The following is a 72,089-nucleotide window of genomic DNA, read 5'->3' as shown; positions in this document are numbered from 1 at the left end:
AGATGCGTATCCTCTGGTTGCACACAACATGATTATAAGCATTCCCATCAGAATCCTTCAAGGAAATTTTCCAATGCATTTAACCTATTTTCCCTATTTTTGACATTTTTCACTTATTAATTTAAGTGACTTTTGTCGGAAAGTAGGTAGGGCAAATCGAGTAAGTTTGTATATAAGCAAACCTAGGCTAGCACTAATTGGCATAAGAGGCAGCAGGAGCACCTTGCTCAATAGACAACTTCTCAGCAAGATCCCCTTGGTGGCGTTTTTCCTCCAAGCAAGAACCTCACCTTCACCTAGCTTTTCATCAGCAAGCACCTATTGCCATACAGCTTCAGCCCTTGGGGTTTTCAAAAACCCCAATGTCATAGCCTCCCCATTGCTAGCGTTTTTCATCCAGATTGCATCGCAAGACAACCTCAGCCCTAGCGTTTCCAGAAACCCGACCCCATTTACATGGCGTTTTCAGCAGATAAAGCACCAACAGATTTCAGCCTTTGACCACCTAAAGACCAACAGATTTCAGCCTGCAAAGACCAAACCACATTAGCGGCCTGCATCAATTTTCAGCCCTTAGATCGGCCTCGTCATCCCCGTCGTCGACATTGGTCTATCCTAGACATGCATCAGTCACATGCATTCAATTTGTACCAGTTTGTTCAAGCAATCGTAGACCACTCTCGCAAACGAGAGTGGGGCCTTCGAAGGAGGGTTTTACGTCTCTGGTGTTGTATTCTCTTCTCTCTCTATCTCTCAGTCTCATACACTTTCACGCACAATGTCCATTCACTTTGTTTGTGTCCATTGAACTCTCTCATTAAGAACGGAAGGCTCTCCCTTTCATAAGAACAAAAGGAACCTTGAGCACAGTTTGGAGCACTCATCTTGAGCAAAGTTCAAACATTCATTCTGTTGCACGTTACATTGGTATTAGAGCTTTGGCAGTGTTCTGTATCACTCAAGGAAAGAACCACATAATTTTTTTTTCTGTTGCGATCGCGCAAACCCAAGTTCACTTGGGCGTGCTGATTCCTAATCGTGTTTTTGAAGAGTGACAGGAATCCCAGGAAAGAAGGGCTTGTTGCGCCTCCCCTTGTACCTCTTTTCACTCATTGAGAGCGGACCATGTACTTAGCGACCGGCCAATCGACGTGAGGTGGGAAAAAGGAAACCTTGGTGTGAGCGCAAGGCCGCCAAGGGGTGGGCCGCGGAAAAGAGCAGAACTCGGGTGAAGAGAAGACCCTTCTAAAACACAGGTTGCAAGCGAAAGAAAACCCTCAAGAACCTCAAGACCCTCAAGAACCCAAGAACCCAAGACCTGGAAGAGTCCAAGTTCCTCGTGAACTTAAGAATCAAAGATCATAGTGCATGGTCATTACCCGAAGCGGAATGGATACTTCGCATACAAGTGATGAGCATGAGAGAGATGATGAAGAATTTTTCCCACCAGGAGGTTTTTCTGACCCTCCCCCTTCTCCATCTACGCCACGGATTGTACCAAATCCTATGGAGGTGATGGTTAAGTCGATGATAGAGATGACGGCACAACAACAAGAAACGAATCGCGTTGCGATGGCACAACTAGAAAGAAAAGCAGAACGACACGGAGCCTTGGAGCGTGAACGCCAACTCAGACAAGACACCTTTGAGCGTGAGCGTGATCAAGCGCGCTTGGCAGCTGAAGAATGACAGGCCGAGCGTGCGATACAAAGTGAACAACGTATGGAAGAGTTGGTATAACATGTTCTCGCTTCGAAGTCCGAGCCAACCAAAGATATTGGTAGGTAGTTCCTCAAGTGGCGCAAGCCGGGATGCGGACTCCAACAACCCAGTCACAGAAAAGTTGACTTTCAATAAGTATGATGGTAAGATGGATGCTACGGTTATTCATTCTTGGTTGCATCAATTTAATGCTTATTTTGCGACAACTAAGAAGACAAGAAATAGCAAGGTTTTGACGGCAGCTAGGTACCTTGCCGGTGATGCCATCAATTGGTACCACGCATGGCAAGAGGCACAATTAGCCGCGCACCCAGAGGAAGCCGACGAATTCACGCCCCTTTCCTTCAATCGGTCTAATTTCCAAGACAAGCTCAAGGCGTGGTTTATGCCACCTCAGTACCTCGCACGATTGAAGGGCGATTGGCGCCCTCTCAAGGAAAATGGTATCCCGGTTATGTCTTTAGCAGCTCGGCAATCAGTTATGCAAGTCGGATGATTAGCGCAAAGAGGCATACCTTTATGGATTGGACGAATATATCAAGTATGATGTCGAGGTGCTCGATCCAATCGATCTCAAGAAGGCGGTAGCGATTGCTCTCGTACAGGAGATGAAGCACAACAAGGGAAAGCCTAAGGAGAACAAGACTTCGACAAGTACCTCCCAGACTTATCAAAACCCTCAGAATGATAAGAATGGTAAGAACGGAAACTCTTCTAACCAATCTTCCAACAGTCTCTCTCAGAAAAGAATTCTTCCAATGAACCTAAGGATAAGGCTAACACAATTGCTAAACCTAAGCTCACTCCAGATGAAAAGGTAGCACAAGGAATTTTAGAAGGATACATCACGTCGGAAGAGCAAAGCACTTATTCTAAGGAAGGTCGTTGTTTTCATTGTCACATTAAGGGTCACATAAAAAGAACGTGTCCTAAGCTTGACTCTAATGAATCTAAAGAATCCACAGAATCCACTTCCTCTGTGAATGCAATTAATGATAACACGAGTATGCCCCAAGTTACTCCTGACCCTCCCATTGATAAGTCTCATTAAATGTTATGGTCATATGACGGGGCAGCGTTTTGTCATATTGTTTGACCCAGGCAGTATGCATGATGTGATCAGTCCCTCTCTTGTTGAGAGAGCCCGCATAGAGGTTAGTCAGAAATCTCCTCTCGAGGTCTCTGGCTTCGCTCCCGGTATGGACTCTCTCATCACGAAAGAGTGCCTTGATGTGTTGTTTACAGTTCAACAAGCTGCTTTCGTAGAAATTTTTTTGTCTCTCCTCTCTCAAGATGCGATATGATTTTGGGCATTCTATGGTTTCGTGAGCATAACCCTCTCATTGATTGGGCAGAAAATACGTTCACTTTCAATGCAAAAAGTGACTCTCCCATTGTCATTCGTTGAGAGCAAGTTGTTCATTCTCCATCTCTCATTGCTAAAGTGCAGGCGAAGATTGAACCGATTCAGGAGAAGGAGACTCTTTCAGTCTCTTCTTCTCCAAAGCATGATACACAGGATTTGCATGATGATAAGCATGATGATTTGAATGATTATGATGAGCATGATGATTTGGATGACACTGACAAGCATGATGATTTGCATGATCAAGATGTGATTTCTCACAAGCATGATGATTTGCATGAAAATGGTGTGTTAGTTGATACTTTCTTTAGTGAAGCTAACCTCATTGCAGATTTGATCAGTCACGAGGAACCGATCTTGGCTTTCGAGTCGAGGTCCAAAGAACTCCTTCAAGAAGAACCGATCTTGGCTCTCAAGCCTAGGTCCAAAGATCCCTCATAGGAAGTTTTATGTGTTTGCATGATTAGTATGCACGCATTGTTCGAGTTTTTCATTCGTGATCGTTTCCTGTATTTTAGTCAGCGTCTTTATGTGATCCCTTTTCCTAGGCATGGCATATTGTACGTCGAGCATGTTTCACGCATGAATGAGCACGGATGTATGCGGATAATTCATGAAAAGCTGAAAAGTATGCATTCAAGGAAGTCACATTTCATGTCTCTTCCTTGGCACGACACAGTTGTAGAAAGAGCACATGAAACTATGAGCACCAAGCATGGGCATTTCCGTTGTGAATTGCCACAGTTGATTGCTTTAGATCGGAAGAGAGAGATTCAATCTCATTGTTTGCGTGTGTGTGGTGAACGGTTTGACACTCCGTCTCTTTATTCATCTACATTGCATGCACAGTCTTTGAGGAAGACAATATTTTTTCCGATCACTTCACATGGAATAGGTATGTTCATGGTTTTGTGTTGGAAATGGTTTCAGAAATTTTTTAGCCATGGAGATGAAAGAAGCATGACTCTAGACGAAGTTGAAGCATCGAAGGAGCCTCAAAAGACTTTACGTCGCTTTCGGCGCGGCCCAAAGAAGCAAGCATTGCAGACCTTTATGAAGTTCAAGTACCACACGACCCACACATCAGAGTGGGCCGGCGAAGAGTCCCTTCCAGGATTCCGGATGTTATTGGCGCTCTCCCTCGACGCCATACAATTCGGTACCAGTACCTCACTTACTTTGAAAAGAGGGGATGTCACGTGACACATCCAACCTTATGTGTTCGTGGACAAGCTACAACATGACAAGGGTTCCGTCAGTCCAGTCAATCTAGATTAGCAAGTGTTCTGGCACTTTTGTGAGTCTGTTCGCAGTCCGTGCATGCCCAAGCACTTAGTGGAGATGCATATCCTCTAGTTGCACACAATATGATCATAAGAATTTCCATCAGAATCCTTCAGGGGAATTTTCACCCAGTGCATTTAACCTATTTTCCTATTTTGGATATGTTACACCTATTAATTTAAGTGACTTTTGTTGGAAAGTAGGTAGGGGAAATTGAGTAAGTTTGTATATAAGCAAACCTAAGCTAGCACTAATTGGCAGAAGAGGCGGTAGGAGCACCTTTCTCAAAAGGCAACTTCTCAGCAAGATCCCCTTGGTGGCGTTTTTCCTCCAAGCAACAATCTCACCTTCACCTAGCGTTTTCAGCAGCAAGCACCTATCGCCATACAGCTTCAGCGCTTGGCGTTTTCAGCAACTCCCATCGCCATAGCCTCCCCATTGCTAATGTTTTTCATCCAGATTGCATCGCAAGACAACCTCCGCCCTAGCGTTTCAAGGAACCCCAAATCGCCCCCATTTGCTTGGCGTTTTCAGCAGATAAAGCACCAACAGATTTGAGCCTTTGATCACCTAAAGACCAGCAGATTTCAGCCCGCAAAGACCAGCCCACATCAACGTTTTGGTTCTAGACATTTTCAGCCATTAGCGTTTTTGGGACAGCAACAGAGTTACATCAGATTTCAGCGAGTAGCATTTTTGGACAACACTAAAGTAGCATCAGTTTTCAGCCCTTAGATCGGCCTCGTCATCCCCGTTGTCGACATCGGTCTATCCTAGACTTGCATCAATCACATGCATTCAGTTTGTGCAAGCAATCGTAGACCACTCTTGCCAACGAGAGTGAGGCCTTCGGAGGAGGGTTTTACAACGTCTCTGGTGTCGTATTCTCTTCTCTCTCTATCTCTCAGTCTCATACACTTTCACGCATAGTGTCCATTCACTTTGTTTGTGTCCATTGCACTCTCTCATTAAGAACGGAAGGCTCTCCCTTCCATAAGAACAAAAGGAACCTTGAGCACAGTTAGGAGCACTCATCTTGAGCAAAGTTCAAACATTCATTCCGCTGCACCTTACAGCTCATTCTATGTGGTCCAAGCTCGTCGAAATGTTTGATCAGGATTCCATGATGCAATCGATCACCCTTATTAGACAGTGCCATCAAGTTTCCAATCGGAAGTTCGACGCAATCTTTTCTTATGAAGGTAAAGGTTATTCATGATCAACTATAGTCTATGAAAAGTGCATTGACAAGTACCCAAATAGTTACTTTGGTACTCACGAATTGCCTGAGGAATGCAAGAGGTTGTCGATGGGGGTTGACGTTGTCAGGTAGCGTTAGCTGCAACTTTTCAAAACGCAGCGAGGGTGGGGGATGCACCTTGGACTCCGCCACTAAGCACCACGTCTGGGAGCATTTTTGTCACGTGACACATCCAACCCTATGTGTCCGTGGACAAGCTACAACATGACCAGGGTTCAATTCAGTTAAGTCAGTCTAGAATAGGAAGTGATCTGGCACTTCTGTAAGTCTGGTCGCAGACCGTGCATGTCCAGACACTCAGTGTAGATGCATATCCTCTGGTTTCACACAACATGATCATAAGCATTCCCATCCGAATCCATCAGAATCCTTCAGGGGAATTTTCCAGTGCATTTAACCTATTTTTTACATTTTTCACTTATTATTTTTAAGTGACTTTTGTTGGAAAGTAGGTAGGGCAATTTTGCTAAGTTTGTATGTTGGGGTATAAAGCCCAATGTGGTCGCCCAGGTAAGTGGGCGGGCCACCAGGTATGTACACATATTCTTTTGTTAAAACTTAATAAGAACTCACTATGCTCTACACATTACAGTAGAGCGAGTTCACCATATCGTCGTGCTCTTCTTCTCGCACTCTCTCTCGCGTCGCACTTCTGCTCGTACTCCTTCAACTGGTATCAGAGCTCAGATCGAGGCTCGGGGCAGCACTGCAGGAGGCTAGAGTCACCAGCTCAGATTGGAGTGAAATTCGACAGGCGAAGACACGGCGAATTTCATTCTGAGGTCATCTTGACCACCGTTCGGCTTCGACAAAGGTCTGTGCAGGCCATTTTCGACTACGTGGTCTCAGTGGGTGCAAATCCGACTCTGCAAATTTGGGGTTTTTCGGCCTACTACTGCAGGTGTTGAGGATATCGACACTCCCAGAGTGTTGATTTGTGGCTGTCTACACATCGAAGGACGGCTCACAGTTCTTGGAGGCGTGTCACATACGACACGGGCGCATCTACACACAGACTGTAGGCGACATCCACTAGTTCATCAGGTAGCTTGTGTTTGCTACTTGATATTCTAGATTTCATTATGATCTGAATTGCAGGTACTTCCACATGGGATGTATTGTCAGAGATGATGTATGTATTGAGGGTTTGCTGGCTATGAGTCACGCAGCAAACAACCGCCGCAGCGGTTACAGCATACAGTGGGAAATTTGTGGATGTATGACTTTGTGGGAAGTCTATGTACTGTCAGATTTACTGCAGCCTTTGTTGAGGGTCGAGTGAGGTTTTATTGAGCTGGGGGATTCTCGAATGTTGAGATCCTTTCGGTGATACAGGTCTTGGAGCGATCCCTCGAGCACCCTTAGATAGGCAGCTAGGATGTATTGACTGTGAGTTAGACAGTTGGGATTGCATCTTTGCTTTACTGCCGTTGAGGCATTGTCACAGTCTATGCTTACAGGACAGTGACAAACAGTACAGGTGCAGGACAGGTTTACCCGCAGCTTACAGTGTCAGAGAGACAGTGTTTTTGAGCTGTTTTTTGGTCTGTTTTTTGAGTACACCATAGCCATTTTACAAAGGAGACTCTGCCGAAATTTATGCAGAATCTGAAGCTTTCTTGGTTCATTTGACTTGTTGATATTGGTTCAGAGGTCAGTTTACAGGGGAAACTCTGCCGAGTTTTTCCCAGGAAAGTAAACCACTGTGAAGCGTAGCTATGGCTGGATCACAGGACACTGCTCTTTACAATATCAAGAAGCTGGATGGAACCAATTTCCCATTGTGGAAGAAGCAGATTTGGCACGTGTTGGTACAAAAGAAGCAGATAAAACCTATAAAGCTCAAGGGGATAAAACCAAAAGATATGGGCGAAGATGAATAGGAACAAAATGGATGAATTGGCACTTTCTACCATTATGCTGACTTTGGCAGAAAGCGTTTACTTCAATGTAGCAGACGAGATGTCGGCTTATCAAGCATGGTTAAAGCTGAGTGATCTTTATGAGAAGCAGAGTGTAGCTTCACAGGTATACTGGCTTAAGAAGCTTGTTGACTTGAAGATGAAAGAAGGGACACCTATGTCTAATCATCTGAATGAATTCAACACAATCTATAGTCAGTTGTCAGCTCAAGGTGTCAAGTTTGATGAACCTGTTAGAGCTATGTTCCTGTTGATCACATTTCCGGAAAGTTGGGACACTTTTCGCACAGCTTTGAGTAATTCTGCACCTCCAGATGGTTTGAACATAGCAGGTGTAGAAGGAAGTCTGCTTACTGAAGAAACCAATAGAAAGACAATGGACAAAGGCAAAGGAACAGCCTTAGTTGTCAGGGGTAGGACCAAAGAAAAGTACAAAGGTGGAAAGAGGAATCAGTCTCCTAGCAAGTCCCGCAGTGCTAAAGGCAAGAGTGACATAGAATGCTACCATTGTGACAAGAAGGGTCACATGAAAAGAGACTGCAGAGAATGGAAAGCAGAAAAAGGCAAAGAGAAAGCTGAAGACCATGGTGAGAAGAACAAGTCCTCAGTGAAGATTCAAGAAATAAATGTGACAAACACTGTTGCAGAGTATGACAGTCTAGTGTCAGGAGACATCTACTTTTTCAAGAATACAATGGACTCAGCTCTTCTTACAGCATCTGATGGAAATGCACTGAGTGACTGGATTATAGACTCAGGGGCATCACTTCATGTGTCTCCAAACAAGGAGTGGTTTACCTCTTATGTGACCACTAAAGATCATGTTCGGCTAGGCAATGGGCAGACATGTGAGATCTTAGGTGTTGGAGATGTTCAATTGAAGTTTCAGAATGGCTCTTCTTTCACGCTGAAGAATGTGAGACATGTTCCCGCAATTACAAAGAGCTTGATCAGCACAGGTTTACTTGATGATTCTGGCTACGTCACCACTTTTGGACAGAACATGTGGAAGATATCCAAGGGTTCTATGACAGTAGCACATGGAGTAAAGTCTGGAGGACTTTACATGATTTATGTATCAAATGTCTCTAAAAATGTAATCAATGTAACCGAGCAGCCTAACGTTTCTTTGTGGCATAGCCGGTTAGGACATATGTCCAAGAAGGGAATGGAAATCTTGTCTCGTTCTGGTTATTTGCCTGGATTTTCATTTAATGATTTAGAATTCTGTGAACATTGTCTATATGGTAAGCAAACACAGCAGTCACATAAGCATAGAAGCAGTAGAAGAGATACACAGTTGGCACTTGTTCATAGTGATTTGCGTGGACCTATGCCTAACCTATCTCTAGGGGGAGCTTCTTACTTTATGACATTTATAGATGATTACTCGAGGAAAGTATGGGTTTACTTTCTCAAGCACAAGGATGAAGCGTTTAGTGTTTTCAAAACGTTTGTGACACTTGTGGAGAATCAGAGTGGCAAGAAGCTTAAATGCTTACTCACTGACAATGGTGGAGAGTATGTTTCAAAGGCCTTTCAGGACTTTTGTGAGTCAAAAGGTATAAAACGTGAACTTACTGCTCCTTACAATCCTCCTCAAAATGGTGTTGCTGAGAGGATGAATAGGACCATACAAGAGAAGGTCATAAGTATGTTGTCTAATGCACAGGTGCCAAATGGGTTTTGGGCTGAAGCTGTATCAACAACTGTTCATCTTGTAAATAGATCTCCTAGCAAGGTTTTGCAGAAGCATTCAGTGCCAGAGATGGTATGGTCAGGCAAAATGCCCTCATACAAGCATCTCAGAGTCTTTGGCTGTGAGGCATATACTCACGTTCCAAAGGAATTTAGCAACAAACTTGAGCCAAAGAGTAGAAAGTGCATCTTTCTAGGCTATGGTAATTCTGGTGAGATGGGGTACAGACTTTGGGATCCCGAATCCAGAAAGGTTGTCCGTAGCAATGATGTTCACTTTACTGAATCCAAATATCATTCTAAACCAAAGAGGGTTGAGGAGATTAGAAGAGTTGTCTTCCAAGAAGATGGACCTGCACGTGCAAGACAAAATGTCAGGGCTCAAGAGGAGCAAGGACAGGATAGAGTGGAACCACAAGTTGTGGCTGAGCCTGAGCCACCTATTGTGCGTAGATCTGGACGTGTCACGTGACCTCCTGATAGGTTTGTTCCATCTATGAATTATGTCATGTTGACTGATTGCAATGAGCCTTCATGTTACAAGGAAGCAGTGCAAATGAAGGACTCCGGGAATTGGCAATTGGCCATGCAGTCAGAGATGACAACTCTGCATAAAAACAAGACATTGAAGCTAGTTAAATTACCACGGGGCAAAAAGGCTCTACCCTGTAAATGGGTTTACAGGTATAAGATCACCGCTCATGATAGTCAGCCAAAGTACAAAGCAAGGCTTGTTTCCAAGGGCTTTAAGCAAGAACAAGGCATTGACTTTGATGAAGTCTTCTCTCCGGTGGTCAAGATGACTACATTGAGATGCTTTCTTGCATTGGTTGCCATATTAGATTTGGTGTTGCACGAAATGGATGTCAAGACAACGTTCTTGCATGGTGATTTAGATGTGGAAATTTACATGCAACAGCCAGAAGGGTTTGTTGAGAAAGGCAAGGAAGATTGGGTATGCCAGTTGTTAAAGAGTCTTTATGGCTTAAAACAATCACCGAGGGCATGGTACCATAAATTCCACAAGTTTATGCTTTCTCAAGGCTACAAACGTAGTGAGTTCGATCACTGTCTATATACAAAGAAGTCTAAGGATGGTAGTTGGCTGATCCTTATTTTGTATGTGGATGACATGTTGATTGCTGGCAAGCACTTGGAAGAAATTTCATCTTTGAAGTCAAAGATGGCAAAATCGTTTACATGAAAGACATGGGTGAGGCAAGTCATATACTTGGTATGCGCATTGAGAGAGACAGATCAAAGAAGTTGATTTGGTTATCTCAAACAGAGTATATTGACAAGGTTTTGCAACGTTTCAATACGGAGAAGGAAAAGGCACTGAGTGTTCCATTGCCACCATATGTGAAACTTAGCAAACAGGATTGTCCTGTGTCTGAGGAAGAACAGGCTGAAATGGATAAGATTCCATATGCGTCTGCAGTGGGTAGTTTGATGTATGCAATGATTGCTACTCACCCAGACATTGCATTTGCAGTGGGAGTAGTAAGTCGATACATGTCAAACCCAGACAAGGAACATATGGGAGGCAGGTGAAAGGAATATTGGGAGTATACCTGAAAGCTACAAAGAGTATGCGTATATGCTATGGGAGTCAGGAGCTAAGTGTAAAGGGTTTTTACAAACTCAGATTATGCAGGTGACTTGACAACCGAAGGTCTACGTTAGGGTATTTCTTTACATTGGATGGTGGAGCAGTTATCATGGCGTTCTAGATTACAAGATTGTGTTACTCAGCTACTACAGAGGCTGAATATGTTGCAGCATCAGAGGCATGCAAAGAATCAATTTGGATTAATCGACTAGTAAACAGATTTGGGAATCAAAGAAGAGATGCCTGTGTTATATTGTGATAGTCAAAGTGCTATACAATTTGCTCGCAATCCAGTTTATCACTCAAAGACAAAGCATGTGGATGTGAAGTATCATTCATCAGGGAAATGCTCGAGGATAAGCAACTTCAGCTTGTCAAAGTTCACACCACAGAAAATCCTACTGATCTACTTACAAAAAGACTTCCCTCAGAGAGCTTTGCGCATTTTCGCAAGCAGTTAGTGTTAGGGTAGTACACCACTTCTCTACATCTCTTGTATATTAGCTTGTATAGTAGCTTCTCTCACACTTAATGTACCACATTGGACTTTAAGTGGGAGGTTGTTGGGGTATAAATCCCAATGTGATCGCCCAAGTAAGTGGGCGGGCCGCCATGTATGTACACATATTCTTTTGTTAAAACCTAATAAGAACTCACTATGCTCTACACATTACAGTAGAGCGAGTTCACCATATCGTCGTGCTCTTCTTCTCACACTCTCTCTCGCGTCGCACTTCCGCTCGTACTCCTTCATTGTATATAAGCAAACCTAGACTAGCACTAATTGGCAAAAGAGGCAGCAGGAGCACCATCTCTCAATAGGCAACTTCTCAACAAGAACCTCTCTTGGTGGCGTTTTTCCTCCAAGCAAGAACTCAGGTCCCCTAGCATTTTTCATCAAGCATCGCCAACATAACCTCATCAGCTGTGGCGTTTTCATCAGTCAACAGTCCATCGCCATCAACCTCAGGAAGTCATCTCCAGAAACCCTAGTGTTTCCAGATTTGCAGCCTCAGCCCATAGCGTTTTTCAGCAGATAAAGACCAAAAGTTTTCAGCCTTGACCACCTCAAAAACATCAGATTTCAGCCCGCAAAGAGCAAGCCACATCAGCGTTTTTGGTCCCCATGATATTCAGTCAGTAGCGTTTTTGGGAACAACAGCAAATCAGCGCAGAATCAGCCATTAGCTATTTTGGAAAGCAATTCATAAGCATCAGATTTCAGCCCTTAGATCAGTCTCGCCATCCCCGTCGTCGTCATCGATCTAGCCTAGACTTGCATCAATCACATGCATTCAGTTTGTATCAGTTTGTGCAATCAATAGTAGACCACTGTCGCCGACAAGGGTGGGGCCCTTGGAGGAGGGTTTAACAAGGTCTTTGATGTCGTATTCTCTTCTTTCTCTATCTCTCAGTCTCATACACTTTCGCGCATAGTGTCCATTCACTTGTTTGTGATCATTTCACCCTCTCATTAAGAACAGAAGGCTATCCCTTCCATAAGAACAAAAAGGAACCTTAGCACAATTTGGAGCATTCATCTTGAGCAAAATTCAAACATTCAAACCGTTGCACCTTACATTGGTATCAGAGCTTTGGCAGTGTTCTGTATCACTCAAGGAAAGAACCACAAGAATCACAAGAATTTATTTTGCTTGTTGCGGTCGCACGAATCCAAGTTTTCTTGGGCGTGTCGATTCCTAATCGTGTTTTTGAAGAGTGATAGGAATCCCAGGAAAGAAGGGCTTGTCCAGTCTCCCCTTGTGCCTCTTTTCACTCATTGAGAGCGGACCGTGCACTTAGCGGCCGGCCAATCGACGTGAGGTCGGAAAAAGCAACCTTGGTGTGAGCGCAAGGCCGCCAAGGGGTGCGCCCGCGGAAAAGAGCAGAACTCGGGTGAAGAGAAGATCCTTCTCAAACACAGATTGCAAGCGAAAGAAGAACCGCAAGAACCTCAAGACCCTCAAGAACCCTAAGAACCAAGACCCGCAAGAACCCAAGTACCTTGTGAACTTAAGAACCCAAGACCACAAGAACCCAAGACTTCAGTGGATGGTCATCACTCAAAGCGGAATGGATACTTCGCTTGGAGGTGATGAGCATGAGAGAGGCGAAGAAGAATTTTCCCCACTAGGAGGTTTTTCGACCCTCCCCCTTCCCCATCTACGTCAAGGATTGCACTAACGCTTATGAGGCTTTCGACAAGATGGTGATGGACATGAAGTTAGACCGCGACGCACGAAAAGCAGAAAAGAATAAAAAAGAAAGGCCTACGAAGGGAGATGGCAGCCATAGATTGTGACTACGAAAAAAGCGTGGCAGCCATACAGCGTAAGTACGACTTGGAAGCCAAAGAAAGTAAAGCTAAATTGGATCGTGAGAACAAAGAAAGTCAAGCCAAATTGGATCGCGAGAACAACCAAAGACAAGCAACATTTGATCGCCAGAACCAAGCAAGAAAAGAAAAGAGCGACCAACACATGAAAGAGTTCTTGTGACTCTTTTCTCAAGTGCAGGTACAGATGCAAGAGATTCAGAAGAAGAAGACTCTCTCAGTCTCTTCTTCTCCCAAGCATGACACACAGGATTTGCATAATTATGAGAAGCATGATGAATTGGATGATAATGATGAGCATGATGATTTGAATGATAATGATGAGCATGATGATTTGGATGACACTGACAAGCATGATGATTTGTTTGATCAAGATGTGATTTCTCACAAGCATGATGATTTGCATGAAGATGACGTGACTGTTCACAAGGATGAATGAGTTTAGTTGATGCATTTTCTAGAGAAGCTAACCTCGTTGCAGATTCAATCAATCACGAAGGATCGATCTTGGCTCTCGAGCCTAGGTCCAAAGAACCCCCTCGGGAAGAACCGATCTTGGCTCTCGAGCCTCGGTCGAAAGAACCCTCACAGGAAGTATTATGTGTTTGCATGATTCATACGCACGCATTGTTAGAGTGTTTTCATTCCTGATCATTTCCTGTATTTTAGTCACCGTCTTTATGTGATCCCTTTTCCTAGGCATGTTGTACGTTGAGCTCGTTTTACTCATGAATGAGCACGAATGTATGTGGATTTCTCATGAAAAACTGAAAAGTATGCATTTCAGAAAGTGACATTCCGTCTCTTCCTTGGCATGACACATTTGTAGAAAGAGCATATGAAAGAATGAGCACCAAGCATGGACATTTCCGTTGTGAATTGCCATAGTTGATTGCTCTAGATCAGAAGAGAAAGATTCGATCTCATTGTTTGTGTGTGTGTGGTGAACGGTTTGGCACTCCGTCTCTTTGTTCATCTACATTGCATGCATAGTCTATTAGGACGACAAGATTTTTTCCACTCAATTTACATTAAATAGATATGTTCATGGTTTTGTGTTGAAAATGGTTTTAGGAATTTTCAGCCATGGAGATTCTTGAAGAAGAAAGAAGCATGACTCTCGACGAAGTTAAAGCATTGAAAGAGCCATACAAGACTTTCACTTTCGGCGCGGCCCAAAGAAGCAAGCGTTGCAGACCTTTATGAAGTTCAAGTACCGCACGACCCACACATCAGAGAGTGGGCCGGCGAAGAGTCCCTTCTAGGATTTAGTATGCTATTGGCAATCTCTCTCGACGCCATACAGTTCGGTACTAGTACCTCACTTTGAAAAGGAGGAGATGTCACGTGACATATCCAACCCTATATGTCCATGGACAAGCTACAACATGACTAGGTTCAATTCAGTTAAGTCAGTCTAGAATAGGAAGTGATCTTACACTTTTGTGAGTCTGTTCGCAGGCCGTGCATGTCCAAACACTTAGTGTAGATGCATATCCTCTGGTTGCATACATCATGATCATAAGCATTCTCATCAGAATCCATCAAGGGAATTTTCCAGTGCATTTAACCTATTTTCCCTATTTTTGACATTTTTCACTTATTATTTTTAAGTGACTTTTGTTAAAAAGTAGGTAGGGCAATTTTGTTAAGTTTGTATATAAGCAAACCTTGACTAGCACTAATTGGCAGAAGAGGCAACAGGAGCACCATCGCTCAACAGGCAACTTCTCAGCAAGAACCTCCCTTGGTGGCGTTTTTCCTCCAAGCAAGAACTCAGGTCCCCTAGCGTTTTTCATCAAGCATCGCCAGCATAACCTCAGCCTTGGCGTTTTCAGCACTCAGCAGTCCATCGCCATCAAGCTCAACAAATCATCGCCAGAAACCCTAGCATTCCCAGATTTGCAGCCTCAGCCCATAGCGTTTTTCAGCAGATAAAGACCAGCAGTTATCAGCCTTGACTGCCTCAAAACCATTAGATTTCACCCCACAAAGAGCAGCCCACATCAGCATTTTTGGTCCCGAAGATATTCAGCCAGTAGCGTTTTTGGGAATAGCAGCAAATCAACCGCAGAATTCAGCCATTAGCGTTTTTGGACAGCAGTTCATAAGCGTTAGATTTCAGCCCTTAGATCGGTCTCGCCATGCCCGTCGTCGTCATCGATCTAGCCTAGACTTGCATCAGTCACATACATTCAGTTTGTACCAGTTTGTGCAATCAATAGTAGACCACTCTCGCCGACGAGGGTGGGACCTTCAGAGGAGGGTTTTACAACGTCTCTGGTGTCGTATTCTCTTCTCTCTCTATCTCTCAGTCTCATACACTTTTGCGCACAGTGTCCATTCACTTGTTTGTGATCATTGCACTCTCTCATTAAGAACGGAAGTCTCTCCCTTCCATAAGAACAAAAAGAAACCTTGAGCACAATTCGGAGCATCTTGAGCAAAGTTCAAACATTCATTCCACTCCACCTTACAGTTTTAAAACGTAGTTGTAGGGGTGGACCGAGCGCTAATGGTGAGAGGCGCTGAAGATTACCAACGTTTTTAAAACACCGTCGACGATAGCTTCTCCTTCTCACCTCTTGCTCTTCTCAACGCGTGCGTGACGACTCCAAATCTTTAATACCATGTCAAAGTTGACAATGTGGAGGCAATGAACCAAGGAAGGAGAGAGAGAGAGAGCGAGAGAGAGAGAGAGAGAGAGAGAGAGAGAGAGAGAGAGAGAGAGAGAGAGAGAGAGATTTGAACCAACCAACCTTGGCAATGAATTCATGAAATACAATGGGGGCCTAGGGTGCTTATATACTAGCTTTGGCAGCTATAAGTACCCCCTTAGAAAATTGCCCTACCCAAGATTTGACAAATAAGTAAAATAAATACCTAAAGCCAAAATAAACAATTGGGATCACATTGGATCATTGACTTGACATGCTATAAACTTTAACACCCCCCTCTCTATTTCAGTGCGCGGTGCAGAGCGTGCGAGTGCGCGAGGTGCGGTGCGGGAGAGGGGAAGAGGAGACTCACAATGTGGGTTAGTGGATATCTCACGTTCTAGGCATTGAGTGAGTCTCCCTTATCCTTTTATCTGCCTTTACCCCAACAATCTCCCACTTACAGGAGAATGTGCCGATAAGTGGACCTACTAGCTAACTACTAGTATATACAAAGGATATAGGTGAGAGACTCTCTCAACCTATGCCCAGTGGCTCAATCATTCTCTCTGCATGCAACCGTATCGGTTGTAGTGGTAGGGAAACGTGCGTATTTACGCCAGAGCCTGCATGTAAATGTCACAGACAACTCTGTATGGTTCCCTAGAGGACAGAGGCAAAGGCAAGCTTGACAAGGATGAGAGTACTAGTGCCCAGTTAGCTGCCTTGGTATCCACGATGTCCGAGAGCATTTGTTATAAATGCGAGAAGACTCTTTGTTTGGCTCCGAAATGCGAAGCCAAGGCAAAAGCAGGAACACACAAGAGGACAAAGGCAAAGGCAAGCTAGACAAAGATAATGGTGATAAAGAATTGACAAAGGAGATTGGCATGGCACATGTGGTGAAGACCACAGTGGTCACAATGCCAAATCTCTAGTCAGTTGGCGGTTGCCGCAACTAGCTTCATCCAGGGAGAGGCTTGTGAGTGGCAGGGAGGGGCAAAATGAAGCTCCCTACAAGTGATTGAAACCCATGCTTTGGAGTTCAACGGAGTTCAAGGCACATGCATATGGCAAGGAACCAATCAGACATATCTAAGACACTATGGATTGTGCACCAATTCATTCTTGTTGGCTAGTTAGGATGTGTTTCAAAGTTCATTGTCTAGGAATGCTTGGACGTGATGTGTTCACAGTTCACGAATGCGGATTCTTGGACGTAGTGTGGTCTACAGTTCAATTTTCTATGAGGCAAAAGGGACTCAAGATGGCATTCTTCAAAGGTTAAAAGATTGGTGAAAGCATAACCGAGGTGTATACGAGTGGAGTGTACACTTGCTGGGTGTCTACTATGAGCCACAAAATAAGAAAAAAAGACAAATTTTAACGTTGTAGCATCTCAAGTGAATAATTTAATGTGAATCCAATATTTTTTTTGGCTTAAGGTATTTATTTTACTTATTTGTCAAATCTTGGGTGGGCAATTTGCTAAGGTAGCACCACCTTGCCCCCATTGTATATCATCAATTCATTGTCAAGGTTGGTTGGTTCAGCACTCTCTCTCTCTCTCTCTCTCTCTCTCTCTCTCTCTCTTGCATTCTCCCCATTGCCACATCGTTGACTTTGACAGAAAGAAAAAAGGGGAGGGGGGGGGCAGAGAGCGCGTGGAGGAAAGGAGGGGGTGAGCAAGTGCGAAAAGAGAGGGAAGGGGGTGATGGAGATGGCGGCCGGTGAGCAAGTGAGAAAAGGAGAAGAGGAAGGGGGTGATGGAGATGGCGGCCGGAAGAGGTGTTTTAATAGGGGTGTAGCAAAAAGAGATGTGTAATACCTTCCCTTGAAGAACTTTTGACCACAAGAGTGTAGGTAAAACTATGGTTCTACAACAAACTTCCTTTAACACTAGGTTGGTAACCTGACAGGACATAAAAGTGTCCTTTGCAGGGTTTAAGAAAAACTTTACAATTCCTAGAAGATGACTCCATTCACAAAACCCTTCATTGAGCACATTCACAATACCCATGTGCTTTTGGAAAAATTATAAGTATGGTAAAATGTACAATGCAATGGGAGAACCGAGGTATCAAAGTAAGTGCATTTGAACAAACAGCAAAAAACAGGGAATCTCATTAGTACATCACTTGGTATTCTAAAATAAAAATTGGTCTAGCCATTTTGACATTTTTCGAGGGATCTACAATATTATAGCTTTCAAATAAATGAGTGCTCACTACCTCAAAAATTCTACTAGATGGTTTACATTTTACTCCAAATTAGCATGTTTTTTAGACAGTTTGGGGTGTACGCACATGTCGGGCTACAAATACCTAAATGAGAGTTCAATTTAGTATACCATCCACTTCATGAGAACTATAACTCTTTCCTAGATGTCTTTGACACAAAGAAGCCAATTATTTGCCTTTTACATTCATAATGAGAAGGAGATTATTCACGACATTCTATTTCCCAACTACAAAACACTGTAATACTAGTAGGTTATATTGCAGAGGAAACAATTGGAGGCTTGTATCAAGCTCTAATGATAAGGTATATATAATACACAATGAAAAAGAGATGGCATGAAAATAATATGCACAATAGCAATTAAAAAACATTATAGAACAAAGTATTTTCTTCCTCAAAGATAAAGAAATCTCTTAGTAGAGCCGTTCAAAGTAACACAAAGATAACATGTCAAGGCCCCAACCTATAACCAAAAACAAATGCTTCCATCTCAACATGCATAACCTGTTGGTATTACCACCACACCTCCACAAACTTGCACATACCACTCTTCAACCAACGTAAGTTACAATGAACATAGTCGCAAGGATAGATAGACCTAATGAACAATAGCATACAACCATTTGGAAAAGAACCATATGTACATTGGCCAAAATAGTATCCATAATAAGCATTCTAACATCTTCAAAACTATTCATTGCATTGGAATATAGCCCTAGCCATAACAAGGCAACAATGCCATAATAACCATAACTTGGCACATGTTCCAATTCCATGTTTCAACAAAAACATAAAAGCCGACAAAAATACAAGGCAAGATAAAGACCAAGACAACTAATATATACCTAGATGAATCCAGGAAAAGATCAAATTCACCTATAACAAAAAAGTGCAGCTATAAGCTCATGGTTGTGAACCACAAGACGATATAACCCTTTAGCTACATCATGCATAGTATCCACAAATACTACCACGCATGAACATATACTCCCACACACACACACCCCACACGCACGCACCCATGAGCATACACCCATACAAAACTCTGCGAACCAAGTTTCTGTCATTTGCTCTAGAGATGAAGGGTAGATTTGGCCATGATCAAGCCTAGCACAAAACAAAAGCATTAGATAGAAATAATTAAACCAACAAAGATAAAATTGATAGGGCTATTCACCTATCAACAGGTCGCATTAGATAGAAAGAATTAAACCAACAAAGATGAAGTTGATAGGGCTATGCACCAAGACGACTAAAGCCATAATAACCATAGCTTAGCACATGTTGCAATTCCATGTTCAAAATACATGGCAAGATAAATTATCATCTCAATACATATGCATAAAGCACCTCACAAACTTGATGCAAAGATATACATGGTGAAACACACTTCACAAGGCAAAGACATGAAGAAACCTAATCACCAAGTCTGGCACAATTTAGAATCCCTTCCATAACCAAGCATGTCATGAGTCTGATGCAAAAACAAAAATGCAAAGCACAATTCCAAGTGACAAAAGACTTGACAAAATGCCTCATATAGGTGATACATAATATCCATGTCGCACTAAAACTGGCCAAAATGTCTATCATCACTATCTACTACCACTGCAATCAAAACACAATCTTCCATGTAATAGTTTCTTTAGCCACTACATGTGTATCCGCTGCTACCAAAAGGAAGGTATAAGTCGCTGCCTGCAGGATACCATAAACATGACGCAAAGGTGAGTAGGCTTATGATTCCATAACCATATCACAAGTGGGAAAAAACCATGATGATACATCCATACAAGCAAGAAGAAAGCTAATACAAAAGGTTTTTGCGTAATAGCTAGACACCTAACAAAACCCAGCCATGATAAGAAACCAGCTATAAACAAAAACCAACCATCGCCGAACACCAGCCATGAACAACAGCCAGCCATGAACAAAAACTAGGATTTTGCAGCAAAAACCAGCCAATAGCTTGAAACCTGCAAACCCTTTCCTGCAAACAAACAAAAAAAGGAGTCAATGAGCACAAAACCTGTTCTGTAGCAAAATACACCAGCATTCTGCAGCAAAAACCAGCATTTTACATCAAAAACCAGCCAATAGCATCCCACCTGCAAAAGCTTTCCTGCAGACAAACAAAAAAGGGAGTCAATGAGCACAAAAACCAGCCATGTATGAAAAAAATACCTACACATAAAGAGAGAGTGATACAGAGAAGTTACATAAGGGCGGATGACGTCGTCTAGAGACTCTTGAGCGCCATCATAAAGAAAGTCGATAACAACCCTTGCATGGAATTCCTTGAAGCAAGGGTCAGCACACATAACCTTTTGACACTTACCACACCCCCAAATGGTGCGTGATGGCTTTGAGCTATCAACCTCCTTATGCTCCGAAAGAAGCTTCTTTCGCTTAGCTCAACAAACGACACAGTACTTGCTGGCTACATCATGCAAACGGATAGGAAAGTGACCATTGTATGCATCCTCAACAACTGGCCTCTTGCATACATAAGGCCGAAATGCATTGTCCACCAACTGCTCATGCATATGGAGCATAAAGTCAAATCTACACACATCCTTTTTGCCATACATTTCCTTCCATATAATCCAACAATTTGTAAAAACAGAATCCATGAGACCCCAAAAACCTGCATGCCACCACTTAAAACCGTGCATTTTACTTTGCAAGCTATAGCCACTACCAAGAACCATGCTATGAAAGACATCACAACCAGCCTTGCATGCATTATATTTCACGGCAAGTGCCGGACATGAGAAAGGCAATCTCTTATCAGCAACCAAGCGCAACACCTCACCTTTTTGCACACCATAGCAATTAGAAGCAAAAAGAATCTCTTTTTTGTCCATCCAAGAACAAGCAACAAGACCTTGCTTCTTACAATAAGCAAACCGACAAGCACCCCGTGCTCTCTTACCCAAATGCAACATTTGGGTGGCGGGAAAGTGCTTCCTGTTACATACATAAGTGCTGGTGCCACCTTGACCTTCACTTCTTAGGTGCTCCAAAAGCTTCACAGATGTGAAGTACCTATCAAAAAATACATGGTGCCCTTTTCTTGGCAATGTCTTCACCAAATTTGCAACAACATAAAAAGACAATTCAGTACATGGCATCTTGTCGATCATAGATTTGAAATGCAAAATTGTACCCCGTGGCGGAGTCACATAGATTCCAAACCTGGATACCAAATTTATGAGGCTTTTTGGGATTGTAAACTCTACATGGATTCAATTTACACTTAGAAGGAATTATGCGTTCATCCACAGTCACACATTGACCTAAATTATAATGCTTTTCAAAAGTGTAATTCAACCTCTCCTCTAGCTCAAGCAATTGCCATAACCTATGCTCTCTAGTTCCCCGAGGTGGTCTTTGTGCATTGTCCCGTAAATGCAAAAACCTTTTGATTTGCTGGAATGTAGTTTGACTCATCTTTTCACCAAAATTAGGAAATAGAAGGGAGACTCTTACCTCATCTTTCCAATAATGTTGCTTTGACGGCATGTAGTGTAGTGCCATGCCCAAAGCTACACCCATGAAACGTAGGAAAGAATGCCGATCTATTGGAGCCCATCTTCGCATGGAGTCATGCAACCGGCCACACCTTTGCCTCTCTTTCTCGGCATATGCATTAGTCTCACTAATAACATGATCAACAAGGTCAAGTGGAAAGAGCATCAAAAACAAATGAAACTCACAAAATTCACGTGGTATATGTCCCAAGTCTGGTCCCTTGACACCATTGAAAGGTGGAAGAGCCCGAAATGTACCATGTGGCTCTTGCTCTAATTCATCACCACTCTTCCACTGTGGAGGAATCACATCAACAAAATGTGCATCTCCATCAGGAGAGTCATCAAGTACAGGACCCTCGGCTTCCAATATTTCATTGTCACCACATTCAACCCCTCACCTTCTGATGCATGCTCATCATCACTTTCATCATCATTAGCAACATCAAATGGGCTGCTTGAAGGGCCAGGTCTGCCCCCTGCATGAGAAGGCTTACATTTTCTAGGTCGGCCACCACATGCAGATTTACTATATTCGGGTGATACATTTTCAGGTGTGCCATTTGCAGGCATGCATGATGCTTTTGGTCTACCCCGCTTATGTGATTTAGGTGGTCTTCCAGGACGCCTACCAAGTGGGGTTGGGTCAAGTGGAGTCTCTTCAGCCTGTTCTTCAACATGCGTTATGTTCTCTTCCCCCCCAACAAGCGGGGAATCAAAATCATTTGCAGCCCCCAAATTACGTTTTGATAGCATAGGTGCATGACTTGATTCACCAATTCCAAATGAAGAAGGTGGAGGTGTAGATTCTTGTCTTACCTCACAGTTTCTTTGAGGAGAATGCACCCGTTGAGAGCTCCGCACAACAAATTCTGCAACATCATCCCATGAAGCTGAATAATCCTTTGAATCCCCTTCAAATCGGCAAGAGAACTTCTGCTTTTTAACTGAGTATTTTTGCAGGACACCAAAAAAGAAGACCTCTGTATGCTTTTCTCCAAATTCTTGCTCAGCCCATGATGCCCCAAACCAAACTGCTGGGACCTGCAAGAGTGCACCTTCTTGGGCTTGAAAAAACTGTGGGTAGCATCCAATGCGTCGGCAACCAAATTCCCCTGCAGCATAACGCCTCTGATTTGACGCCATCTACGTTGCAAAATTCGGAAGCTCCAAGAGGGGAAAAATCGGTTTTTGCCAGACCCGCTCAAGGGCTCACTCAATTTTGGGTTTTGGGGCTTTCACCCTCAACCCTTGGATCCCCTCTTCAACCTACGGTCAAGATCCGCCCCCAATTTAGAGCCTACGCACGCGCATGGAAGCATTTTTCCTGCACGACATGCCATGGACAATTGGCCAATTGTCATAAAATCCATCAATTGAATTATTGATTGAGTTAATTACCCAACCTTGCTGGCATGCAACCGGTTTGAAATTAATTCCAAGTTTTTTTCAAGTCTTTTGAAAAATTTGAGGATTGGTCCCATGTACTAGTCCTATTTATAATTTTAGAATTAATTCGGGCAAAATTGCGAGTTAACAGGACATAAAAGTTCCTAGGACATAAATCTGTCTTGTTACCAACCTAGTGTTAATGTTGTACATAGGTAGTGACCTAGCATTGTCAGCTGGCCATAGACAGTGCCCTGAAAATGGCGTCGAAAGAGAGAATTAGACCCAACAATAGAGATGCATGACAAAGAATTCTTATGGTAATATGCCTTTTCTAATGCATTTGGCATAAGTATCTTTCGGAATATTCTAGAACTTGAACTCATCCATTTGAGGTGTGAAATTTTAGGTCTTCTAGAAGGAGGATTTCATGAATTTCAAGAATGAATAAAATCGTTGGGAGATCGAAAGTCCAAGAGCTCTACAATCTTGACTTGTGTGAGTGTGAATGGGCAAGTGCATCATGAGCTCATGTGAACAATTTGTACTTGTATTAAAATGGGGCTTGCAGAACTCAAAAATAAATGGAATCGTGATACACAAAGGAACTGTCCAATCTTGCATGAGCCGATCGGGCTTTGAGTATCTCCTTGGGACGCTTGATTAGCAACAATCATCACACGGTTTTAGCAGCACAAGTAGATTGGCCTTAATGAAGGACAAGTAGATTAATATCTCTGAGTTGAGATCGTTTTCGGCAGGAGAAGAATAGTGGGAACTTTTTGCCCTCTGAATTGACAAAGGAGATTGGCATGGCACACGTGGTGAAGACCACAGCGGTCACAATGCCAAATCTCTAGTCAGTTGGCGGTTGCCGCAACTAGCTTCATCCAGGGAGAGGCTTGTGAGCGGCAGGGAGGGGCAAAATGAAGCTCCCTACGAGTGATTGAAACCCATGCTTTGGAGTTCAACGGAGTTCAAGGCACATGCATATGGCAAGGAACCAATCAGACATATCTAAGACACTATGGATTGTGCACCAATTCATTCTTGTTGGCTAGTTAGGATGTGTTTCAAAGTTCATTGTCTAGGAATGCTTGGACGTGATGTGTTCACAGCTCACGAATGCGGATTCTTGGACGTAGTGTGGTCTACAGTTCAATTTTCTATGAGGCAAAAGGGACTCAAGATGGCATTCTTCAAAGGTTAAAAGATTGGTGAAAGCATAACCGAGGTGTATCGAGTGGAGTGTACAGTTGCTGGGTGTCTACTATGAGCCACAAAATAAGAAGAAGAAGAAGAAAAATTTTAACGTTGTAGCATCTCAAGTGAATAATTTAATGTGAATCCAATATTTTTTTTGGCTTAAGGTATTTATTTTACTTATTTGTCAAATCTTGGGTGGGCAATTTGCTAAGGTAGCACCACCTTGCCCCCATTGTATATCATCAATTCATTGTCAAGGTTGGTTGGTTCAGCACTCTCTCTCTCTCTCTCTCTCTCTCTCTCTCTCTCCTCTCTCTCTTGCATTCTCTCCATTGCCACATCGTTGACTTTGACAGAAAGAAAAAAGGGGGGGGGGGGGGGGGGGAGAGGGCGGGGGGAGGAAAGGAGGGGGTGAGCAAGTGAGAAAAGGAGAGGGAAGGGGGTGATGGAGATGGCGGCCGGTGAGCAAGTGAGAAAAGGAGAAGAGGAAGGGGGTGATGGAAAAGATGGCGGCCAGAAGAGGTGTTTTAATAGGGGTGTAGCAGAAAGAGATGTGTAATACCTTCCCTTGGAAGAATTTTGACCACAAGAGTGTAGGTAAAAAACTATGGTTCTCAACAAACCTTCCTTTAATGTTGTTACATAGGTAGTGAGCTAGCATTGTCAGCTGGCCATAGACAGTGCCCTGAAAATGGGTCGGAAGAGAGAATTAGACCCAAAATAGAGATGCATGACAAAGAATTCTTATGGTAATATGCCTTTTCTAATGCAGTTGGCATAAGTATCTTTCTGAATATTCTAGAACTTGAACTCATCCATTTGAGGTGTGAAATTTTGGTCTTCTAGAAGGAGGATTTCATGAATTTAAGAATGAATAAAATCGTTGGGAGATCGAAAGTCCAAGAGCTCTACAATCTTGACTTGTGTGAGTGTGAATGGGCAAGTGCATCATGAGCTCATGTGAACAATTTGTACTTGTATTAAAATGGGGCTTGCAGAGCTCAAAAATAAATGGAATCGTGATACACAAAGGAACTGTCCAATCTTGCATGAGCTGATCGGGCTTTGAGTATCTCCTTGGGACGCTTGATTAGCAGCAATCATCACACGGTTTTAGCAGCACAAGTAGATTGGCCTTAATGAAGGACAAGTAGTAGATTAATATCTCTGAGTTGAGATCGTTTTCGGCAGGAGAAGAATAGTGGGAACTTTTTGCCCTCTGTTGGTATAAGAAAAAAGCAATTAAAAAATTACAAGCCATGGTAGTGGATGAGTATTGCCTTGTGGCAATTGGGATAGTGCTGAACAGATTGGAAGCTACTTGCAGGAGCTGGCCTGCAACGAGGGTGACCCATGTTTCATTTTGGAGCAGGTTTGGTACTTGAGATCAAGGTCACCTGCAGTTGATATAGAAAGGATCATTGTGGTTGTTTAAGGTTATGTCGTGTTTTTGGGTATATCGTATCTAAATACTCATACACAGACATTTTCTCATGTCAAGATGGTCATTCACGCATCAAGTGCATAGCTGCGTGTTTAGAACTTGCCTAGGAGTGCGGCATCCAATCCTCTGCCCTCAAAAGGCAGAGGTAATCTCTAGACTGGCAATTGTTTGTGTTAATTATGTCATCCTGTTATTACATATTTATTTGAGGTACTCATTGTTCTCTTGATCCAACACTTCCGATAACTTGCAATTGCATGCCTGTTAACTTTTGGCTTCTTGTTTGAATAGCCCAGGTTGTAATGCACTGATGACAAGAGGCTTCCTTTGGTTGACAAAAGACCCGCAAACAATTGCCAAAAACCAAGCCAGGCTTAGAAAGTTTGATCATAAAAACAGCTTGGCAGTTAGCTTGGCTTAGAACGTTTGATTAGAAATACTACTTTGTAGCTTAGCTTTGAGTAACTAATACGTCACAAACTCAGGGGAATAATGCGTGCTGTAAATCTGATCGAGTTCATGTTGGGTTTTACCTACTGACATGCATTCAATACAAAGCACATTCAAAGCAATACAATGAGCCCACTAAAAGACTTATTAGCATAAGAATGCAAAAGTAGGTGTACATCCACCATATATGGTGAGTAGATTGGTTTCTATGTACTCCATTGTTGGGGTCGAATGGCCTCGGATTGAAAGAATAAATGAATCTTGACAGAACAATCTCAAATTTCTTGTGCACAATGCCAAAAGCCCTGAACAAGTATCTAACGTATATGAAGATGGGCATTTACGCATTACGTGGGCACCTTCATGGTGCCAGTTTTTAAACTTAACTACAATATCTACATCCAAACATCTGCCTCAAATGCAGAGGGAGGTAAGTAATGTGTAGACAAGCTGTCGCTTGTGGTGATTATGGTGAGATGCAGGAGTACATGCCTCTTAAGTTTGGGCTTCTAGTTTGGAATACCTAAATGCTTTATAAAATACACTGATGACAAGAGGCGCCGGCCACTTTGGTTGACACAAGAGCCACACACAATTATCAAAAACCAAGTCAGCTAGCTTTGGTTAGAGAGTTTGATAATAAAACAACTTGCCCTTAGAAAAGATGTGTGAAAGACAACTGATCAGTGTGCTTGGAGTCGAGTCACTAATCAGTCAGGGGAACAATGAGTTGGTAGACGGCTGTACTAATTTCGATTGAGTTGACATTGGCTCGTATGTATTGACATGCATTCAATAGGAAACACGATTTAAGCAGCATGAAATTATGGAATTGAACATATTTCATATATAAGGTGTATAGATTGCTTGCTAGGTATGTACAATGTTGTCCCGAGAATGAAAGAATGAATGAGTTATCCATCGAAATGGATGAATGAACAAATGTGCGAGGATGTGTGTATTGGCTGGCATTAGGCAATTGTGTAATATTATAGCATTTCTGATTGATCTACCCAAACAAGGAAGCAATTTGTGTGAAGAAAGGTGGCTCATGCTTCCTAATTGTGAGTATAGTTGGCGTCGATAGCAATCCGGTGGTTGCTGATGAGGCTGGTGCTGGGGATGCTACCCACCTGCATACCACCCTTCATGATAACCACATTAGGCTGCCTGTCGCGAGAGGCGATGGAGAGCGTCACGCTTTCCCCAGGGCCTACTTCCTCGCTTTGGATCTCAATTCCAGTGTGGCACCGCTATTGTTGACGAAAGTAATGCGAGACATGGTGAGCAGAGAGAAATGAAATGAGCGTGGAGAGAGAGAGAGAGAGAGAGAGAGAGAGAGAGAGAGAGAGAGGTTTGTGAGAGGTCCGTGTGCAAGCGAGAGGAGTTGATGGTGCTAGGTTGGCTTAGATGAGTACAACGATGCTGCTTAAGAAGCCATAGAAGTTGTTACTGCAAGGAAGCTGCTGTTTGAGTCTAGTCATGCAGCATGGCGGCCCTGGATGCACCTTCGCTCTAGCAGCTAGGAAGGTGAAGCTGTTTGAGTCTAGTCATGGGAGTCAGCTAGTCCTTCAATATTACGCTCGCTCTTCTTCTTCTTCGTGTGCCTTCGGCCTCCACCACGTAGCGAGCTAGCCAGCATGCTTGCTTGTTGACGACGGCAAAGCCTCATGAAACGCGATTATTCCTCTTGGCAACTCAAATGAAGGATCGGAAAAATTCTATGTATGCTTCTTGCCAAACGCTTACAAGGGTTTTATGTCAATGAGCGATAGTTTGAGATATCACAAAGATGATAGTAATTTCTTTTACATTTTAAATTCAAAAAATTCATTAAATTGATATTTGCCTTTATACATCAATATGATATCTCTTTGTTGTACCTGACCATATTGGATTGGAGATAAAGGAGGAGAGAGTTTGCGGAAGCAAAAGAGGAAGGAGTGCCTATACAACCAAAGTCGACCTCAAAACTTTGTCCACGTTAAAAATAAGATCTATTACATATATTTAGTCTTTACATGCTACCTACAACTTAATCGCTTGATTAAACTTTGTCTACATCAAAAAATAAGATCTATTACATATATTTAGTCTTTACATGCTACCTACAACTTAATCACTTTATTTTTGTGGTGCATATCGAGTATGGTTTCGGAGATCAATCTCAATCTCACTATGGGAGGTGTTGAGTCTAACATTCCCCTCTTTAAGACCGATTACATAAAATTTTGACAGACCGATGGACAACATGTGGAGGACTCTGACACACCACGTGAAAACAAGAGTCGAAGCCCTCCCTGGACAACATAGGGTGCACATAATTCACTGGGACAATAGACATACTCAGCCTCAGACATCAGTGGGGTGCACAACATAAGGCTGAGCTAACAGAACAACTCATGGACATGTAGGTAGGGTGGCCTTATCTTCTGTACATACATAGGCGGTGTCTATACCCCTTACAGTTTTATTGACATGACATAACAACTTCAAACAAACTAAAAAGTGTAGACATAAAAAACAGGATCCTGAAAAAGGTTGGGTTTTACCAAGTTGAATTGGTTGACTTCACCACCTGGTATTGGTTTGATGACTTTCCAAAAACCCGTTTTCCTTAGGTATCCTTTGATTTTCATATGCCAGGTACTAAAGCTGAAGGTACCACTAAAACTTTTGGGAAACTTGGTCATAATGCAGGAAAGTGAAATCGGAATGGCAAAAGTTTTGTTGGAACATTTTTGAGCAACGAGAATCTCAAATTCCAAAGCAACTTGATCATGCTAAAAAACTTTTGAGAAGCTGACAAATTTTGAACCTTTTTGTGCTGCAAAGAACAAATCTTTCAAAGCTAAGTCCACACAGAAATATACTTTTGTAGTTTCGTGGAAACTCATCAATGATGTCAAAATGCTGAAAATCTTGTAAAATGTGTGAAGCACCTCTAAAGGACCAAAATAGAGCTAGCCATATTCTGAAATCAACATCTAGTGAACTAAAAATGAAAAAGACCAAAAAATCTTGTCAGCAACATTTATAGAAGTGGCAAGTGTTTTTTGTTTTGAATACCCCTATACAAGCCCATTCTGGGATAACGAGTGTGTCACAAATGCCTTAGCGTCCCATCCTCATTGATGCAAATCTTGCTCATTAGGAAGAGTGTGGCGTCTAGGAAGGCCTTTTTATTTAGCAATCCAAGGGAGTGAAACCTCTGGTATTAAGAAAGCAATCAAAGGATAACTTTTAAATTCAAACAAACAAAACGAGGGAAAGGGGGAACATACCCAAAACCCAAAAAAAGGCCCCTATATAGCAAAGGGTACCCACGTCACCCCTTTCGTCTCAGAATGTACCTTTAGAAACACCCAATCTCACTCGCAAACTGACGCTTGTACACAATTCAACATACACAATACGCTCGTTAGAACGCAGCATAACACACACCCAACTTTTCGCTTCCCCTTGTAAACAACACTCCTCTCTCTCCCCCTTTACACAACACGAGGAACCGAGCGGGGTAAACACACGTGCACGCACATAACTGGCTTAATCACGCAAAGGAGCAATAGAGAAGAAAGGGGATGGGAATTGACACCAGGGAAAAGAGATATGGTAATTGGGCTCCCCTTGCTTGCTTCCTTGACAGAGAACTTACAAAAAGTATTCTTCTCCTTCTCTTCTCAAAATTAGAGAAAAAAGCCATGAAAAAGTCTCAAAACATCTCCTTAAAAGGGGAAGTTTTTCCTCTTTTTAGTAAAGTTCTTAAACAAACACATGTTTGGCTTCTTTTAGTAATCACCGCATGAGAGGTTGCATGGGGAGCCCCCTCGGGAGGTCGGCCATCTGTCCCTCTCCTTGTTTGGACGGCATGTGGGAAAGTCCCCTTCCTATCCATTAAAAAGGGAAGGACTCCTTGGGTCCCCATTGTGTGAACAAAGCCTGTGGGGAGCCACCACTATGCAACCATCATCGCCAACAACACGCACCAAAGCTGCCAACACAGTGTAGCACAGCGCCGCTGCACGCGCACTCGAGCACTACCACAACAACACCCCACGGGCAAGGAGGGGGAGGGGGCCATACCTCCCCTCACTCCCCTTGGATACTTCAATAATGGACACTTTGAAGTATACATACCCTAGTAAACAAGCACTCACCAATGCATATGGGACCATATGTTTCCATGTGGCAGCTCCTCATGGACTACACCCTCAAGGGACAAAAAAAACTATGAAACTCATCCAAAAAACCGTCTTCTTAGTGCCACTTTGGAACTGCTCACATTTCTTTCTCCAGTGTTAGATGATCAACTGGTAAAGCCCTACTGAATGCCCATATTATTAGCTTTGAACCACAAGAACCACACTATGAATGACCCTCCCAAGATCGCTAATGAATGGCCCTAAAAAAAGGAAAACCATCTACAACCAGCTCTCTATGCCAACTACACTACCTTTGTAATCCATGGCGAGCCTGAGAAGACATCTGATGGCATGCTTACGAAGGCAGCCAAAATTATCTTTCTGTAACCGAGCTGCCAACCGTTGCTTTGTGGCATAGCCAGTTAGGACATATGTCAAAGAAGGGAATGGAGACACTCTCTCATTTGGGCTACTTATGATCTTTGTCTTTTTTTATTTTCCCTTTTGTGAGCACTGTCAATATGGAAAGCAAAGACGGATACATCGTACACATTCTTTTGACAAAGAAAGAAAACCCTTAGAGCTTGTGCACAGTGATTTATCTGGGCCTATGCCTTCTAAATCCCATGGTGGTGCGTCCTATTATGTTACATTCATTGACGATGCAACACGGAATGTTTGGGTTTATGCCATGAAGTCTAAAGATGGACATTTTCTTGCTTCAAGAAGTTCTTATCTAGTGGAAACTCAGTCTGAACATAAATTGAAAGCTTTGCACTCAAATAATGGTGAGAATATGTCTCCAAGAGTTTAGAGACTTCTGTCAAGTAGGGGAATTAAGCGTGAGTTTACAGCTCCTTATACCCCTACACAAAATGGTGTTGTGGAATGAATGAATAGAACCATCCAAGAGCGGATTATGTCTGTGCTATCACAGGCTAATTTACTGCAAGCTTTTTTGGATGAAGTATTATACACAGCCGTGTACTTGATCAATAGATCACCACATGGTTCATTAAAAATTCGTGTAACTTTGGAGTTACGGTCAGGACATAAATTGTCTTATGAAAAACTCCACACATTTGGCTGTGAAGCTTATGCACATGTACCCAAGGAGTTGCATACTAAGCTAAATCATAAGTCCACGAAATGCATCTTCATTGGCTATGGTGTAGATGGTCAGTTTGGCTATCGTTTATGGGATCCAAAAAGTCGATTAGTGATCCGTACCAGTGATGTTGTCTTTAGTGAGACTAAGATGCATAGACAGCTAGTGAAAGAGGTTGAATTCTGGAAAGTGACATTTTTCGATGTATCACCTCCTATCCAGACAACTCTCGAGCCAATTTACACAAGCTAGTGCGAGTTCTGATCAGCCGTGGAGATCTCAAAGAGTCTCACATCCGCCAAAACTTTTTGTTCCAGGCGTGGATTTTGTTTTGCTGACAGATAGTGGTGATCCTTATTGTCACAAAGAGGCTATGCTAGCCAATGATAAGGTTTAGTGGGAACATGCTATGAAGAGGGAGATGTCCAATATTGCAAAGAAAAAAACATGGGAACTTTTTCCATTGCCAAAAGGTAGGAAAGCATTGCCTTGTGAATGGGTTTACAAGAAGAAGATTGACAATTACAAAGCTCGTTTAGTGGCAAAAGGTTTCAAGAAAGAATATGGTGTCGATTTCCAGGAAATATTTTCTCCAGTGGTCACACACTGAGAATGTTGCTTGCTTTGGTTGCCACTGAAAGATATGGAGCTTGATCAAATGGATGTCATTACAGATTTCTTTTACATGGTGACCTTGAGGAAGAGATTTACATGCAGCAACCTGAAGGGTTTGTGCTAAAGGGAAAGGAACATTTGGTCTGTAAGCTTGTGAAAAGACTCTAGGGCTTGAAGCAATAATCGAGACAATGGTATCAAACGTTTGATGCATTTATGCGTTCCCTAGGCTATAAACGCACTAATGAGGATCCATGTCTTTACGTGAAAAGACAACGCAATGGACAACTTATATGCTTTACCTCTATGTAGATGACATGTTTATTGTTGATCATTCCAAGAAGAACATTGCTGACTTGAAAACCAAGCTGAAAAGTCAATTTGAAATGAGAGATTTGGGTGAAGCCAATCACATTTTGGGTATTGCATTACTCATGACCGTAGAAGAGGTTGTTGTACCTTTCTCAAAAAGAGTATGTGCACAAGGTCTCGATTGTTTCAACATGCAGAAGGGGAAGGCTTTGAGTAACTCTATTGCGTGCATATTTGAAACTTAGCAAGAAAGATTGTCCCAAATCTGCTGAGGAAAAAACTGCGATGGCTAACGTTCCTTATGCTTTAGCTTGTGGTAGTCTCATGTCTGCCATGGTGGGTACAAGACCTGACATTGCACATGCAATAGGACTTGTCAGCAGATTTATGTCTAACCCTGGTAAAAAGCATAGGGATGCTGTCAAGTCAATTCTCAGATACTTGAGTGGCACTGCAGATAGATAGTTTATGCTATGGTCATGGAGAGTCATCCATTCATGGATTTGTAAATAGTGATTATGCAGGTTGTGTTGATAGTCGTAAATCAACAACAGGTTGGATTTACACATTTACTGGTTCTGCTATTTCTTAGATATCCATTATTCAAGACTGTACATCAATTTCTACCACAGAGCAGAGTATATTGCATTGAGTGAGGCATGCAAAGAAGCTGTTTGGCTTGTTCCCTCTAGTGAAAGAGATCTTGGATTGGAGCAGTGTACATCAGTTCTTCATTGTGATAGTTAGAATGCTATTGCCTTGGCTAACAATCGAGTGTTTTCATTCCAGAACAAAACACATTGATGTGCGTTATCACTTCAGTCGTGAATGCCTGGCAAACAAGCGCCTTGATTTAGTGAAGATTCCTAAATCAGAGAACACAGCGGTGCACTCACTAAAAGTATCTCCAACCATCCGTTTCAGCACTATCATGAGTTGGTGGGCATTGGGTGAAGAGTGTTCTCTTCCCATTCTTGTGGTCTCCCACATTGGCCATCAAGTGGGAGAATGTTAGGTTTAATGGCCATGTGGCCGACGCCCATCACTAACTGCTATTAATCCTAAGTGTACAGATATACACTTGTGTGAGCCACTAACACTAAGCACAATGTGTATTGTGCCTTAGTGCATAAGATAGAGAAGAAAGAAAGGGGCACAATGTCTATTGTGACTTAGTGCATAAGATAGAGAAGAAAGAAAGGGCACACAATACATGTCGGCTCTCCCCTTCCAACCTGTGTGTGGCTATGGTGGTGAGTGTGGTGAGTGTGTGTGTGTGTGTATTCCTCTTCCATTGTGCTCCTGGATCCTCCCCTTCAAGATGCATATCAAGCAAGCATGTTAGCTTTGGGACAAGTGTCCCCCTTTCCCCTTTGAGAGAGAGGACTTGATAAATGAGAAAACAATTAATTAAATCTACTAATTTATAATTGGACCCCTTGGGTGGCAAACCAATAGGCTTTAGGCACACCATGAGGGCAACATGAGGGGGAACTTGACAAGTGTCCCTTTTGCTTTCTTTGTACCAAGCTTGCTTTGTGTGAGGGTGTGTGTGTTCTCTCTCTATTCCCCCTCTGTAGGCGGCTCGCCTCCTCCTTCTAGGGATAATGATTGGATTTCTCGCACACCTCACCTCAGAACCTTAGTCATCAAAGCATGACAAAGCACCTCCAGCTTGGGTGGTGTTCCCACAAGGACCTGAAGCTCCCTAGTCGGCAAGCACGACAAGCACCTCAAGCACCTTAGTCATCAAGCACCTCAAGCACCTTATTCATCAAGCACCTTAAGCTTGGGCCAAGTTCCCACCTCAAGCTCGGCCCTAGCTTACCTAAGGTCAAAGCACTTTTTATCACTAAACTTTGGAGGTCTTTAAAGATAACCCTAAGGTCTTTAAGCTCCATTTAGCTAACGCTCTCTTTGACATATCATCTCTCATTCGGGCCCCCTTTACCATTGGCCCCGGATCGAGATATACCTGAAAGCACATACCTATATTATAACCGTTTTTCCCGTTTATTCTCCCACATTAAATGATCAATTTAATATGAAAATTCATTTGGGCTGGCTAGATATTAGTTTTTTATGACATCCCATAGAGAGTGGCAGCACCAGGCTTGTCTGACACCACATCATCGGCATCCTCTTCGATCTCCTCCACAGATGCCAAGGTAATCGGAAAATTGTAGCCCTCCTACATATGTGCACTCCGAGGGGCTACCTCTATGACATACCACCAGTTTTGTGTAGACTTTGTAGGATGGAATACCACCTACAAGAGACACATAACTTAATTACATGAGTTCTTCCATAGCATCAGTTCTCTAAAGTTGGGTGTTAAATATTTACAGACTTACTTGTTCACAATGCTTGGGTAGTACGGAAGTGTCTCGAAGGTTGGTCCACTTTTTGGTTGAGTCCACCTCAAGGAAACCTGACTCTTCTCTACACACATTAGTGTTGCAACCATCCATGTTTATCTTGGACACCTATAAAATAAACTGCAAAACAAGTCTAACAATGGTATTAAAGTACACACACGAATATGCCACGCATGTGCACTAAGATTGATCAAGTGATTGGATCATGAGTTTAGGCCAATATGACAACTCATACCATAGAGAGAATCTCTTACCATAGAAAGAATCTCTTTATCCTTGGGGACAGACTGTCATCACACATCTCCTTTTGCTCTAACCATGCTCGAGCAGACATCCTTGGTAGTTCTTTTTTCCAAAAATCATCATGTAACTCGTGATTCTCTGGAAGATGCGCTTGATGACCTTCATAGATTTTCTTCTTGAGTGAGGCGCTCGACGTGCATTAAATCTAGTGCCACATGTGACGCATGCTCTATATCCACTTGTCTGGAGCCTTGCATGTATACACATGACAATAAATCCACATGAGAAAAACAAAGGTTTAATGTGTGAGTTTGAGTATCACCTGAGCATTTTGTTAGTCCGAGATAGTCATGCATGGTCCACATCAAAATGCCTCTGATCAAGGCATTGTGTGTGTCGCCTCATATCCACCACTTCTATGCCAATCCACAATTGTTTGTAGCTCTTTTGATAGTGGACAAAGATACACATCCATATTCTTCACTTTATACCGCCTCGACACAATCAAGCTTAGAAATAGGTACCCCTTCTTGGTTGTTAACCATGGACGATGTTGTAGTTGACAATGACAACTGACCATACAATGTAAGATGTTGACCTCTGAAAAAATGGATGTATGAAAATCCATAGCCGGGCCAAGGTGCAAATTTTGAGCTTCCTTCGCAAAATTGGGCCATGTGCCATCTATATGCTTCAATGTCATGCAATCTGCAGGGATTTATAGCACACTGTCCGAAGATCTATTCTCCTCGTGCCATGTTGCTAGAGTGGCCATGAACTTGCATTCAAAGAAATGCTTGATGCAAGGCAATAGAGGAAAGGGTTGCAACACCTTCAACGAACTTTTTGTCCATGGAGATCTACTTGATATCTCTCGGAATCACATTTCAGACATTTTTCCATGTCTATATATTCCCCTCTGAAAAGAATGCAGTCGCTAGGACAGAGTGAATGAGATTGTAATCCATCCCCAAGTTTTTCAATATCTTTCTTCCTTCCTCTCTGGAATCTGGCATCACATTATCAACTGGTAGTATATGCTCTTTGAGAAATCTACACAGAGAAAAAATGCAAAACATTTGTGTACGTAATTTGGTACATTATACATTTAGTGAAACATTGAAGTAGATACATTGTAATAGATAACCTAAAAAGTGCTATGACGCTAGTGTAACTCCATCCAAACTTTGTATGCATGTTGAGAAGAACCAGGAGCACCTTCAATCCTTCACTCATGCTCCACCATACAATGCGTATTGGCCTCACTTTTCATGTCATCATAGATAGGCCTTTTTGAATCCATGATCGTCTCGATCATTTCATCAATTTCGGACTCAGACATAGCCTCGTTGGGACTTTCATTTGCATGATCACCCTTGGAGCTGTCAAAGGTGCATCTTGTGGTCTCACATATGCTGCTTGAGTAAAGCGCCTGGGAACACGTCTATTGGTTGCAAAATGGCTGCATATTGGCTAGTGTTAGAGTCCAACGAGTTGTAATTGGCAACAACTCTATCTATAATAGATGGGTCAAACTCGACCAAATTCTCAAACATGCTGCAAAGAAACGCGTCTTGTCCATCGCACAACATGTTTGCCATTGATTATAAGATCCTTGTTGAGAGATAGGCATTTTAGTTGGACGGCCCCACATCACCATCACTACTTGTAATGAATGTAAAAACATTGAACCTTGAACTTAAATTTAATGCTCTCTTACTCTCCTCCGTCTCTTATGTCTCTCTCTCTCTCTCTTCTCTCACTCTCTCATCTCTCTCTCTCTCTCTCTCTCTCAATCTCCCTTGAAATCAAGAGACCATAGATCACACTGTAAACTACCTCACATTCTCTAGCCATGGCCGATCCCCCACACCCCTCGATCTAGAGGTGCACGAAGATGAGAAACACCGAGTTAAAATCTAGTCTTTATTGGTGCTTTGAAGAAGAGCTTCTTTATTATGCTTCTTGCTCAACATCTTTTCACATCAACTCCTTGTTCCTTGTTTGAGGGATTGCTGTGCACATTACATGCTTCCCTCCATTATGAGGTAATGTGCCGTTGAAATCTTTTCAACCTAATTCCGCATCCATAGAGAGAAAGAGAGGGAGAGAGAGATAGACAGAAAGAGAGAGATAGAAAGATAGAGAAGGTAGAGAGAAAAGCGTAGAAAGTCATTTTCGAACTCCATCTTGGGGACGTAAAAAAGGTCTTTTTCAAATCACTTTACAGAAGCCTTGGGACTCTCGCATGACACACCTCTCAGAATGGTGGATTCACTTACAATCATTGCTCTTTACTTACTTGCAAGATCACATGCACAACCGGCTTGTCCGCGAGCCGTTTGCACATGTGAGCTTGCAAACAACTACATACCTAAACTCATGTGAGGTAGATGCAAACTACTGCTAACATAACCATAAACCTAACTCTAAATTTAAACCATAATCTTAAAGCTAAACTTAAATATAAAAACTAAATCCAAAATCTAATCATTAATCTAAGCATAGCTCTACCACTAACTATCTTTAAATATCCCTAGCTACCGCTCTAAGCCTTTTAAAATATAGAGTTAAATCCTAAACGTAAACCCAAAGCTCTAACATTAAATCTAAACCTAAACTCTAACTTAAATATAAAAACTAAATCCTAAACCTATGACTCTCTCTCTATCTCTTTTTTGTCTCTCTCTTTATCTATATAAAACTCTCTATCCTTCATTCTCTCTCTTTTTGTCTCCTTCTCTCTCTCAATGGATGTGTGTTTGTATCTATGTGTGTATTTCTCTCTCTCTATTTCTCTCTCTCTCTCTCTCTCTCTCTCTCTCTCTCCTCTCTCTCTGTCTCTCTCTCTCTCTCTCTCTCTGAACATGAGCGTCACAATGTAACAAAGAGTATAGCGACACCTATAGAGACACCGATAATTTTCACATTTTAGCGTCGCACTACGAATGTCGCTACGTTGAAGAACCTCTTGTAGTGATTGAGGAGATTATATAGAAGGAGAAGGAATAAAAGTTGACAAGGAGGAACTGGAAACAAGACAACTTAGGGAGATTGAAGCTCAACTCCCTTCATTGTTGAGAAAGTGTCAATCCCAATGGTTTTTTGGGTGGTTGCCTTTTTAGAGAATGACCTTCTTCAAACGAAATATTGTGTGTTCTTGGATGTTGATTCAATTGAATTTTTTAAAGATTGGCAAAAAAAAATCAATGAATGTATTTTCAAAGCATCTTTGAAAATTTCTTGCATTGAGGAATTTTATTGACAATTAATAACTATTCTTGATTTGTTTTTGTAGATTATTGATGCAGGAATATAATTTAGATGTCCAACGTAAAGTGGATGTGGTTGATCTAACCATCTTCCCTTTTTTGAGAAACGATACTAAAAAAAGAGTTGGCTAGCCAATATTTATTTTAGACGTGATAATCTTCTATGTCCCTATTATGAGTGGTATGTTTTTTATGGAAGCATAGTTAAATATGAGGGTTTATTCTTTGAGGCTTTTACCAAAGTCCTTTGTAGCATCTATGATATAAGTGTATTTGTCCTATAATTAAGCAAATGCTACATATGCTTTGGATCTTTGCTAGAAGTGCTACTCAAGGCTGAAAGAGGAAATTGAGCAGTTGTCTTCCCATCAAAATCCTCATGGGATGGCATGCAACTCTTAAATGTGAAAGTATGGTGTTGCTAGGTTGTAAACTACACATTTGTTTGTAAAGTGAATTAATGTTTTCCCTTGTGTTTGTGTATCCCCTCATGAAAAAGAAGTCTTTCTCCAATGGATGAAGAGTGTGTCACAAATGCAAAGGTAGTGGTTGAATAACACCTATTGCAACCCAAAAATTAAATGAGGATAAGCATGTGACCATCTATATATACTCTTACTTGAATCCTCTTGTTGAATAGCTAATAACACTCATATATCATCTTCTCATTCTTCACACAGAATAATAGGGCTGAAGCATGTATGGGTGGTACCAAAAAGGGATGTCTTTGGACAATCCTTTGGTAGCCCATCTACATGAGTTACATGTAAAATAAACTACCATGTTATATATCAATGGATATATTTTTTCATGTAGAATCTAAAACTATAAAGGCTCGTCGAAAAATGCTCGCCAAAAGACATTCCCATGAAGGATGTATGAATCAGTCTAAGAGCTTGATATTATCGAGTGACATTGCAAAGCTTAAGTGGGACATCTATTAGGTGGCTCAACAACACACAAGATAGCCTCACCATGGTAGCATTACACCAAACATGTGCTACTGCTTGGATGTTGAACAATCATCATGCCATCTTCAACAATGACTTATTTTATTTCTAATCTCTCTCTCTCTCTCTCTCCAACCCCTAGTACGGTACTCCTCCTTTTTTATTCATGAATGAAGGGTGTTTCTAGTATAAGCAAATATATTTCAATTGTAAATTGAAATTTTTGAAAGAACATAAATACCACCAAAATTTATCTAAGAAATTATCAAGGACTTGTGAAAATACAAGTGTTTTCTCTAAAAGAGGAGATATGTATCCGACCATAAACATGATTGGAACAAGTGGAAACTGATGATGATTCTTCTGATCACAAAAACTTAGAATGTTTGTGAAATATGTGGAGAGTGGGAGGCAATGAAGAAGCCATATAATTTTTTTACAAATTCAACATAACTAACAAAATGACCAAATTAAACAAACCCAAGCTATTGAATGTGAATAGTATACATATGAAAAAGTGCATTTGCGAAATCTTGTACACTTTTTTCATATACATTGCGCTTTTATAGCCCACAAATCAAAGTGTAAGATGCTAAAAATGTATCACATAAAGTGAGGAAAGGAAAGACTACATATTGCATCCACAAATTTTGCAACAACACCAATTCTCACAAGTGCAAAAATAGACAAATAAATTTTGTAAAGCTATATCCAATGCATGCAAAACTTGCTACCAATCTCCCTTCACTAAATCCGAGACATTGTTGACATAATTAAAAATATATTTTATTTGGGAAGGCTCAAGAGAAGTGTGTCATTATCACAATGCGATGTAATGTGATTTGCGTAGCATTGCTATCAAAGCATTCTACATTAGCATCTATAGTTAATGTGTAAAACATACTAGTAGAATCCACTACTAGAAGTATCCCAATGATTGCATTGGTGTGTTTCTTTGAAGTATTGATTATAGTAGCACACAGAACAAAGTAGAGGACATAGGAGGTTCAACAACCATATTAAATTTTACCAAATGCAACAAGAGCCAATAAGTTTCAAATGAAAAAAGTCTTTGTATCAAAAAATGCACTTGTTTTCTATGCGTTGACCTTGTATAACCCAAAAATAAAAGTGTAAGATGCCACTGCTTATCACATAGTTAAAATGAAGAATATATATTGCATCCACAAAAACAATTATCAATACTTGATTATGAAAATGGAACTAGTAACACTACTAGCGTGTATACAATGTGTGGCTACTTATATAAAAGTAGTAAATGGCTAGGTGCACCTCTCAAGCGTAAAGAGGAATCTCCCATTAGGAAAAGTTTGAGGTCATTTTTGTTTCCTTTAAATGTTTAGAGAGAAAGAGTACTCTATGCCAATGAGAGAAGGGCTTTCTACGGAACCTTCATTTTAAAATTACTTGTGATTTTCTAAAATGAGTTTTCTTTGAGCCACACTCTGAAGTAATTTTCCATTACGTGATCTTTTTACCTCAAGAAGGTCTCTTTCACCTAAAAAGAGTTTTTTGAATATTTTCATGGCATCCTTTTCCCTCCTATTTCTACATCTCTCCTTATTCCACCACATTCTTCTCCTTCCTCTTCGTGCTTCCCTCTCTTCACCTCTATCTTTTGTGTGTGCTTTTCTCCTCAAGCAATGGAGTTCATATGGTCTACATGCCCTAGCACATCAATTGAAACCATCACCACTTATGGCAGATTAGATGAACACAACCAATGGATCCCAATATCCATGAACAAGGGTAGCTGGATTATAATGCAACAGAGTAGGAGAAGAAAAATCTCATCCAAAAATCAATTCTTGTCATGTTGGAAAGAAATAGTGAAAATTTTCAAGTTTATGGATCCAAGAAGACATTGAAGGAGGTTCTAGTGTATCATTTCTACATGCAAACAAGCTTCACCTCCATCTTGGGAACTCTAGCCTTACTTTGCATAGAGCCTAACTATAAGTGGTTCATATCTACATACTAGATTGTTTATTATTTTTTGCACTTTTCTTTGGCTTGTTTGTGGTTCTCTACTTCTATGATAGCTACTTTTTGTATTTATTTTGTGCTAACAATGCTTATTTTAGGACTCTATCCCTCAAGCATAGAGGAATGGAAATCAATGGAGTGTGTCATGGATATTTTGGATGTCTAGCATGGCTCTATTGATAAGGAGATTTACAAAGAGAGAACTAATGGTTCTCTGGCATAAAACGAGGCATTCTTTTATGATCATTTTTATGTTCCACCAAAATCCATGATTGATTGGGTATTGTCTCCAAGATTGCCTTGAGTGATTTTAGGAGTGGAGAGTGGTCACTATTCTTTCTGTCATCTTTGCTTTGGTGAGTCATAGTCTTGCTTTCCCTTTTTGTTATAAATGGATTGAAGGTCCCAAGAAGGATTGAAGAGAAATTTTCTATATCAAGAGTGCTTGAAGGGATTGTGAATCATCTTCCAAGCTAGAGCCCACTCCTTATTTAGAGTCCTACTCTACAACCAATACTATTGGCGGATTGTATCAATTGTTGCCTACACCTGTATTTTGTACAAAATATTTTTATATCAATAATAATTAATTTTTTTGTGCAAATGTATTATCTTGTTAATTTTTCATTTTTTGGTTACATGTGTAAAGGTGCACCAACGTCATGGCCTCTGGATATTGTATGATTTTTTGTGTGTTCAAAAGAACAAAGTGCAGTCTTGTCATCCACTTGATTTACAACACTATAAATACCTCAACCCGGTTTAGGGTTGTCATGTACTTCATTCACACTTAGAGTACGTGAGCAATAGCCCAAAGATATGGGTTAGGATTTTGGTTCCTCTTCCTTACTTTTGTGAGCAAGAAGGAGAATTAAAAAGTGAAGGAAATTCATGAACAAAAGCCCTAGAGAGGAGAAATGTAGAAGAGGAATTAGACGAGAAGGTTGAGACTAAGTCTAAGCTAGGTTTGATTATCTCCACTTACCTCAAATAACTCCCATCATGGTTGGTAGAGAATTTAGGCCCTCAAGTGTAGGATTGGAGATGACATGGATCATGCTTTGGGTCTTAACATGAAACATTCAAAACAATTAGACAAGTAAAAAAATTTTAGAGATAGATTCAAGGGTTTCCACAATTATAGTAGAAACTAAAAGACTATATTGGGAGCTACACAAGAGTTGGAGACAATAAAAATGTAATAGTGGAAGCTCAATTTACTTGTATTTTCTTTTATTTTGAGTTGTACAATTTACAAGGGATTTAATGTGTGCTCTTTACAAAAATGTTCATTTGCTACAAAATGTTTTCAAGACGAAAATACGTAATTTTTGTTTTAAAATGCTGGTTCTACAATATGTAACATGTTTAGGGTTTTTAAAAAAGTCATAGACTCTTCCTTGGTGTGGTCTCTGGTGTTCTTCTTGGGATCTTTCTTGGAGTGCTTGGCTCTTTCTCTTTTTGCTCTTCTTTCTCGTTTTTCTCCTCCTAAGGCTCTTCTTCCTTCTTCTTGTTGGATTTGGCTCTTTTATTGTGTGTTTCTGCTTCCTCTTCTATTTAATTTTTGTCTCTTTGTTTGGCTCCTTGTTGGCATGTGTTTGTGTTTTTGTAGGGCTCTTTCTAAGGGAAACAGGTCCTTTGCCTTATTCTTTTCCTTTAGAGTCAGAGGAACCTCCTCTACCTTGGGAATTTCCTTATTCTCTTTCTCTCCCTTTTTGTCTTTTTTGTGGGTCTACCTTGGTGTCATGTGTGGTCCCTAGCCTCTTTCTTTGACTTCTTTTGCCCTTTGGGTTTTCCTTTGATATTGCCATTTGTATTGGCATCTAGACACTGACATATATCTAATCATCTTGGCACTAATCCACTAATCATGGTTGTGAGTGTAGCAATTCCTATTGGGTAAAAGTTTATATTGGTGGTACCACTTTTTGCACTATTTGGTGGTATCCTTAAAAAAAAGTGGGACCAGTAATTTTTTGCAAAAAAATTCAAAACGTTTTTGAAATCCGACAAGCATATTCTAAAAAGATTCTTCGGTTGCTTTGCTTATAATTGAGGGTTGAAGCAACATAAAAAAATGGATAATAAGGTTGTGAAATGCATTTTTGCCGATTATAGCTCAAAAAAGAAAGTGTTACCTTATTTTTCTCCCTAGAAATGATCTTTTTTTTGAAGGGGTTCTTTTGGAAACAAAAGAGCGTCAAAATTAACAAAAGGACATATTAATGGCAAGTACATTGAGCAAGACAAGAAAAGAGTAAGATTAACAAAAGGGCTAGTGAATTAATGGCAAGATGTTTTAAACTTAATTCTCATTGACAAGTCCAACAAATACACATTTGGATGGTACTAGTCTTGAATAACTCAAGACCTTCTCCTTGCGATAATTTCCAAACGATGTTGCCTATGCTAAATTTATGAAAAGATTCATAAAGTACAAAATAAATACTGACAGATTGTTAAGTGTAGCTATATATATGAGAAAAAATATGTTTAGAAAAAAATAGCATTTTATAATAGAGGAGCTTTTGACTATTGTAGTCTTTTGAAGATATCAAGAGGAAACAAATAGGTTTCAAGGAATGGTAGAGTACAAGATACTAGAGAGTAGATTTCAATATTAGTTACCTATAGGTTAAGCAAATCAAAGAGAAAGAGTCACATTGTAAAAATTTTGCTAAACTTTGTGCCATATAGGTCAAGAGCAAGCGGTAACATATAATGTATGTGCAATGAAGAACTTGTATAATTCCAAAATTCCTCAACATTTAATATGTGCATGCACATGTGTGTATGCTACAAAGTTTTTTCTACCAATGAGAGAGAGAGAGAGAGAGAGAGAGAGAGAGAGAGAGGCGCAAGAGCAAGATTTTTCTCTTGAGACTTGAGGCCTTTGTGTTCTTGCTCTCACATTGGGAATGGGAAGGAAACACAATGTCACTTGCTTTTTCTAGAAACAAGTATGTAAGAATAGGAAATTCTAATTATTCACAAAAGTTTTATTTACAAAAAACGTTGAATAGTCTATTAGTCTTCATTTAGAAATGTTTCAGGGGTTGCGAGCTTCTGATAGAGTCTTGAACATTTTTGAGGTTCGGTGCGGGACTGGAAGCTCAGTGCTCGAAATTTTACGATAAGGGGAGTTTGAACTTGGTTATGATGTAGTCAATAGTTGAATTAAATTGTCTTAGGTTCTTTTTCTCTTTGCATCATATGCAAGGTGATCAATTTGTTCAGGGCCAACAAGGCGAGAGTAGTCTATGCTTGTGATTACAGTGAATCTGTATTGAGGAGAGAACACAATCTGGTTCAAACTACCATATCATCAGATGAAAATTCACAAGAATTTTTGGACAGATTCTCACAATAATTCCCACATTATGACTTACCTCAACATCATGAGCTTCTGTGAGGGAGGCACGACATACCTAGCTAGGTAGGATTTTGGGTAGGGGACTGCCGGCCTGGTGGTCCCTGTCCCTAATTGTATCTAGCTAGGTATGCGGTGCCTCTCGAGCAGAAGCTCATGATGTTATGCATTGTACGAAAAACATTGAAAAAGGCTCTCTTTTCCTACATGAGAAAATTTCTAATCTTCTTGTGATTGTCGGTATGTTCCTTTCCTTTGTGACATATCTATTCAGTGATTGCCATTGTGGTTGTGTTGCTCGTCATGCATGGATTTAGATGGGATTATACATGAAGATATGATCATATCTTCAAAAAATGGTAATCTTTTATCTATATGATAAGTTTTAGAAAGGTTCCTGCTGTAGTTTAAACCTCCTTCGTTCCACTGTAGGCAAACGACTTCATTGCATCAACTGCATTGACATTATAACCATGGTCAGTAGATAGTCCCACCGTTTCGTTTTTGTATAGGGAATTTTAATAGCTATAAACTTGTGTGATTATTTGTCTCTTTCATGTGTTTAGATATTCACTCTATCCTCTATTCCTCCTCACCAAATGTAGCATGCTATCGAGGAATGCTTTTAACACTCGGTCATCAAAAATTTACAACAGGGCATGAGGTGTAGTTTTGATTGCCACAAAAAAACCCAAAAGCCCAAAAAACTCCAAAAATGAGCAATTAAGCTTGCAAGTTTTTTTCAAAAAAAATTATGGCTAAAAAATCTTAAAATTTCTACGTCATGCTTCATTTAACAATGAATGATCTTAAAAGCAATGGAGAATTGACGAATTTACAATCACATGTTTATCTAAAAAAAAAATCATTCCCATAATCACATCAATTTTTGACCAATTAATAAAACATAAACTTTGTGATTTCACTATTGTGATGAAAAATGAAAATAAAACACATGCTTATAATTTACAAACCCCAAATTTTGCATCTAATTTTTCAAAAAGTTAAGTAACAAGATTATCTCTATTTGTGCAACAAAGCTTCATAAACAAAACTAAAAACTAAAATTATGAAGTAAGTTTGAAAGCATATTTCCTCTCTTTGTCATTCACAATTTGTTTTTCTTTCCCTTCTAGAAGAAAATATAAGATATTGTTCGAGGTACTTTCTCTGACATCAACAAGATAACTTACCACTTTGAAAACGCTTTCCTCATTGTTGAGACAAGCATGGATGGCATGACGATTGTTCAACATCCAAACACATACTCGAATTGACCAAGCATGACCTTCAAGCTTCTTGTGTCATGCATGCTCCCAAAGGGTTGAACATCATGAGTTGATGCTTTTTTTTTTAATGAGAGGTAGCAAGCATACCTCTAGGGGGAACAATGACTCTCTTTAAAGGCATCATTGATAAAGTCCCGTTAATACCTTGAGCTTGTTCTAGAAATTGATGATCAGCTAACATATGTCATCGAGGAGCACCACTTTAAAAAGCAAAAAAGGTGGAAGCAGTTGTCTTCTAGAATCTGCTCCAGCGATTGACACACGCATCCTAAGTGCTTGAAAGTGAGGACTGATGTGAGCAAGTTTACTATGTGAGGGAGAGTGAGTAAACTTGTACGACCTAAACCAATTAGAGAAGATGAAGATTAATTAGCGAGATTAGATTGTTGATCTATTCTTTGCTTCTTAAAAACATGAGCATCACCAGAAGGAGGAGGCTTTACAAAGAAGAAGCTGCAAGCCTGCAAACATCGAGAAAAGAACCATAAATTCTTGCTATCAAGCATGCCAAATCCAAAATATATACTTAAATTAACAAGAAGGATATAAAATTTGCAAAAAAATCAAACAAAGAAGATTAAAAAATTCCTCATATTTCAAGGATTTCTTAAGTAGAAAATTAAGATTTATGTATATTTAAAGCAAAAAATCAAAGTATGTCTTTAGTTATGGCACAATAGATCTCTATATGTTAACAAAATGATACCAAAAGCAAGTGTATTATGCTAGTTACATCTCCCTTGCTCTAGTGTCTCAACAACAATAGGTGCTACAATAGTACTTACACTATCTCTTTGCGGATGGGGTTAAAGCAACACTCAACGGTTCAATCTCCAAGCCAACCACATAATCTTACAAATTTCTTACAACAAGTACTTGTTTACCAAGGAAGACCAAAGAGAGTAATTTATAACATCCAACCTACACTCATTGAAAAGTACATCAAGAATAGAAGATCACACTTGCTTTCTTGTTGTGTCCTTATGCATATAACAATAAATCCGCACCATGTGTACAAAGATCTACACAACCAATGTATCAAACAACTAATGAAAACTTTCTCTACACAACATTGACAAAATATAGCTCTCTTTTTGTATCTACAATCCATCATGCATGTGTAATTCTAACCTCCACACCAATACATGTTTTCTGTAAGATACACAGGAAGTTTTTTTTTATATGGTTGAAACCTATCTTTTGTTGTGATGTTCAAAACAAAATTCTGAGGGCATAAACAGCTCCAAAAGGGGGTAAAAACGAAAGGACACCTGACAGAGAATTTCTCGGAATGTTGAATATGCTTATCCAAGTTCTGGACCCGAAAATTTCCTTTAAACTTTGCGCACGCGCGACAATGCAAAAATGATTTGCACATAACCATGCAAAGTACACACGTGAAGATAAAGCAAACTGACACAAAGGACAAGGAGATGGAGAACATGAAGATGGAGATGGAGATGGAGATGGAAAAGACACATACCTAGATACGACCTCTGGAGAGAGAAAAACATTCTTGTTGTGTTTTGGAATACAAGATTGCAGCAAAATTGTATTCTAGAATACACCTATGCTACAAACTTTTGTATTCATGCTACAAACTTCTATTCCAGAATACACTTGTACTTCAAACTTGTATACCAGAATACACTTGTGCTACAAACTTGTATTCCAGAATACACATGGGTTACAAACTTGTATTCTAGTATACACTTGTGTTGTAATTTTTTATTCTAAAATACAAAATTGTTACAATCTTGTGTTCTAAAATAGAGAAGTGCTAAAACTTGTATTCCCAGAATACAAGATTGAAGTACTCTTGTCTTCTAAAATTAAAAAACTTGAATCCTAGAATACTTATACACAACAAATGAACAAAAATCTTCATACTCGCGTATTCTACAATACAAGTGTATTGAAAATTTGTGTTCAATTTGATGTTCATTTTGGTACAAAGCAGTTTAAGAAAATGCAAATACAAGCAAGTACTAATTGAGGTGATCAAGGTGACTAAGAACAAGAAAACAAAAAAATAGCGAACTACGTATCAATAAATTAAACTTGGAGGATATGAAAATTCATGTTTATGGTCTCATTTTAAAGAAGTTTGGTCATCTTTATCAACAAACCAATTAAAATTTTGATGGAAAAATTTTAAGGATTGTAATTGAAAGCCTTGAGTTTTCAATTGTAAGCTTTCAAGGATGCAATTACTTTTTCAGTGGAATGTTGTGTAATTTTTTAAGGAATAATTGCACTTTTTCTTCTTACAAAACTTTCTATATTGACTTTAGTTTATAAAAATTGAAGTCTTTTTGACAATGTTCATTGTTATTATTTTTAAAGTTGCTCCAAAAAATTGATGTTTTTTTTGTGTTAATTGATAACTTTTGGCCAAATTTAAGGTGAGGTGTATTTTTCGCGATTTAGGTGTACTTTTTGATGACCAAGTGTTTTTTCAGTCCTCAAGCTAGGAGGACTAGTTTTGTTTCAAGTTATGGTAAGATGTGTGGTCCTGTGGAAGCTGTGAGCTAAATATCTTGATACCTTGTTGTGAGGTTATCACATAGTTTGTTTATCTAAACTTTACTTTGTTTTCATGAAGGGATATATGACATGATGATGGAGCAGCACATTTAATGCGGTGATGGAATACTGACTTTTTTTTTCACTCTAGAGTCCTTCAGTAATCTTTTTGTGCAAGCAAGATATGTTGAGGTATTGGGTGTTCTTTCTTCTTTTCTTTCAGTGGTGCAAGTACGCCTGTGCATGCCCTAGACATGCAGAGCGAAAACATGAGGTGTTGTACAGGGAGCTATGGAAGGTGCAACAATCCATATTGCCCTATCATCAATCTTAGACCTGGCAACATAGGAATGCTGGCCTTAGTGGATTACAACTTCATTTAGCCTTTAGCTTGGATACATTTGAGGTGGAAGATCAGGCATCACCCTCTTGTATATGCATTTTCTCTATCTATGCCTTCTGTGCTTGATTGTAGAGGCTTCTGACATTTGCGAAGCAACCCCGAGAAGCTCAAAAAAGTCAATTGCTCAATCACATGAGTTCATACTACACAACATTGGCGGATGCGAGCTCGCAACCATGGAAGCAATATAAGTGACAAGGATAATTTTGAGTGACGAGGGAAGCTCCATGGATATTTTAGTTAGAGATATATTTATACATGTGTGTGTGTGTGTGTGCGTGCACTTAGAGATACATACATACATATGTGCGTGTGTGCACACGCATGTTGGTTTTGAAAGCATTTCGCTAGTTAAGTTGGCACCTTAACTTTCAACCTGATTCACTATCTACATGCCCTTTTTGCCCAGTCATTCTGAGTTTTCTTTTTTTAGAGCCCCATAGCATGTTGAAGGAGGGGCTTGGCCTACTAGATCTAAAAAATTGTCCTTGGTAGCTCCCGATCGCACCATGACTTTGGAAGAGATTTGGTTTGCTTCATGACTTCAATGTTAGGATTTGAAGGGCAACCTATTCTTTCAAAGATGGGTTGCAGAAAAATGCACCCTTCCCTATAGAAGGGTCTATTTTCAGTTTTCCCTGGTTACCAAAAATTGTAGCTCATTCTGGAAAAAATGATGATCAATCAAGAATCACAAGGCTCCACCCAAAGGCACACAATCAATAGCAGAGCCAATAACCAGTCACCATTAAGGGTGCTCCAACCTCCAGATGGATAACTTGTCATCAAATTACAAAAGCAAGGCTTCCACAAAGGAAATCATCAGATCTGGCTACCAAAGTCTAGTGTCCATCAAAATTATAAAAGAAGATAAAATTCCAAAGACAATCACATAAGGACAACAAACAAGATGGGTTCCAAATCACTAGTGGAAACTCAATCACAAAGAACCCACACACACATATTCAACCGCTTCTCATGGGAGAAAAAGCAAAGGCTCCATCAGTCTCTACAGTAGCTGAAGAACTTGTTTCGCAAAGTAGTGACGACATACGATAAGCAAGTCAAGAGGAGCCAAAATTTGCCAACCTACTCGACAAAATGGTGGCATCCCAAAGAACAACAACAATGGAAGAGAAATCTAATCCAGGACTTATGGAATTGGATTTCTGGCCTTGAGCAGGTAAGTCCAAGTTTCCATTAAAATACATGGCAAAAACTCAGAGTCGGGCACCTAAGTCACTAAATATAACTGAGGCGTTAGTCCCAAACCTTCATGTAATATTCTTTGTGGTCTAAACATCGTAGTTATTCTAGGTAATCGGTCAAGCTAGAAGAGTGAGCATAATTACGTTGTGTTTCTTATGCTAGTATAGGTGAGCATAAGAGTCAAAGGTCGTTGTAGAATAGTGGTGAAGTGAGGAGGAAGTCCAAAAGGCACTCACGCACTTTGCACAGTGAGGTATGAGTGGAGAAGATTCTACATCAAAATCCCTTTGGAAACATGGAAGCTATTGCGACATCCTTTGATGTCACATGTACTACATTCATTCCTTGAACACCCATCAACTCCATTTGTTACAATGCATGCTTTTGTTTGAAATTTTTTCGTAAGCATATAGAGTGTCTGATAATTGGCCACTTGCATTAGGCACTCTTCCTTTGTTTCTCCAAGCACTCACCTTGCATGACAGGAACTTCAAGTCCAGATTCTCAACTCCAATAAGAGTGTATACCAAAGGCACTTTTTTTCCCACCGAGTTTATTTCCTTTGGTCATGGAGGTTTTTAAGACCCTAATCTAGACACCCTCATCATCAACTTCTTGTATATATTCCTCTACATCAACAATAAGGAAATGGCTACCCAATCAATCAACAATGACTTGGAGAAAAAACTACAGGTCAATTCCGTGAGTTGTATTTTGTCATGAAAATTGTAAAGGTCTGTGTGAACCAGCACTACTGGCCATTTAGAAGCCCTAGGTATAATGTCAATAACCTTAATGTGAAAGAAGGCTTATCTTTAGAGAAGAAAGAGTTCTGTTGTACGTATGTTGTCAGGGATATGTGTTCAAAATGTGAGCCGGGCCTCTAGATGTGGAAGGTGCGAAAGAGAGAGAACAACAGACACTAAAAAGCTCTGGCAGTCACCGTAATCATCAATTAATTGAGTAAATCTTTAGTTACAACTTAGATGATAACCAAGGCAGATTGTTAATAGAAGGTCGCTTGGATCAATTGAAAACTAGGAGTTTAAGCTCACGTCTTACAGGATTCACCAGGTCGTTAACAAAATCGGGACTTAACAAGATAATTAATCAATCTCTAGCTGATGACGGTGAAGGAAATTTTTGCATGCTTCTTTACCTGCTTCAACTGCCCTTTGGATTCTGCAAACTTAAATTCTACTCACTACCTCAATCTTCATGATTCAATTATTGTCAAATGTCTTGCAGCTTCTTGTTCTATTTGCCTTACACTAATTTAGTTGCAGCTCATAAGCTTTGACTTTCTCATGTTCTTCAATTATCATCCGAAGCTTTCAAAGCTCCCTCTACTTCTCTTAATTTCTTTCCTCTTGCTTACCCTCTCTGATTCCTCCCCTCTATACTTACGAGAGAGATATTGAGAGCTTCAGAATCGGAGCTCGGGTTGAGAGAGAGAGAGAGAGACAGAGAGAGAGAGAGAATGTCTCCCCTTAGATTTTCTCGCTTTACCTCCTCGTCTTGCCCCTTTTTATTATCCTCCTCCTGCTCAAATACCCTTCCTCCCTTTGTCTCTTTCCTTGTCTTTGAGAGTGACAGAAAGAGAGAGATCCGGTCCTTCTTCTGCTTCCCTAAGTCAGTTTCTTACTCCTCCACTTCTCCCTTGCTTAGTTGAGGAAAAGAGATCGAAAGAGAGAGAGTATTCACCGTCCTCACGTGCATGCTCATGCCCCCTAGCTCCTTACCTCATGCTTCCCTTGTCCAAGCTCATCCCCGCCCCCCTTTTGTTAATGCCCTTTCATCCCTTTGCATCAATCCGAGAGCGAGAGAAGAAGCACTATGCTTCCTTCTCTAATCGAGGGCGAGAGAGAGAGTGTGGACGAGCCCTCAAATCCTTGCTTCCTCCTCTCGTCATACCTTTCTTCCTCTTCCCGTCATACCTTGCTTCCTCTTGCTCCCCTCTTATTCCCCTTGTTTTTTTCTTCATGCCCCATCTCTCTTTAAATAGCAATGCCCTATTTAGCACCAACGGTGCCATCCTTGTGGGAACGGCCATTGATGATGTGGCATGGAAACTTTTGACCGGCGCCAAATGTGGCGATCTTAGGACCAAATCACTGCGCCATGGCAAGCTCTTCCATTTCCTTCTCTATGGCAAACTCCTCTTCCCTGCTCCCTCTCCTGCCTACTGCCTGGTCGACGCCATGTCTCTTCTTTTATTTTCCCCTTTCCACACTAAAGCCCTTCCTTAATTAATTTGGGCGGCCTTTTTAATTTGGGTGGCCATGGCTTCATAGTGGGCGGATTCCCGTAGTGGGCAGCCTTAAGCTTTGTAAGGGCATGACATTTGGCATACATATAAGGCAAAGCATTGCCAAGCATGACATCTTTCTTGAGCAGCACCTGTCAAGCTAGACATATTCTATAATCAACACGCTCCATGAAAGGACATTTCAAACATACAGCTCATCAGGAACTTTATGTGCTTCCGTAAGGCACCACATTTGGTATACATAGCGGCCAAGGCATTACTGAATATGACATAGCAACCAAAGCAGCCAATGACTAACAATATGATCGTGTATTCTACTGCCCATATCAACATCTCATGCCTTCGAGATGCATGTACAGGTGATTGGATTTGGAGAAAGGCATTCCTTTTGCATTTGGTTAAATTCCCTAGAGTTTATTTATTGCAACCAGGCTGGGTATATCTTGCAATCATTGTTTTGCATAAGATGACATTCTGGACATGTGATTCCTCAAGAAATTACTACTCCCACATTCCAAAACCTGGATGTAGCTCAAAAATTCCCATATGGCACACCGATCGAGCCGATCAGACTAGTACAGAACTGGCCACTAATGAAATTTAATCTACCCATATCTTGGTAACCGTAATTCCAATCTCTGATCTGAAAAGATCGACGCACTCCACAAAGTGAGCACTTCTAGTATGTGCATTCACTTCATTTTTGTCTCCTTGGTTGCAATTTTCCAATCCGGTACGGATCTGCAATCAACTTAAGCTTCAACATGCCATAACTTCCGCACCGTAGCTCCAATTGACGAGCTGTAAAGACAGATTGGTAGAGCACTTCAAACACTACAATTGTAGATCATAAACTCCCACTTGTGCTCACTTCAAACACACTCTTTTTTAGCATCATTAAGGCATCTATTGGCCCTTTTTAGATGCATCTAGCATACATTAATCATTAAACTTGGCTTGTTAACAAGCCCTGATCACTGCTCAATAAATGTTTAGGCTTCAAAGAAGCTTATATCTCATTTATTTTCTCTTTTTTCCATCATGGAAGCGGAACTGCAATAAATCCACCCCCTCTGAACCTGCACAACCTCCGGTCTATGCCAACTGCACTTCAGTCTGCATTTGTTATAGGTACCTTAAGCTCTTTGCCATCATCAAACTCACGTAACTTGTAAACATATGGAAATTAATATAAGGCTTATACCATATCATGAATGTTCTAGCTTAATCATTAGATAGCAGCCCATCAAAAATCTTTGAACCGTATCTGCAGTATCTCCACGCTAGCATTCAATTATAGAAAACATGTAACTTAGTGAACTCTGCCAGATTCAAATGCTCCAGATAATGATGCACACGGCTTGACCATTAAGCGCACTTTAGGGAACCCTGTCAACCTCAAGTATGCCTTACTCTGTTTTCACATGGAATGGTCGTCAAGTCCTTTACTTCAAGTTTTCGTAGCAGAACCAACTCAAAAGATGTGAAGATACTTCATCAATTGTCCAAACAAGTTAACTAGAAGCTAGCCATGTAATCTTATTGAACGCATAACCAACACTCTTCTGACTTAGCATAGATCTAGGAAACAAAACCGTGTACCATGAAACGTGCTACAAGAAACGACTAGTATCCTTTGAATCTGCAACTTATACTTTAGTAGCTGCCCGGATCAAATGGGAAACCAATCATTTGCCCCACTGTGAGCATTCCTTTAAACATTTTGCACCATCCTCTAGGATCCTAGGGAAATTACAAGAATTTATAGTCAGTAAAGCATAAACACAAATTAACCCACAAATCTTCATGAAAATCGCCTTGATCATATGGCATATAATTCAATTGCTTTGGATCATGCATATATATGTCACCTCCTGGGTCAAAAGCTAGCTCAAAATCCCCTACATCATAGGGTAACATCAGATCCATATAGCATCAGTATCGCTAGATACTACCATATCCCCTGTGCAACTAGCTCATCCAATTGTAGATTATCAATCACAAGTAAAAGCATTGGCAGTGCACCTTCACTCTCACTAGTATTGGAATCCCAATCATGCATATGAATACATCAACTCTCTGGCAAAACTCTCTTCATTAGGCTTGCAAGATGCATCAGGAAACAATTCTCTATCTTGTAGAGACTCAAAATCAAGTAAATCATTATCCAACAACTGCATAAGGTCATCATCAGCTGCATATGAACAAACCTGCTCATGCATGAATCTAGATTGATTGGTATCCTTAGCATCTGTTTTTGAGAACCCTTCCAAAGCTTCGTCCAATAAGCACATAACATCTAGGTACACCGCTTCAGAAGGTTCCTCCATCCTACACATCTCAGGCTGCTGCAGTAAACTATGATTTCCACATACAACATGCATACTAAACGCATCTGTTGTAAACTTCTCTTCAAGTCTTTCACCCTCATCCAGATATCTTTGCACTTTTGTAGCACAAAGTTCAACATACACATTAAATTTTTTATCTATTGCCATGTCTGTATCATCGGCACAATGAAACCAATCATATTCAACATCAAGAGATTGCACTTCACTTTGCACCCCCTTTGAATCATCATCATCAAGTTCATGATCATTCTTCCATAGTATGAGTCGTGTGTCACAAATTCTTGATAAAGAAGAAGACTGCACCCCCTCTAAATCATCACCAAACTTAGGAGCAGTTTTCCACATTGGTAGCTCTGTGTCACAACAACTTGTAAATGAAGGAGTCTGCACCCCCTCTAAATCAACATTTTGCAGATCTTCAAACACGTACTCTTGCTTAACCAAGTCCTCAAAATCTGGTGTACCAAAATCCATGGTCCTGCTGCTCTCAATTGCAGCCTTTCTTTGAGCATCTGTATCATCAACCAACTCTATGGTTGTACCATAAAATTTTTTCTCTAATTCTGAGTTAGTAGCAAAAGTATCAATTGTAACCGAATATTCCTACATGTCTACTTGAATATAGCTTCACTCATTCACCTGCATAATTTTTTCTTCAGCTTTAGCCAATTTGTTGTTTTGATCCCCTTATGTCTTTTCCTCCTGTACTGCATGTATAGGTTCTTTGCAAAATTTACCTTGTGTATCCTAAAGCTGTAAAGCCTCACCCTTAGAGACTTCTACTTCATGCATAACATCTGCAAAACCCAACTTTTCATACACATCTTTAACTATGTCTTCATCATTACACTGTAAGAAGGTAGAATCTTGTACAATACACTCATCAATCACAGCTTCTAAGTTTGATCGTACTTGTCCTCGAAGATCTGCATATTTTAGTAGACTTGAACTATGTTCTTGATAGCTTTTATAATGCTCATAACTTACATGTACAATAGATTCTTTGAAATATTCCCAATCGTTGTTGTAGGCTTTGGTAACCTCTTGAATCTGCTCCTTCAAATATGAACTCACTAACTGCTCAAAAGATCTGATCATTAACTATTCTGGTATCCCTCTTACCTTGCTTTCCAACTCATAGCACTCTAGGTAGCCCTCCGGATCGTATACATCAAAGACTTGCCTCGCATCATATACTGCATCTAAAGCTTCATCCATTTGATTTTTCTTCTTTACGGCGGCCATTTCAAGCAGAGATCCTTGAATCAATTGAAGCATCTTCAAAAAAATCTGAATTGTGGACTTATCATCAAAATTGTTTGCATTTAACTCTGCAATCATCTTCATCATTTTCTCTAAATTCTCCATCTTTACCTCCCACCCCGGCTCGTTTCACATCCGGTTCACCAAAGATGTCGGGGAATATGTGTTCGAAACGTGAGCCGGGCAGGCGCTGGGCCTCTAGTTGTGGTAGGTGTACTAGAGAGAGAACAGCACACACTGAAAGCTCTAGCAGTCATCATAATCATCAATTAATTGGGTAAGTCTTTAGTTACAACTTAACCGATAGCCAAGACAAACTGTTAACAGCACCATCACTTGGATCAATTGAAAACTAGGAGTTTAAGCTCTTGTTTTACAGGATTCACCGGGCCGTTAACGACACCGAGACTTAACAAGATAATTAATCAATCTCTAGCTGATGACGGTGAAGGAAATTTTTGCATGTCACTTTACCTGCTTCAACTGCCCTTGAATTCTGCAAACTTAAATTATGCTCACTGCCTCAATCTTCATGCTTCAATTATTGTCAAATGTCCTGCAGCTTCTTCCTCTATTTTCTTTACCCTAATTTAATTGCCGCTCATAAGCTTTGACTTTCTCCTGTTCTTCAACTATCATCCGAAGATTTCAAAGCTTCCTCTATTGCTCTTAATTTATTTCCTCTTGGTTACCCTCTTTGATTCCTCCCCTCTATACTTAAGAGAGATATATTGAGAGCTTCAAACTCCGAGCTCGGGTTGAGAGAGAGAGAGAGAGAAACAGAGTGTGTCTCTCCTTAGCTTCTCCCTCTTTACCTCCTCATCTTGACCCTTTTTTATTATCCTCCTCCTGCTCGAATACTGTTCCTCCCTTTGTCTATTTGCTTGTCTCCGAGAGCGAGAGAAAGAGAGAGATCAAGTCTTTCTTCTCCTTCCCTAAGTCGATTTCTTACTGCTCCACTTATCCCTTGATTAGTTGAGGAAAAGAGATCAATAGAGGCAGAGTCTTCACCTTCCTCGCATTCATGCTCTTGCCCCCTAGCTCCTTACCTCATGCTTCCCTTGTCCGAGCTCATACGTGCTCCCCTTTTGTTAATGCCCTTTCATCCCTTTGCACCAATCCGAGAGTGAGAGAAGAAGCACCTTGATTTCTTCTCTAATCGAGGAAGAGAGAGAGAGAGAGCGGGCAAGCCCTTGAAGCCTTGCTTCCTCCTCTTGTCATACCTTGCTTCCTCTTCCCATCATACATTTCTTCCTCTTCGCGTCATACCTTGCTTCCTCTTGCTCCCCTCATTTTTTTCTTCATGCCCCATCTCTCTTTTAATAGCAATGCCCTATTTAACACCGACGGCACCGTCGTTGTGGGAACATCCGTCGGTGATGTGGCATGCCAACTTTTGACTAGCGCCAAATGCGACAATCCTAGGACGGAATGACTGCACCATGGCAAGCTCTTTCATTTCCTTCTCTATGGCAACCTCATCCGACACCCAAGCCGGCCTGCGCGAACTCCTCTTTCCCTGCTCGCTCTCCAACGTGCTGCCTGGTCGCCGCCATGTCTCTTCTTTTATTTTCCCTTTTCCACACTAAAGCCCTTCCTTAATTAATTTGGGGGACCATTTTAATATGGGTGGCCATGGCTTCATAGTGGACGGCTTCCCATAGTGGGCGGCCTTAAGCTTTGTAAGGGAACCACATTTGGCATACATATAAGGAAAAGCATTGCCAAGTAAAACATATTTCTTGAGCATCATCTGTCAAGCAGGCATATCCCATAATCAACAGGCTCCATGAAAGGACATTTCAGACAAAGATGTCATCAGGAACTTTATGTGCTTCCGTACGGCACCACATTTGGTATACATAGTGGCCAAGGCATTGTTCAATGTGAACAAACCAGCCAAAGCAGCCAATGACTAACAATATGATCATGTATTCTACTGCCCAATTAGTGTCTCCTGCCTTCGAGACGCAAGTACAACTGATTGGACTTAGAGAAAGGCATTCCCTTTGCATTTGGTTAAATTCCCTAGAGTTTCCTTACCGTAATCAGGTTGGGTATATCTTGCAATCATTGTTCTGCATAAGATGACATTCCGGACATGAGACTCCTCAAGAAATTACTACTCCCGCATTCCAAAACCTGGATGAAGCTCAAAAATTCCCAGATGTCACACCGATCGAGCCGACCAGACTGGTACGGAATCGACCCCCGATGAAATTTAATCTGGGGATATCTTGGTAGCTATAACTCCGATCTCGGATTTGAAAAGACCGAAGCGCTCCACAAAGTGAGCACTTCTAGTTCATGCATTCACTTCATTTTTGTACCCTCAGTTGCAGTTGCCAAGATCTACAATCGACTTAAACGTCAACCTGCTAGAACTTTCTCACCGTAGCTCCAATCGATGAGACGTAAAGACAGGCTAGTAGAGCACTTCAAGCACTGTAGTTCTAGATCATAAACTCCTACATGTGCTCACTTAAAGAACATTCTTTTTTAGCATCATTAAGGCATTTGTTGGCCCTTTTAAGCCGCATTTGGAATACATTAATCATTAAACTTTTCCTATTAACAAGCCCTCATTACTGCTCAATAAATGTTTAGGCTTCAAAGAACCTTAGCTTGCATTTCTTTGCTCTTTTTTCCATCATGGAAGCGGTGCTGCATGACAACGCTCAAGCTACAAAGCTGCTCCAACTTGTAATCATCACAACTAATGATTGGGTAATCTGTTTTCAGTTTTGAAACTTGCATTGTGTTCCTCTTTCTTTGCTCTTTCATTCAAGTGTAAGCATTGTCAGTTTTATTGTTGTTTGTGACTACGCGTTAGTGAGCCTAATCTTCATATTTGAGTGCTTGAACCATTTTTTAAAGTCATTTTGACCCTAGGAGAATGTTCCTAAATCATAGGGAGGCATTTTTGGATAGTTTTGCTGCAGTTTTCAGGACCTTGTTCATGATGGATCGTGATTCTGGAACCTTGTCGGATTGCAATCAAACTTGGTAGAATAGTGACCCTAGGTGTCTTACACCTCCTCCTAAAGTTTCATTGCATTTCAAGTTTGTTCAAGTGCCAAAACGGCATGATGACCTAGAGCTGTGAGAAAGGACATAAGCAGATTTCCTTAATCATTGAGTGTTGGTTTGCTTGTTGAGTTGGTATGTTTGATTATTAAGGTTCACTTCTTGAGATTGATAGTCTCAAAGGGTCTTTGTGCCCCATCCGAGTCACTTCCCTGAGCATTGAAATTATGTTAGTGCCCGATTTGTAGATCTGTCGCGGCGACTGGCTAACACAAGTTTTCTAGTCTTATCTTAGGCACTCTTTTGATAGTGTTAGTGTTTCTATGTTTTGAAGCGATTTTGTTAGCCTACCCTATCTTAGGTACTCATTTCTCCTTGTGCCCCCTCATCTCGGGGCCGTTCCCTTGGGGCTAGCTAGCCCTTGCCCCCATACCGTCACCTAGCATCGGTGTTTGGCTTGTATCATCCGAACCATAGGCACTCTCCGGGTGTGGTAGCAATGGAGGTGGACACTCTATCCATGGAGGAGGACATTTTTAAGGTTTTGCAAATACTCACTCCTAGGAAAATGCCATTGAGTGACAAAATAATTATGATGGATGAAGGGAATGGGAAATATGCACCGAGCCTTGATGGGGGGTGACTTTGTCAAAGGGTCTGACCCCGTGGTTAATACATCATGGTCAAATGATATGGTATGCACTATTGAAGGAAAAAAATAATGTTTGACCAACATGCTAAAGGATGTAACTTTGACGTGAACTCAAGCCAGGTGAGCAGCAAGGCATGATTTGTACAGATGGAAACAAGGTGGGTATGCCTTCTACAGCTCTCAGACTAGGAATCTCTTTTGCAGGCATCTTAAAGGGTTTTATTTCTGCTAAATTCATAACTGCTAAGAACTCAAGTGAGGGTAGACCATAAAAATCTGAAGATTGTCAAGACTCAACTAGAAAAAGAACTAAAGGAAGTTGACATGCAGCTATTAACGACCCTAATGGTAACAAAAGAACATGCTCACAGGCTGAAGGTAGTGGGTTTTTCAAGTAACGGGCTGGCGGATTGAGCCCTTATTGCTCTAAACAAGTCTCTACCACAGTAGGTTGAGGTTGTGAAGGCCATTACTACCGCAATTATGCTAGTATTATTAAAAAATAGTTCCCCTTGAAAACTAAGATGATGTTGGTGTTTGGATTCAATGGGAGAATCCTGAATAGATATAAGATGATACAATGGATTCAAGGGCCACAAATCCTTGGACATGTGGGAGCAATTGAAAATACTACGCATCTAGCCAAGTATTTTTGCTCAGCTAGATTCAAGAAGGTATCCAATGTTTTAAAGAACCTAGACAAAGGTCCCCTTAAATTCAACAAAACTAAATTATGTGTTGTCCCATGGGAGCTAGTATTTGACTTGATGGAGTCCCTCTAGGGGATCCATCCTATCTAGGTCAAATTTGTGGTCTTGCATGGTTGGCTATGGGATAATATCAGGGTGCTTGCCAATCAACTAAGAATTCCCTTGTTTGTTTCCAAAAAGAGGGGACTAGGCAGGCTCTCTAACTGAGTCTGTATAGGCTAGAATATGTGCAAGACACCACCTAAAATCATGTGGATCAATGTTGGAGCCACACTAGTCACTATTTTGCTCAATTTTGGGACCTACTTTTGGGCGTGCTTTGGGTGCAATAAATTTTGACACTTTGCCCAGGATTTCCCCATGAGGTCTAAAGTGAACTCCAAATCTATAGCCTAGGCCTCCAGCTTAGGGGAAGGAAATCAAGTCACGGTCAAGGAAACAACAGTGGAAGAGGGTGAGAAACATGTAAAGCCCACTCTCAAGAAGTGGACAAAGCTAGAGTGACCACTGAATTCTTCAGAGAGTTTTGGGATGACATCAAGGCCCCAATCATAAGTATGGCTAACCAAGCCTTTATCAAGGGGTTGCTAAATTCTAGTGTGAAAAGAAGCTTATCAAGCCCGCTATCCCAAAACAGGTGTGTTGCTCACATCTTGAGCACTAGATTTCCATAACCATGATGTCTGAGTCTTACAAAATCATAGCCAAGGTAGTCGCTCTTAGAATTTCCCCAGTTCTGGATAGAGTCATCTCCTATCATTAGCACAGCTTTATCAAAGGAAGGTCAATATATGACAATATCTTGACAAAAATGGTTGGAATTGAGTACATAGCCTTCACAAAGCAGGAGTGCATTTTTCTTCAACTAGACTTGGACAAGACTTATGATAGGATTATGTAATCCTTGATTGAAGATTTCATGAAATCAATGGGCTTTCGGATGGAGACAAAGATGATAGATGATGGATCGGTTATATGCAAGGATAAAAGTAAAAACGATAAGAAATTTGTCAAATTCCTCACTGTGTGTGTAAACCATGAAAGAAATCATGATAGCTTGCATGAGAATCCTCTTTTAAAGGCAACCATGGAATTTAAACATCAAGGAAATGAGAGGTTTTGGTCAGGTACCATTGTAAATCAAGAGTGCAATGGTACAAAGAATAATAGGCTCTTGCCTTATCCAGTTATGCATGAAAATTTCTCTACATGTTTTCATGGGTTGACAGGGAATGGATCAGCATGCTTCACAAAACTTGAAGGAATTAAGATAAGTGCTCGAAAGTATGTACATAATACACAAGTAGGATATAAGAATATTGCGTTGCCAGAGGATAGTGAATACCTTACTCGTGTCTTTGAACAGGTTTCATTTGCAGATACAATGGGTGAGCTTAAATTGATAATGGCCTCAAGTGACCATGATAAACTACAAGTTGTTGAAGTTTGTACTTTGGATATGTATAAGGTGATCAAGGATTTTATAGACAACTACTGATAGCCGTTTTTCGGCTCTCTGTGATTGCCATAGTGAGTTATCCCCCCCTATCAAATCACTCAAACACTGTGGTTACCCTCACCCTTTCACTGTATATAGGTGCGCGTGAGTTAGGGGACTTTTCCCATATCTCCTTACAGAAATAAAAAACCCTCAATTAGCTAGTCATTGGGCTAGTTGACCCAAAAAAATAAAAAATATAAAAAATATAAGTATATTATGGCCCATGCGTATGTAAATATTTCTTTGTATATAGGGCCTAAATAAAAGATTTTTTCATAATTATTTTGGTATTTATTTAAATATTTCTACCTAGGTGTGTGTTATTTATGCTCTGTACATTGCCTCACCATTACCACAATTTTTCTTACCATTTTTCATACTCTTTATTCCATATAGAAATATTTTCATGTAAGCTTCTTTTATATTTGGTGTAACTCCACCCCAACAAAAATCCAAAAAAACTAGTTTTATTTATGTGTATATTTTTTCACTATTGTGATTTTTCCCTTCCTACATGTATTTTGTTTTTTTTTTATATAAAAAAATTTAGAACACCAAAAATATTTATCTTTTTATGGTAGCCTCATAATGAGAGAGATCTCTTTTGACCCCTTTATATTTTTTCCACTTATATTATTTATATTTGACATGTACATATTTTTTAGACCCCTCAATATTTGATTTTCTTAGTTGTACTATTCACTTATATCATGATCTCAACAATATCTTCAATTATAGACCTACCAAATAAGGTCAAGGGTAGGTGGCATGCATACATGCACTATGGAGGGCTCACTCTTGGAGGTATTCAAAAGAATCATCCAAAGAAGGACCCCACAAGGACCTTGTGCAGTGGAAAAAACCGGTCGGTTTTGCTGAATTTTTAAAGTTCACTTGCTCTCCGAATTTGAAAAGGTGATACAAACAAAAGTTGTAGCTCGTGGGCTGAACTTTTGCCTCAAATTGTTTCATATTTTTTTGAGCTACGAGCTGTGAGCTATGATTTTATTAGTGGACCCCAATTTTCCCATGTTATGCAGCCACACTCTCTCTTCCACTTTATCATTTTCCTCTTTCACACACACTTCTCCACTCATCATCCCCACCTCTCTCACCCCTCCTCTCTGCACCCTACTCACCTTCTCCTCAACCTTGAAGAATAAGAGAAACCATGGTGAACTCATACCTCCCACACACAATTCCATTCCAAAATTGACCACCTAGTCTCATTTTTCCTCCTCCAAATTACCCATATCTTTCAGAAAAAACCACAAAATTCAGCCTCTTCTCTTAAAAGACAGCATCATGGTGGTTGATTACTCAGCTTCAATTACCTTATCTCTCAAGGAAGGTCAAGAGTGGAGAAAAAATGTACCGTCAAAGCTAGTGGACCGTCAACAAGCGTCAAAATTGGCCCTACTCAAGACACTTGGAGCATCAACCTTGTAAGAAATCCACCTTTTTTTACCTCTTAAGAGTTTTTCTTCCTTATTTGTATCCTACATGGATATTCCCATTGTAAATATCCAATTCCATTTGTAAATTAATACTAACTCTACTAACACTAACCCACTATGAAAAGTCCTATCACCTCCATTTCTCTCCTCTCTCTTTCCCCACCAACTTCTTGATAATTCCAAGCAAAAGAAATTAGATAAATTGCTGAAAATCTAACCCAACCATGGTTAGAGGAGTAACCCTAGCCTTCAAAATTGCTATAAAAGGAGGGTGTAGCTAGCACAAAAAGGAGAGCCATAAGCAAGAGCACTATGCTATAGCTTGAGAAGCCAAGCTCAACCTCTCTAGAAGGAGCTCTTGAGTGGAAGCTCATTGTCTTATGCATGTGCATGTGTTGTAATAGGGGATTAGCAAGGGAACTCTATGCCATTGTAAGAGAGAGAGTGATCATTCAATTGAGAGTAGGAAATCTATCATTTCTCCTACTAGTGTAAGCCCAACATTCGCTGAATCAAGGAGGGTGGATTTGGACTAAGCTTGGATACTTTGTCTCCCTTCCAACGTGAAGTAATGGACAACAATGATGCGTAAGTGTCTTGGTGTTTTTTGTTAAGTTCTTGATAGATTGTCTCTGGTGTTGTCATCAATCTAGCCATAAATCCCACATACTGTAAGAGGGCGACAGGGTGGAGAGGACTCCCCTGGCCTTAAGACAGTGATTGGGGTGGCTTTTCTTGTGATGTGTTGTGGTGAAATTTACGCAATCTATGTTGAACAAATACTAATCTCACGTTGATTTGTCATGACAGATTTGTAAGAAGGTATTCATGCAACAAGCAACCCCTCCCCCTTTCTCTCTCTTTCTTAAATATATAGTTGTGTTTGCTTGATCATTGCCGATACGTTTCAAAGCAGCCCGAGAACTATCTCTCTCTCTCTCTCTCTCTCTCTCTCTCTCTCTCTCTCTCTCTCTCTCTCTCTCTCTCTCTCTCTCTCTCTACGCGTCCTAGTTCGCATCCAAAACTAGGTGGTGCCCCAAATTTGTGTAGGGTTAGGTTGCGGGTTTGTGTGTGTGTTTGTGTTGTGCGGGCTCAACCTTTAGCACAATCAAGTAGTTTGCATGAATCACGAGAATTTGTATAATCCCTTCATTCCCATTGCAAGGCAATAGGTACACATAATTGTTAGTACTAAGTTGCAATTTCAGCGAGTAATTCATAGAATTTTAGGTCCTCTTAGGTTAGCAGAGATAAACACTTCGGTAAATTCTTTTATTTTGCCTCTCATTAGGTACAATATTAGCTTGGACGTCTATATTTTTGTGTTATTTTAAGCATTAGGACATGCATAGGCCATGGATAATGGCCCAGGAATAGAGGTTTTTCCCTTTCATTTTACTCCACACATTAGAATAAACGTTGCAATTAGTAGAAAGATCCATTTTCAACAACGAATGGTGTTCATGTTTGGTGCCCAAAGAGTAGGAGAAATTCTTGCATCACCAAACCCTGTCATTCTACCTCTCATCAACTACCACACTTCTTTTGATGTACATGTGTTCATTTTATTTTAAAATGAAGTGCAGCTCGGCAAAATAGTCTGTATGTTTGTTTTTTCTTTGTCCAAGTTGTTACAAGAAACAAAAAAATGATCATTTGTTCTAACTGGGAATGTGTGTGCAGTGAAAGTTGAATCCTTAGAGATCTAGCTCTATTACCAATTGAGTTGCAGGAGCAAGTAGTAAGGCGTCTCCCTCATAACAAGAGGGTGGTGAAGTTAAGACGGAAGGTCCTACGCGTGGATTCCACTTTCCTCTTGTTGTTGGGCACTAAGGAAGACCGTGCATTCATCCAACTAGTGTGTGCCCTAAGATTGGTAAATAGAGTGAAATTTGGCGTTTGGCGAGTGCATTTCACCATTGAGGAAGACTCTTCAGGAAACTTGCGGCCAGAGTTCATGCTTCATAGACTCACATTTGGTGAATTTTTCCCTCATTTGCGTCTTATTAATAGTCTTCCTTTCGCTTTCAACAAAGGAGATAGGGAGCTATTCAGAGCTTGTCTTAATAAAGAGAGCATAGAGAAGATTGCAAATTTGTATAAATTCTCATCCTTCTCTACCTTCTATGACACTTTGTTCATAGAGACATTGTAAATCTCTTTATGCTTTTGAATGATTTAACCATAATCCTAAGGAGTTTTTGTCCAGGAATTTTGTAGCACAAGTGGAGTCTTTAAATCTTGCAAACTTGATTGGACTTGATGAGGATGTTCTTTATGAAATTGTGAGAAGGTTGCCTCACTCCGACTGTGTGGAACTCGAAGGAAAGGAGATCCTAGTCAATTGCTACTTTCTCACGGCCTTCGACGAGCATGAAGATCTAGTTTTTATACAAACCGCTTGTGCGTTGGGAATTGTAGAGCAAGTGCAATTTATCACTTGGGACGTGGTTACTCTTTTGGATCCAGAAAATGAAGTTCTAGAGATTTCTGTTTATCGCCTTAGCTTTGAATAATTTCAACCCTTCTTAGAGCTCATCAATAGTCTACCTTTTTGTTTTGATCAAACAAATCGAGACCTTATTGAAGCTTGGATAGCTAAAGAAGAAAACCTAGAGTGGTATTTTCTTACTTCTTCATTTGCAGGCGAGTGGTTCTAAATCTCTATTGTATCCCTTATCGTAACTCGTGTTGTAATCTTTCATAATAATGGAGAGCCAATGCCAAATGTCTAGATATCCTCTTTTCTTTGGAGAGCCTGGAGAGGATGCATAATTATTTTTAGCAAATTTCAAGATGTCTTGCCGTATCAAGAGGATAGTAACCGATCAAGAACGTGTAAAAATGTTTGAGGTGGTCCTTAGGAAAGATGCTAGTACTTGGTTTGACTCTTTGCCTGAGGAAGTTAAGGGGAATTACACAGAAGTTTTGAATCGTTTTAAGAGATACTTCTTTGATCCCCAAAACACTCAAAAACTATGGCAAGACATTGTTTCTCATAAGCAAAAAGACTTAGATGACTACTACTTGTACAAGCAAGAGTTTCCACGTCTTTGGGCTCTATGGATACGAAATGTTGCTAAACCTGGTGATGGTGCATAATTTTTAAAGAAGGAGAGGTTCATAGCCAGACTCTTTCCTGACCTTAAGGTAAAAGTTGAGGCGGGTGCACCTACTACTTTTGATGCAGCGGAAACTAGGGCTGCTGAGAAGTATAGGAAACTCAAGTGCTTAAGGGGAGAGGTTCCAATAGAAGGTCTTAGACCCAAAGGTAAGTCACAAGCATCAACATCTAGGGAGCTTCCTGAGGTATTGGCTGAAGTGATTGAGAAGTTAAATGAATCTTTAAGCAGCGTGTCAATTCACCTTGCACAAGCTGTAGGTCCAAAGGGACAAGCAAAGAAGTTAGAAGAGAGAGAGCCGAGAACTAGGAGAGTCTTGCAATGTTGGAATTGCGGAGAGTCTGGACATGGGATGTATAATTGTCCTTGGCCCCGTGGAGAGCCAGGGAGACCTAACTTGAATTACCCAGTGATGAATGCAGGAGAAGGAGCTGGTCAACAACCAAGGCTTCTACAAAGGCCAAATGGACCAAGACCACCTCCACAAGGGGTAGAAGGAGTTCCACCTTTTCCAGATCCAAATGTGCATGTGGTAGAGGTGACAAATTCCAATGAGGTTGACATGGAAGCCAATGGCATTAAGCGTGGCCGAGGGAAAGGTAAAGAGAAAGAAGGAGTCACATCACAGAGTGACCATGGACAAGGCAAAAAGGCAAAGGAGACCAAGGAAACCAAGAGGACTCGACGTCGTATCAACCTCCAAGACTTCCCTCTTGGACATGGTATGGCTCCGTACAACTTGTTGGAAGACATGAGAGGTAAGGGTCCTGATATTTCATGGCCTCAATTTCTTGCATTATGTCCACAAGTAAGGAGGGATTTAACAAGGGCAGTTAGCACTAGGAGAAAGGTAAAAGAGAGTGTGCCTGTTGTAAAAATTGCACAAGCTGAAATGAATGAGGACATTACACCGGTGCTAGACTGTTACATCAAAGGAAGATTGGTTAGGAAAGGTCTAATGGATGGGGGTGCACAAATTTACATCATGACAGAGGGACTCATGCAAAGACTAGGCATGCACATCCATGAGACACCTGAAATCAAAGTCAAGATGGCAAACAATAGCAAGGCTAGGTGTGTAGGCATTTGTAAAAATGTCTTTGTAGAGGCCTTTGGCATTAAGAAAGCGGTGGATTTTTATGTTATGTCGACCAAGGGAAGTGGTTATCCATTTATTCTAGGAAGACCATGGCTAATGAAAATACGAGCTTTGCAGGATTGGGAGAGTGGGAAATTAATTTGCAGGAATGACAATCATAAAAAGGTTGTCTTTGACATGAAGGAGCAACGCCAAGAGGAGCTCCATGAAGAATCATCTCAAAGTGAGACGGAAGAAGGTTGGACCGATAGCACTTCAGAAGAAGAAAGTAGCGGCGGCATTACTGAAGAGGAGTCTTCCATCGAAGTCATGGGGGTAAGGTTTAAGCCAAGCAACCAAGAGACCTCTTGTCAAGGCTTGGAGGAGGTAGGTCCTCAAGAGAACGAAGGTGTTCAAGATGAAGGGATGCTGGAAGGTATGTTATCAACAACACTTACAAAGGATGAAAGAGAGGAGTTCAAATGTGTGCTAAGGAAGTTTCCTAGGCTTTTTGCTAAAGACTACACCGATGTGCGTGGAGTAGATGTTGCTCAACACAAAATTGAGTTGAAGCCACAGGCCACACCTAAGGCTCAGAAGCTACGAAGGCTAGGAGTCATCAAGGAGCAGGCTTTACTCAAGGAGGTAAGAAAGCTTCTAGCAGCAGGTTTCATTTATCCAGTGGAGAATTCAGAGTGGGTCTCTCTCGTTGTTGTCACTCCTAAGAAAAACGGAAAGTGGAGGGTGTGTGTGGATTATCGTCCACTCAATGAGGCAACAAAAAGAGATCACTTTCCCCTCCCATTTCAGGATGAGATACTAAATGAGGTAGCTGGTCATGAGAAGTACACTATGTGTGATGGCTACTCAAGCTACTTTCAAATAGGTATCGAATTGGAAGATCAATTGAAAACAACCTTTATCACTCCTTGGGGTTGTTATGCTTTTAGAGTCATGCCATTTGGTCTGACAAATGCTCCTGCAACATTCCAACGTTTCATGAACATGGTGTTTCAAGCATTCTTTGGAAAGTCAATTAGGGTGTTCATTGATGATTTCTTCATTTATAGCTCAAAATCATTGCATCTACAAAGGGTAGAAGAAGGTTTAAAGAAGCTCTACGACATTGGAGGTCAACTCAACCCCGACAAGTGCCACATAGGTGAGGATGAAGTGATCTTGCTCGGTCACAAGGTTTCCTATAAAGGCATTGAGGTGGATCCTTCAAAGGCAAAGGCTCTTATTGAGCTCCCATCACCGAAGAGTCTTAAGGAGGTCATCTCTTTCATTCAGAAGGTGAAGTATATGTCACGCTTCATTCACTTAGCCTCGGAGTTGCTTCATCCTTTGCAAAAGTTGACACAACAAGTAGAATTTGCATGGTCTGATGAGCTTGAAGAGTATTTTTGTAACATTAAAGTCATTTTTTCAGAGCTACCAACACTCATGCCTCCTTGTTGGGAGTACACATTCTTTGTTAGCTCTAGTGTTGGAAGGGAAACAATTGGTGCTGTGTTGCTACAACAAGATCTCCAAAGTACAAGGATGCGACCCATGAATGCTTTGGAGAGAGACTACAAAGAAGCAGAACTCATGATGATTTCTCTCATGTTTGCGGTGACAAAGTTTAGATCCTACCTGCTACCAAAACCTTTTGTAATTCTCACTGCAGAGAATTTGTTCCCTTGGGTGTCATCTCAAATGAATCTTAGTACTAGGATCTCAAAGTGGATTATGGAGTTGCAAGAGTTTCAATACTCTTTCAAGGTAGAAGATAGTGTGCGTGCACAATTGGCAGGGATTCTCACTTATAGGGTGCATGAAAAGGAGATTAAGGTGCCTGAAGTAAAGACCCTACCATTACCACCACCAAAAAGTATTCCTAATGCTTTTACCTTGTTCTTTGATGGAGCTTTTCGACGAGCCACAGGGAAAGCAAGGGGAGGGCTAGTGTTGCTCAACCCAAGTGGAGAGGTGGTCATGAAAGAGAAGGTCAATCTACCAGGTTCAACTAGCAACAATGAAGCAGAAAACGACACACTACTTCATGGTTTGAAGATGTGCATTGGCCAAGGGATAAAACGTCTCATGGTAAAAGGAGATGCACTTCTCATTGTTAAACAGATTTTAGGCATTTGGGCATGCAAGAGTGAAAGCTTAAGGACAAAAGTTCATGCCATTCGTAAGATGTTTAATCAGTTTGAAGAAGTGCAACTATATCATATTCCGAGGAAACAAAATGAAGATGCCGATTTACTTGCACAACAAGCAGTTACATGTGTTGAGAGAGAAGTGCAGGTCATCATGGTGGCAGCAGCTGTCAAGCAGCCGAGATACCAGGGATTGGAGTCATTGGCTCCCATTATCGGCTACATTTTGGAGGGTGAGTTTCCACAAGACTTCACGAAGGCTCAGAAGAGGAGACTCATGAAGAAGGCAAGTTTCTATCTCTTCCTAGAAGGCTCCCTCTATCAAAGAGGGAAGGATCAAGTGTGCAGAAGAGTACCAACTATCGAGGAAATTCCAGCCATTCTAAAAGGTTTTCATGAAGAGGCATGTGGTGGTCATTTTTCCCAAGAATCAACTGTGAAGAAGATTTTGCTTGCGGGGTATGTTTGGCCAAGCTTGCATGTGGATGTTCAACATTGGTGTAAAAGCTGTCACAATTGTCAGATAAATGGAAATAGAAGGTTGGTGCATGGCCCGAGGCAAATAGTGCTTGCAAATGGACCCTTTGAAAAGTGGGGCATTGATGCTATGAGTCCTCTGCTTAGGACAAAAAATGGTAAACTCTACATTCTAGTGGCTGTAGACTATATGACTAGGTGGGTGGAAGCACAAAGTGTAGCAAAGGTAAATGAGAGGACAGTGAGCAAATTCATCTACACTCACATTTGTTGTAGATTTGGCACACCTTTGGAGATTGTTTCTGATAATGGTCCAGGGTTTAGAAAGGGATTGCTCAGAGAAGTATGTGAAGAACTTCGCATTCTACATCGTCACAGTACACCCTACTATTCCCAGTCAAATGGTTTGGTGGAGAAGGCTAATGGTGTCATTGCAGGAATCATTAGAAAGATGGTGCAAAACAAGACAAAATTATGGGATGACTTCTTGGATGGTGCCTTGTGGACATATCGAACCACATATAGGGAAGCCACGGAGTTCACACCATTTCACTTGGTCTATGGTCAAGAGGCTTTGCAGCCTATCGAGCTCAACATTCCAACAATGTGACTTCATGGCAAAGGAGCACAAGATGATCAAGAAGCATGGATGGATCGACTTCTTACCTTAGCTGAGCTTGAGTGGAAAAGAGAAGCAGCATACGAATGCTATAAGAGGAAAGCCACACAGACAAAGGAGAAGCTTGACAAGAAACTGAAGGACAAAGGCATCAATGAAGGAGATCTTGTGCTAAGGTATGACAATCGACTCGATAATCGTTTTGATGCCAAATTTGAAACAAGATGGCAGGGGCCATACATAGTCAAGAAGGCTTTCAATTCAAGTTACTATCAACTTATGGACTTGAATGGGAAAGAGCACTCTAGGAAGGTAAACGGCTATCGCTTGAAGCCTTACTTGAGTCGCCTTCTACCAAAGGATCTACCAGAGCAAAAGGCAACTATCCCATGTAAGTATTGTTCCATGAAGCATGAGTGTAACACAAACCAAAATTCCAAGGGGCCAAACAATGAAGATCTTGTCAAGGACTCTGAAGCACTCTCTTTGGAAAAGATTCTTTATGATGGTACATGAATATACCATCATCCTGGGGGAGGGCTAATGATAGCCGTTTTTCGGCTCTCTGTGATTTCCATAGTGAGTTATCCCCCCCTATCAAATCACTCAAACACTGTGGTTACCCTCACCCTTTCACTGTATATAGGTGCGTGTGAGTTAGGGGACTTTTCCCATATCTCCTTACTGAAATAAAAAACCCTCAATTAGCTAGTCATTGGGCTAGTTGACCTAAAAAAATAAAAAATATAAAAAATATAAGTATATTATGGCCCATGCGTATGTAAATATTTCTTTGTATATAGGGCCTAAATAAAAGATTTTTTCATAATTATTTTGGTATTTATTTAAATATTTCTACCTAGGTGTGTGTTATTTATGCTCTGTACATTGCCTCACCATTACCACAATTTTTCTTACCATTTTTCATACTCTTTATTCCATATAGAAATATTTTCATTTAAGCTTCTTTTATATTTGGTGTAACTCCACCCCAACAAAAATCCAAAAAAACTAGTTTTATTTATGTGTATATTTTTTCACTATTGTGATTTTTCCCTTCCTACATGTATTTTGTTTTTTTTTTTATATAAAAAAAATTAGAACACCAAAAATATTTATCTTTTTATGGTAGCCTCATAATGAGAAAGATCTCTTTTGACCCCTTTATATTTTTTCCACTTATATTATTTATATTTGACATGTACATATTTTTTAGACCCCTCAATATTTGATTTTCTTAGTTGTACTATTCACTTATATCATGATCTCAACAATATCTTCAATTATAGACCTACCAAATAAGGTCAAGGGTAGGTGGCATGCATACATGCACTATGGAGGGCTCACTCTTGGAGGTATTCAAAAGAATCATCCAAAGAAGGACCCCACAAGGACCTTGTGCAGTGGAAAAAAACGGCGGTTTTGCTGAATTTTTAAAGTTCACTTGCTCTCCGAATTTGAAAAGGTGA

At 40.7% G+C, this 72,089-nt stretch overlaps 2 pseudogenes; one reads left to right on the top strand and one right to left on the bottom strand.

Annotated features, from left to right (window-relative positions):
- Positions 1-20,035: 20,035 nt before the first annotated feature.
- LOC147436457 (uncharacterized) lies at positions 20,036-22,777 on the bottom strand (annotated as a pseudogene).
- Positions 22,778-44,191: 21,414 nt separating this feature from the next.
- LOC147436456 (uncharacterized) lies at positions 44,192-48,930 on the top strand (annotated as a pseudogene).
- Positions 48,931-72,089: the final 23,159 nt, after the last annotated feature.

The sequence above is a fragment of the Adiantum capillus-veneris genome, chromosome 18 (genome assembly GCF_014529385.1).
Source record: "Adiantum capillus-veneris isolate H3 chromosome 18, ASM1452938v2, whole genome shotgun sequence".
In the NCBI taxonomy this organism is placed as follows: Eukaryota; Viridiplantae; Streptophyta; class Polypodiopsida; order Polypodiales; family Pteridaceae; genus Adiantum; species Adiantum capillus-veneris.
Note: the sequence above shows the minus strand (reverse complement) of the source record. Positions and strands in the feature narration are given on the sequence as shown.